Source organism: Falco punctatus (assembly GCF_963210335.1).
Source record: "Falco punctatus genome assembly, chromosome: 15".
NCBI classification, from domain to species: Eukaryota; Metazoa; Chordata; class Aves; order Falconiformes; family Falconidae; genus Falco; species Falco punctatus.
The window spans coordinates 21,652,525-21,707,774 of NC_137595.1; the positions used below are offsets into that span (position 1 = coordinate 21,652,525).

A 55,250-nucleotide genomic window follows, 5' to 3' on the forward strand; every position below is an offset into this window, starting at 1 on the left:
CTGAAGGGTTTGGGGATTTTAGTGCTTTGGGTTTTCTTTCTGCTTTTTCAGACTCCTCAGTTGTATTCTATATACCATTGCTACTTTCTCACCTGCCAACATGGACCAATAATTAAAGCTAACCACAGCATGAGCATGTTTATCCTTAATTTGTGCCTTTTCAGGAGTGCAGGGGGAGTGGACACTTTAATTACTTGTTTTGATGTCATGAATGCTAAGCTGCTTGAGAACAGTTTTGAAATATAGTGTCAGCTACTTTGCGATATTTCTTGCCTTTAGCCCAAAATAAGTGTCACATATAAAAGCAGTGGCCCAAAAAAGCTACTGTTTCACTTCAAAGGTTTAGAGAAATTAAACAAATTCTTTATTTGCTTTTTGGTGGTTTGCTGGTAGTAACAGTTCTGTTTCCATTACATTTGTGCTCATACTTTTAGGCAATATTCTGTGCATTCATTGAAGATTGAAGTAATACTTACATCTTCCCAGCTATTTGGCACTTACTACTGTGCATGACAAATCACTGCATTTCTCACAGTTGAACAAATTTTGGCAACTTTGGGATGATAACTATGTATCTGTAAGGATTGCTTAGGAGATTGGTATGCTTGAATACAATTACATGGTGCAAAGAAGATTTGTTTTATTTAATGAAATGCAATATGTTGGTATAGCAACATTGTTATGCTTCTTGTGTTTAAAAGTGTTTTAAATGTTATTGTTTTCAAAAAGTAGCATTCTTTTCAGTACACTTAAGTGTAAATATTTATTAACATCTACAGTTTAATTATATAAAATGTAACAAACCAAATACACCCAGCATCTTAGATTTTCTGCGATAGTACTCTATTTTATAATCAGTTCACTTGGTTTTCTGCATATATATATGATCAGACTAGAACTACATTTACTTGACTCTTCAGTTGTATCATTCTTTGTGTCAGCGTCTGAGGCAAATTGCCTTCTACTCAAAGATTTTGAGCGATGAAACTTAGCAGTACAAGTTCCCTGAGATTTCTGCGATAATTAAAACATTTTGATAGTAGTCCCAGATTCTGTACTTAGAAATCAGCACTCTGAAGACAGTTAAATGAGAATGGACCTTGCAGAGAGATTTTCTTGGGGGAGGAGGGGGCGGTTGCAGGGGAAATCCATTCTTGCTTTTTCTTTTTGCTCCCCCGCCCCCCATTCATTCTGAAACTATGACTTGATGAATATCATTAGGCTGTAATCCATTTATTCCATGTGGTGATTGGAAAAGAGAACTGGATATTTCATTTGGACTCAGTGAACCAGTGTCACTCTGAGCTGAGCCCCCACTGCCATCAAACTGAGATATTTTCTTCTTGATAATTTTTCTTTCTTTTGCTCGGCGATTCTGGAACCAGATTTTCACCTTCAGTGTTACAAAGGATATCTGATTAATTCAAAGTACTGCTCAAGTTTTTACAGTAATAATAACAATGAAAATATAAATATTTTTAAAAAAGCTATAAAACCCCAACCTAAGAAACCCCACAAAAAAAACACACAAAAACCGTAAAACCCAGCCCCATCCAAAAAAACCCCACAAACCAACCACCACCACCAAAACCACCCACCCACCCACCCCCCAAATAAAAAAAACACAAAACAAAACACTGGATCTGTGCAGTGAAAAATTTTTGTTCTCTGTATTCATTTTCTGCATCATAATCAATAGAAAATGGCTTTCTTTTCTTAGACCTGCTGTAAAGTGAGCTTGCTGTGTTATATTTAAGAATGTAGGAATCAACTTACTCGTTCAGATTCAGGGGTCTGCCTAGTTTATCATCTAAGCTTTGACAGTGGAGTGTGTCATACTTTAGGAAGATGCAATTATGAATAATTTGAAGGTTGCAGATTAATTCAAATCCAAGTAGTGAGGGTTCTTTTTCTTAATTTATATTGTGATTAATTTTTGTGTGTACGTATATATTGATGTGTTTTTAAAGTTTTGAATTTTTTTTGTTACTGGACTTTATATATGTATATTTTATTTTATATGTTTATATATATATTTATATTTTTTTTCTAATACATATTTTTATATATGTATTTTACAGGTAGAAATGTACTGTGTCACATGTATGAATATATCGACATTACTTAATGATAGTGAATTTTCCAGGCTAGGTATGCATATGTAAAGACTCCTATCTGTTTGAAATTTACTTTTAGTTTAACTATATTTTCTTATGTGAAAGTGTGAATAGGTAGATACACTGTTTGTTTTCCTTATTAAGGTTTTGTGTTCTTATTTTGCAGGTTTTGTTACATCCTTTAAGGTGTGTTGAATACGATATAGAAAGTTGTACCATTGCTTTGTATTAAAAAATCTCATTATTATTTTCTAGTTATTTTTTTTTTTTATACCTTTACTGGTAATAAGAGTAAGAAGTGTTTAGCTTTGTCATGAGTCCTGTGGAAATGCAGATAAATTATGTATTTTGTCAAGTTACACTTGAAGGAAATTTCCAATTTTTGACTGGTATGGCTTTAAGAGCAACAGCTATGTAAAAGGAAAACGTTGATTTTGTACGGTATCACTGGTTACTCCAGGCATGTCTGTGTTCTAGATCAGCCAGCTTGCATAATGTTAAGGTGGAGGTTTTTAATCTTTCATAATTGCAGTTCTCTGAAAATTTCCAATGCGGTTATATCCTACTGTATAACAAACTTCAGTCCGTTGATGACAGGCTTGTTTGTCATAATTTCTGGGGCCACTTAACAGTCTGCAGAGTGTTATCTATGTACTATTTGGGTCTGGGATTGAACATCATTACACTACAATATGTTCAGTGCTTGAACCTAAAATACCATTGCTTATCTATGGATCCTTACACTTCCAGCCTCAATAGGTCCCTCTCTATTCCATGTTCTTGCACAGACTGAATGCAGAATCAGAAGAGGCCACTGAAAGAGGAGAGTAGTTTAGAGAACTGAATGTGCTTATTCAGAAAGAACAAAAGTTTGTAAAATTCTAAAAAGAAAGATCTCTTGTTTAAATTTACCTGGGGGCAATAAATCTGGTTGCTAAGGTATGAGATGCCTTATTCGGTATCACCAAATCTTCCCTTATCCTCCAACTGTAGCAGAACCATTGTGATTCTCTTGCGTAAGGAGGCTTGGATTCAGCAGTTACTGTATTTGCAGACTGCAGAGCTGTGCTTCCTAAGTGTGCTCTCCAGCTCAGTGATTTTAGGAAATTCTTTATCCTGAATTCCTCTCGTCTTTGTATGAACACAGTTAAAATACCTGGGCCCCTGCTCAGGAGACTATTCAGGACAGAGCTAAAGTATGTACTTAATATGAATGAATGCAGAACTGCTTTCCAAGAAGCAATGGATCTAAGTATGCACTTGAAAATTTCCTGAACGTATAGTCTTGGCTACATGTATGTGTACAATAGGCATAGAGATTTGGCACCAAATTTTACAGACTAAAGTACCCAGTGTGTAATGGGTATGAACTACTGCTGTAGGTGAAGTACCTGTGAATATAATAGCAAAAAGAGATCCTGACTTGAAAAATCAAAGGGTGTAAAAAAATCCTGAAAGTGTTTTGAAAACTGAGGAAAAATGTGGCCTGTGGGAATAGTGGCAATAACTTTGTAACAAAAATACATAGATATCTGGTTTGATTGCTCTTAGAATATTGAGTTTTTGTCTTCCTGGCTTATACCTGAAATATAGCCAATGCTTCATATTTTTTCTGGCCACTGTTTTGTGTGATTGCAAGAAGAAATAAAATAGTGAATGTCTTGACTGTTGAGAACATAGCTGAGATAATGTTTAGCTGAACTGTTTGAATTCTGGCTGTCTAGCAAGCTATTATGCATGTAAGAATAAGTACTTTTTGTAGTATAAATGAATTCCTAATACATAGTTACCCATAACTGGAGATTTCTGTCAAATTAGTCTATTTATTTATTTGTGTTTGCCTAGTGTATTTTCTGTGTGTTGAATATACTCGGAAACTGTGTCATGGCTGCCTTCACAGTACTCTGGGATACAGAAGGTGAAAGTTGCTCATGTCCCCTGGCAGTAACAGTGTCTGGTGAATGGGTGCGTATGAATGATGGATATTCTCTGTGTACCTGTCTTTCAGATAGTCCCAGGTTTGCTGCAAGTTCTGACTTTCTCCTTATTGTAATGTATCTGTTGCAGTGAAATTCCTTCTCTAATTCTAGTCTCTGATGATCTGTGTAAACAACTCGGTACTTTTCTTTTGTTCTTGTTTTACCTGTTTAGGAAAGAAATATTATTAGTATGTTGAATTTTATTTTCTATAGCATCTTTCTTTCAAACATCTCAAATATTTTAGAGACATTAATTAAACTACAGAGTACTTGTATGCGATTCTTTTCTGTGTTACAGAGAAGGAATATGAGGTGCAGGGTGAATAAGTAAGTGAGTATTGGTTATCATAACTGTCTTTCCCTCTTTATCTCACTCTGGAAACATAAATTTAAATGTAAAGCTCTTAGGTGAAAAGCACCCTGAAGCATCTTAAATAATTCATAGCAGTACATAATTGGTGCTGGCTATATTTGATCTCAGAGGGGTTTCATTTCAGGGCTCATTGAAGTGACTTCCATGTATATGTGGGCATACACAGGATTTCAAGTCTGAAACTCAGTCACAATTTGTTTAGTTGTACCACGTCCTAATTCTTTATCTGAGTTTTTAAAAATCACCCCTCTAACACAAAGAAATGTCCTACTAGAAATGCTTTCACTTTCTTGTGTGGCCATCGGCCATGCTTATAAGTTCCATAATAATTTGAATTATTTTTTTTGAAAGATCCAGTCTTGCAAGATGCTGAGTGCCTGTAAGGGGTATTACTGGGGGTACTCCATGCTGAGCTTTGCTTTTGATTTGAAGGCACTTGGCAATTTGTAAGATGGGGCAATAAAATACTTGTAAAAGGATTTCAGTATCATCTAATGTGTAAAAGAAATATTCCTAGATATGTTGGATAAATACTATTAAGAGAAGCATTACTTCATGTTTAGAAGATATCTCTCATTTCATAGACTTTTTTTAAAACAATTTGTCGTGTAATAATTATACTGGGAGATCACTTTTCAACTTATTTGTTCTCCTTTGCACTTTCAACAGCCAACTAGATAGTTTTCCTTTTTCTTCTGATCTTCCCAGTTTTTTTTTTGATGTGAGTTTTCTGGGACAAACTGTAGGACAAAGACTTCTTTAAAGTGGTTCCCTAAAATCCATTGAGGTGTTAAGATGAAGCACACGCCACACAAAGGAGCGACAAGGAGATCTTATCAAGAACCCCTTTCACATTCAGAAACACAAGCCAATTGGTTTGGAATTTACAAGCCCTAAACAAATGTCAGACTCTTTCATCTTAGCAGAGAAAAAAAAGGACAGAAATAGATGAAGGAATAATTTTTCCTCAGTTCTCTTTAATTTTGGACCAACACTGAGGATAGGGTGCAGTATTTTTATCATAAGCCTAGAGGCAGACACAGCTTAAGACATTTTGAAATACGCATAATTAAGGATGTTTTCCCAAATCCTATGCCACTTTGACTTCTAGTGTACAAGGTTTTCCTGCCTAAATTTGCAGGACTAAAACAATCATCAAAGTGAGTTTACTTTTTCCCAAGGTACAAATTGTTGGCTTTGAAATATTTTCTCTAAGTGATAGTTACAATGTTAACAATAGTATAGATATTCAGGTTCCTTGTAAACTGAAGGCTTAGAAGGTAATCTTTGAAAACAAGTTAAAATTCAACAGGGTTATTCCGGCTTCACTATAATCAGCAAATATAGCCATTATTTGAGGGGGTGGAGAAAAGGAGTAGTTTTCCCCATTCCCCTTGGTCATAAAATTCACAGAGCATTTCTTCTGAAGACAATAAAGCTAGGAGAAGGCCTCTTTATTTGCTGTGAAAATCATCACCCTTTCCGGCAATATAACTCCTGAAGAAAAGAGGGAGAAGGAAGAGACAAGACTGCATATCAAAGCAAAGTGAAGTGTTAAAAGGGTCTGTTGCCTCAATATGACAGATAGGCCTCAAAACCTCAGACAAAGTGGGCCAGTGGAAAATAGATGTCACAACTAGTTTACAAAGAAAAATAAATTAGCATTAGAGCAGAGGCATGGCCTTTTCCCCTGCTTTTCTATTTTGCTTTCTGGCTGTGTTTCTGCTGTGATGTAATCTGAATTATTGTACATCATTGCTTGTTTAAACAAAGGCATAAAGTGTGTTGACTATAGTTTAAAAAAAAAAAGCTGAGACTGATCTGGCAAAATATAAAAACACTGTTTTCCTGTTGTTTAGTCCCCTTAAAGTCTGTTCTCTTTCTGAGAAGGATCACTCCCAGATGAAGTTTCATACAAAATTTTGAAAGATATAACAGCTGTTTTCTAGTCCCTTGTTTAGATGCCTTCTTTTCAATAAGTTTTGTGCTTTGAATGCTCACTCGTTCTCATAAAATACACATTTTATACTGTTGATTACACAGATTTTAGAAATTAATTGGTCTGAAGTTCTGCTCTTATGTAACTGAAGCTGATTAGGCATATTGTCATTGATTTTTAGCAAAACAGCATCAGACTGTAAGGAATTCTGTAGATCATGTTCTTATTTTGGTAGCCTGGCTGGGAAGTTATCTTTACCAAGATAACCCACTCTTAATTTTTGGTTTTTAAAAATTTCTTACTGCCTCATATGTTTGCAATGTCTGTGTATTTGAAATAAGAACAGGTTTGGTTATGAATATATGGGTAGGTCTTTTAGTAAGAAGATACATGATTTCAAATAAAATTTTATCTTTGATAGTCTGTTGAAAGGACGTAGTATTTCTGTCTTTGTGATGTTGTTTCATCCTGAGAATTGACTTGGTCAGGTAAATTTCCATCTCACTTTTTCTGCAATTTTTTTTTTTTGTATAAATGGCTGAACACAAATATTGAATCAGAATGTAGTGTATTTAGTAGAGTCTAAATAGAGGAGAAAAAAATTCACATTAACATCCCCTCCCCAAAAATAATTCTTACTGTCTTTAGGACAGTATTTCAGTAGGCTTCCTCATTTAAATAGAGGTGTTTTGATTTCTGTTATTCCATGCTGCTCACATACACTGACATGTGTACATGCCACTAGTGAAGTTAAGAACATACACATATTTATGTTTATAAATATATTTGTAAAGTTTAGGGCTACGATTCTGAAATTGTAGAGCAATGAACTGTATTAAGCAGTGGTAATATTGAAGGGGAGGAGCCAACAGCTACTTTGATAGCATGAATAATATTATGGCAATAAGGAAAAACAGCAAATCTGTTTCAAAGAGAGGTTATAATGGCATCAAGTAAGTTTTCTTGCATTGTCTTCTAGAGTAAGCACTCATAGATTAGTATGTAGCTGTTACATGCCTAATTCCAGACTTGTCATTATTTGTTTGAATTTCCTTTCATTTTTCACAACTTTTTACATCGGTATTAAAATTTTCCAGTTTTGCAGTTAATGTTGTTTTAAGAACACCAATGAAAAGCTAAATCTAGTTGGTACTTTTCTTGTTTTGCAAAATACCACATTTGTGCTCTACTCTCCCTAACCCTCTTTTTAAGCTGGGTTGATGTCTTGAGCCCATTTCTGTGAATTCAGTTTTTAACACTTCAAAGGACTGGGCTGTAGGAATGTACAGCCTCAGGTCATGTATCTATTGACAGGCCCTGTTTCACCTGTCCAGCGTTGTTCATAAAGTATTTTGGCATCTGTAAGTTCTGTGTAAGTACTTTTCAGACTAGAGATAATTTAAGCACGTGACTGCTTTTCTGAATTGCATATATATTTTATGAAGTTGAGCAAGTGTGTGAGAAACCTTTCAGGGTCTTCCATGTCTGTGCAATAAGTGTAAAACTGGATTTTAGATTTTTGAGTATTTTATTCTTTAAGAATGCTAACACGTATAAAATTCAGTGATGTGACAGAGAATGGGTTGCCTCATTGACATTCAGTAGTTTCAACTGAATTTGGTCTGCACTGAAATCTTGCATCACTTTTACAGTTGGAAATCCCCAATGATGTTAATGAAGTTACTGCTGATTTACATGAGTATACATAAGGGGGAAAAAACAGACTATGAATCTGCCTGGCTTTTGAAGACCTTTGTAGAGGCTCCAAGTGGAAGGATGGCATTGTGATATCTTAGTGTTCACTAGGCGTTTTGTGTTTAGTAACAGTGGCAAAACTGTGTCTATCTGCTTTATAACTAAGAAACAATTACCAGACTAATCTGAAGGAGCATTGTGTCTCAAGCAGCAGTACTGATTTTCTGTCTTCTAAGATTGCTCCAATTGTAATTGCTGCTCTTGCTTTAGAGCATTTTCTTTGATGCTTTCTAACACACACTTACTACTTTTAACCTTAACAATAGATTTAGCAAACCTTGCTACACCTAATTTACACCTTGGGAATATACACAGAAAGGTTCATCTGGCGTGCAGTTTGTGACAAAACCAGGCGCATCAATGAGTGACACTTGCAAGAAAGTGATTTTTAATTGTGTAATTGTGGCAAGCTGCAAAATTCTGGCACATGAGAAAAATATGTAAAACCAATTTGAAAATAAATTAAGATTTATGGATGACATATGTCTGCAAACAAAATATGCTGATCATTTGAGTCAGATTACTTCTCTAGGAATATGTCTTCTCACCTAATATAGGGAGAAAAATAAGACCCAGGAACAACAGCAGAAAATTGCATAATCAATACCATTGGAACAGAGCACGTAATTTTCTTTAAATGTATTGAAAAGTCTGTGAAGATTTTACAGATCAACCTGATTTTATATTGATATTTACCTTGTGGCACAAAATAATTCTGTAGTATTTTTGCCTGTAACTGTTAAATGTTTCTGCATTCATTGTTCCATAACATTCTCAAGAATATAAAGTTTTTCATCCAAAATGCTTTACAGAATGTTACAACAAAGATTCCTGCACTTGAGTGAGATGCAGCCATATCTAAGCACAATAGCCATCCCACTATAGTAACCACAGAAAGCTTTTATGGGGTGAAAGTGAAACTAGTGCAAATTTAGTTAAAACTGCATTAAACAGCAGTAGGCTAAATAAATGTCATAAATGGCCCACCAACCTATGTGCTTCAAGTAAAGTTAATTATTTATAAGATCGGTGGTAGCAGAAGATGCTTTCTCGGGCTGGAAGTTGAATTTGTGCTTACCAGTAGTGTTAGCTTGCACAGTTTTCCTCATCCATTCGTAAGAGCTGTGCCTTTGGCTGCTGGGAGAGATTTGCTGTGCATTAATGGTATCTACAGGAGGTAATCCCCCGGATCCAGCGGGATGGAGGGAGCTATAATCAGCAGAACTGTAGGAGACCTGTCCAGGAGACGAGCCATTGATCTGTACAGCAGCAACTGTGCTGGAAGGTCCTGGGCCGTAAGCATTCCAGTCCTCCCGCTGTGGGCCATAGTGAGATCCCCAGGCTCCCGCAGGCTGTCCATGGGTGTCCAGAGTTGGCACATGATGATATCCCATGTAATCTGAATAGGGTGGAGTAGACACAAAGTTTTGCACTGGCAGGTTGTTATTAGCCCTTGCAGATCCTGGATACATGCTGTTCTCTTTATCCAAGAGAGAGTTCACATGCATGATTGTCACTGATCGTAAATACGTTGTCACAACATCTTGTTCTTCAGTATTCTCTTTTGCTGCTTAAAAAATAATTGTGTTTGGTTTTCTGTAATAATGCCACTGCTTGGAATCTTCTACTTCATCCTCTTTTATTATCAACTGTGTTACCAGGTGCTGGTGGTAATGGTTTACCAAGATCTTGTCTGACGTCAGCCTAACTGCCTGCCTTATAATTACATTTACATTCAAATGAAGGGCTGACCAACCCCACCTTTCTGCTGGTTCTGGTGCTTTCTTTTTTAGAGAACTTTTATCTATCCTATTACCCTTCCTTGATATTCAACAGCAATTGCAGTACTGTAAGATGATGCAACAGTTGCTTATATTTGTAGCTTAATAAATAGATCTTTTATTAAAGAAAGGACAGTGGTAACTGTAACAGTGATGTTCAGCATTCCAAGTATTCTTGTGTGAAAACTTTATTTTGTGATGTGTTATCAATCAACAAGTAAATCTGTTACTCTCAATTTCTGAGATACTAAAAAAAATAATCTCATTTTTACTTCTTCAGTTAAGGGACATAGTTTGAATAATTGTTAGTCAATTACCTCAGCATGCAGAGCACCTTGTAAACACCATATCTTGAATATAACTGTCTCAAAATTTTCCCCCTCATTATTGCTGTTTCTAAGTGGTTTTCTATCATGGGAGAAATTCAGGCTCTAAATATAATGCACATGTTCACATTCTCCCCATACAAAGTGATTTAAAGAGATCCCTTCATCTGGTGGCCATTGCAAGCTGATACATTTTAACAAGCTGACAATAAATCTTCCTCGCAAAGATGGTGCCAGAAGTACAAAGAATATGACTGTAAAAAGTAGCAATGAAAGTCTTTGATTAGACCCAGTAATATTGTTGGCTTCTGTTTCAAAATGAAGACAACCTTAATCTGCCTGAAAGGCTGGGTTCCCTCCTCTGAAACTGCGGTGTAGGAGTTTGTTTTCCATGGTGGCAACTTAGGTAAGGGAATCAGCAGGGAGAAATATCTGGGTTATCAAGTTAGTGGATCAGAACTGCCTTGATGCTTTTCTCTAAAGTGCCTGACACATGGGTACTCTATAGGTCAATATAAGTGCTCCCACTGAGAAAAATTATTCTGAAAGTGGTTTTACATGTCATTATTAAGAGCTTGATATTAATATGGAATACTAAACCCTACCTTATGACTTGAGAATTGCCTCTGTATGGTTGTCTAGCTGCAATTTGTAGAGTGAATTTAATATATTTTTTTCTTGGATGGATTTCTTTGCAATGAGCTGTTTGTCAAGGGGTATGCTTGCAAAAGAGGTGCAAATTACAATGAGTTGTTTCCCTTTACAAAGGTGTGGTTTTTCATTCAGTATCCTTTGTATTTTGACACTACTTGTATTCACACATCCCTTCTAATTCCAGCACTAAATGAGTCTAAGTGTGTACTTGAAGACAGGAAAGATATTCCTCTTCTGGGTTTTGTTCTTTTTGGTTTTGTTTTTTTTTTTTAGGAAATAATTTTTACTGAGAAGTGTAGTAAAATATTTATAATTAATTTTGCTATATTTACAGGCTTTATTAATCCTTAAGATCCTGAGAATGTTGAGGAAAGTTGCATCGTGACGTAGAACACGGAAAAAGTAAGGCCCTCTGTAATTGGCGTACCCTCATAAAAATAGACATTAGAAAAAAAAAGTCAGAAGAGACTCTTGTTCCCTTCATCTTGAAAGAAAAGGGATTATAATATAGTTCCTGAGAGCCCACAGACGACTTAGTACTGTTGTGTACTGAAAAGAACAAAGAACTCCACTGAGCATCATCCAAATTAAAATGTTTCCTATACTGGAAGTATCCTTGAACTCTTTGGCCTATTTGTGATCATTATGCCAGCAGTTAAATTCCAGTTGTGCAGTTAAATTGCTAAATGTTATGCAGAGCTGTCAGTCATAGGCAGGGCCATAGGATGGTGAAGTTCTGTCTCCATTGACTATATCAGAAATCTGTTGGCATAGTACAAGTGAACATTGATTGCTCATAGATTCCAGATCAGACATGTTTGAGTTCTACTCCTAACCATTTTCATATCTCAGTGAATGACATTTAATTTCATAGAATGCATTAGATGGTGGTAACATTTTCAATCCCTGGTGTTTCTCTTTCTTTATGGGAAGTCTCTGCACATACCCCCCACAATTTCAGTATCACCTAATCCTATTTTATGTATCTCAGAGCTTTATCCTTTATTCTCTGTTCTTCTTTTATCTTTTGTTTATGCTCCTCCTTTCCCTTTCTTGTTTTGCCTGTTTCATTATCTGAATTTTCTTTAGATCTATTTCGATTCTTTCCAGAACGTAATTAAATCAAGATACGCCGATGGCAAATCACTACACTGATTTGATATCTGCTAACAATAGTAAGCTTTGAATAAGGCATTTTGTTTAAAAATATTTACATAGCAGGATAAGATTGCTGAGTAGGACTGCAGATTTTTAACACCAGAGTGAGAATAAGATAACTAAAATGGCAACGTTCAAATGATCCTTCTGCACCCTGACTCTTATGCCTCCCATTTTGTGTAGCAGAACCATGTGGATGTATTGAAAAGGAACAGTACCTTTGCATGTAGTCTAGTAGTTTGAGGCTACCAGAATTTTGGGATTTGTTTTTTTTTTGAGGGCTAATTGTCTGTTAATCTGAGTCTGCTTTTCCAAGAATCGTTTTTTGGCCATGCATGGGACCTTACTGCTTCAGATGAAGCAAGTCAGTAGCTTCATTGCCACAGAACCACTGCATCTTCAGCATACAGCAGTAACTTACACTGTACTTCCAGGAACATTTTTAGTGAGCATTGCTGTCAGAAAACCAAAAAATGATTAAAAGAAAGAAAAAAAGCGAACTTCTCTTTCCTTGTCTGTATTTGCACTGTGAGGGGATGACAATGACTTGCTGGCGGTAGAGGGAGGGCTGCCTGTGCTGTGTAAAATGCTTGTGGAACTGTCGTGTTACAGTGGGCCCTATCCTGACTTTCTGGAGCGGTGGGAAAGGGAAAGCCATTCTGAGGTAATAGGCTTAGACATCTAGAAATATCATCCACGAAGGTTTGTTTGTATTTATACCATTTTCTGCAGTGGGTGGTAAAAGACAAAACAGGAAGGATCTGTGTGGTATTGGCAGCAAGAATGCTGTGCTCTTTGGCATATGTCGGAGAGATGAATTGCCAGAGTAACTGAACTTCAAGGTTATAATATTCCATTTTTTGATCTCCACCTGTTAAAATGCTATGTATAATTTACTTAGCCAGTGCCCATGGGAGTTGCCTCGGTGTTTGTTGAAATGATATTGTATGTGTGTGGAATTAAATGTACTTTGAGATCTCTGGGGAAGAAAATTTTCTAATTTTCTATAACACGCTGTTGATGAAAAACTAGCAATAATAACAAGCATGGTGATAACCATTGGAACTATTACAGTTTTGTTTGTACGGGCAATGTAGAGATGGTATACTGTGGTATGTGTGCTGTTCTAAAGAGCATTTCCAAACTGGGTAATAATAATATAACCACAAACGTGCAATTCAATTTTTTAATGACAGCTATTATAACTGCAATTTCAGGGACTACTGGTAGATTAAAACTGTCTTGTACAGCAATAACTTACATTTAAGGTGTTTATATATGTGATACTTTATTAGGAACCCTTACTCATAAATTTACTCAAGATGACACACATCTGTCTGTCTTTGAAGTTTGAAAATTATATGAAATCTTTCTGGGATTTTGTTTCTGAGGCACAAAAAAGCAGGTGGGTTTAGCGTGTCGCATTCTGGCTAAGGTGATAGGAGTAGATGTTTGTTTTCTTGCCTCCAGATGATCACTCTAATAAACATCAGGCTTAGGAATGCTTCTTGCCCATACCTTTATAACTGCATGCTTGGAATTTCAATGGAATGGCTAGCTAAGGACACTGTTAGTGATCTACGTATTGCTGATAGTTCTAATGCGGTATTTCAGAGGTATTACTGACCCTTTATTCAGACTGGGCTTTGCATGCACACCCATTCCTCCTAAAATTCATAGTCATCTGTATAAATCTTGAGGAAAGCTCAGTTAGTATGTGCCATGCTGTCAACTGAGGTCAGTTCTGTTGGAAAAAAAATTGAGTAGTCATCAAGGAAAGCAGTTGGTTTTAAAAGAGAGCTAAAGAGACTGCTCTTGCTTTTGCTGAAGCTTCTACAAACACAAAGCTTCTCAAAATTATTTACCCTTTTTAATCGGGCTGGTTTAATATGCAGCACCCTAGTTAGGTCCCATTTTCAGGGCCTGAAATGCAAGCACATGCCAAATTGTATCTGTATTGATAGATGTGGCACAGCCTAGAGAGCTGAATGGGCAATGCTAGCAGAACTATTTTCACTTGCTGAACTGAGCTTTTCTGGAGAAAAAGGGATATATTGCAAGTTTCAGTTCTGTACTGTGGTTTCTCATCCCTAATGTGTAGGTTTTTCATAAGAGAACAATAGTAGAAATAAATATGTCAGTTATCTGTGAAGCCTTCTTCAATGGTTTCATTTTTAATACCATGCCCTGAAATTTTGCTTGTTAAAAAATCCTTTTGAAAAATGATGAAAAATGACTTGTTGGGAGCATAGTGATAGTATTTACCATTCTATCTATTCCACTACTGTTTTCCTAACTGCTTCTAACAATTACTTATCTTCCATTTTTTAATGTTAAATTTTGCATTTTATTATAAGTAGTGACAACGTATTTCACGTATGATCTGTGTCAGTATTGCATTTGCCAGGAAAGAAACATCTGGAGCTAAAGGAGGGTCTTACTGTTCTGAAATCTAAATGATTTAAAATCTGCTACAAAATCAATACTGACAGTAATAAGAGTATATTTTACTGCTTAACAAGCATAGTATGGCAGGAGTTACGGAGCCTGCATGTGAATGCCAGGTTAAATCGATTCTTTTTAGCAGAACCATGAAAATTAACAGCACATCCTCTATTGATATTTTTTTGGTTTCCTTCCTAAACCACGTACTGTAGGGCTCCCACTTACTGTAACTAGTTTATGCTGGCCAGAGTATAGCTAGATGGGATTGTTGGGTGCTCACTACTGAGTCATTGAGATGTTCTTTGGTGTGATCTGTCTTTCATGAGGTAACAAAGGAACTGATTGCCTTCACTGTCTGCCATTCTTGCCATAGGCATGTTTTATATTCCTGGTATACTGGCATTTCTGTTGCACAAATGTACTGTTCTTTCATACTCTCAAATAAGAGAGATTGTCTATATAAAGTCTGTCCTGCCTTGGAGTGACAATATTTTATTGTGGCTTAGAAGACCAAGAACATGCAGGGTGTACCTTAATTAAGCTTCTCCATTTATTGTGATACCTTTTGCAACAGAGTTTATTGCAAAATGAACAAGAAAGTATTTGTGCTCTTTGAGTATGAAAACAGTTGGCAAACATTTTCACCATAAAACCTGTGCCTATTCCTTTACCTAGTGGGGTCTGCACAAATTGTGTCCAACTAGTAACTGTGTCCAGCGCTGATCCTAAAGGTGACTGGCTGTATATGTCATTTCAGCGTATGCTCTGGGTGTAAAAGCTTAGGTTGGAGTAAGCCGGTACTGCACCAGCAAACCGAATAAGGGTGGTAAAGGTGGAGTATGCCTTTTTAATTGTTATGGTAGCATCCAAAATGAATATATTGTTAAATCTGCCCCTTGGGTAGAAGTTAGCACATACTTGATGCTGTCTTTTATGTACATTAATGATTGTGTAACCCCTAAGCAATTGCAGATGCTGCGTATTTGAATTTTTTTGTTTTAGAAATGTCACTTTGAATTGTATATCTTGCTTAGTTGCATGAAGTTTTTGTAGAAGGTTCTGTTTGCTATGCTTTTCTTGATCTTTTTGTACCATATAGATCGCAATTCTCACTGTGTGACAGGGTTTAAAGGTTAATTAATTCCTCTGAAAATTGGTTATACCTTGATCATTCTTTTAATCACAATTAGGATTAAGGGCTTAGATATTCTTGTGATGTAGTCTAAGGTATGCTTTTCTTCTTCAAGGCACTTTGCTAACAACCAATCCATCTTCACAGAAACTCTGCTTTAGTGTCCCTAGTTTTTAGATGTGATAAAAGTGACAGGTTATATGACATACCCAAAGTCAGGAAGAAAGTATTGTTCTGAGGACTGGCACCAGTATTTCATGACTCACAGTGCTGGGCCAAAATTATTTCAGGTGATTTGGCTCCAATTTTATGTGTCTCATTTTTAGTTACACACAATACACATCTAAGCAAACACTACACAAGCTTCTTAGAGAAAAATAGCTTTCTTTTGCTTTTGGTGGGCAACCATTTAAAGGATTAAAGCACATTGAAAATACTTAGTTGAATAGATTACTGGTAAATTATTATTTTTTTTAAATGAACTACTTAAAACAACCACTGACATAACTAGAAGGTTAATAATCTCTAAGGTATTGCCCTGGTTTATAGATACTGCTTTTGGAGCAATAAATTTTAACCTTTGAACATGTGCTTCTGCAAATAAAATCCAGCCTTATTTTGTGTACTTAACGACTTCTGATTGGAAACACATAGCAACCTGTAGCAAGCATGCTTTCAGCAAACTGGAACAGAAATGAGGCAGATCTTCAAAGTGGTCACTTATCTTCCTCAATAACTCTTCTACATGTAAACAAGATAAAACAGGTCATTTTGCCAGATCCCACTCTTTGAATGATGCTTAAATAATTTTAAAGAGAAAGAAGTTGTGTTCAGATAGATTTCTTTTCTTATAGTTCTTTCTTGAAGGACTCTTTCCTTTTCCTTTTTGAAATTCTAATACAAAATTGAACTATGTTGTGGAAATGCGATTAAAATAAGTAGCTATGAACCTGATCCTGCAAAACCATGGGGCCAGGTTAGCTAGAACTAGGTCCTAAATTATTGTGTATCAGTACAAAACACAAAGTTTCCCCTCTGTATTCTTACCTTTTGAAAGTCTAAATCTGGAATTCTTTATTGTTTTTTTTCTGCAGTATGCAAGCGTAATTCTGTTTAGTTGGCCAATGTAAGAATACTTTTCTTGCTGAACTTTTTTCAGTCTCTTTTTAAAAATATGTATGTATGTGTATGTCTGTGTGTATGAGCCATATGTAAAATCTCTCTAGCATTTTCCTCTATAGACAGAATGGCTGTTCTGTGTATTTCCAATGGATTCCTCTTTTGGGCATAGCCAATGGGTGTCTCTTTTAGTAGACCACTGTTTTGGTTTGGTTGCCATGCTCATCAATATGGATAGTTAAATCACTTTTGTTCCCACGTACTGTTTATCAAGTTCTGCTTTTCATAATATGTGGAAATCAGTAGGAGTCTTTCTGTTGCTGAACTTTGAATTGCAGTTTCTTCATCTCATCTGTATTACCTATGCAAAGCCTCAAACTGCTGTTGCCAGTGAATGGAGCAGCATTGTGAAAGGAAAAAAGTTGGAATTTTACAATGTAGATATATGTCCATTTAAAGTTGAAATTTACTCTTATTTAGTGCTGTCCTCACAACCATAAAGTGATAAATAAAATTAAGAAATAGTAAAACCAGCCAGCTCCCTGAACCATCCTGGTCTTACCATTCTCATCTACTTTTTGTAAGCTTTTTTACCATCACCCTGCTTTTAAACTTGATATTATAATTCAATGAAAATCTTAATGTTCACTTGCTATAGTAGCTGATACCACATTGAAAAATTATTATGAAAAAAGTCATTTATTTTAATGGGTTTTATATACAAAGTAATTTCACATTACCAACATTTTGATGATCTAATAGTACTATTTGTTATAATTAAGGAAAAAACCCCAAGAATGTAGTGCCTAAATGACTTAATGCTCCTAAGTCTTATTTGCAACAGTGACAGAGAGATTTAGGAGGACACCTTGATGAAAATTAGAGAGGATAGGCATCCTAAATTTCTAAACTGCTTTTGACAATGAGAGTATAAATTCCCAAATCACTTGCATGCTTTAAAAATTTTCCCTTTGCAGACAAAATTATGCACGTGCAATTGGTAGTCATATTAGTAAGTATCCAGATTATTCTTAAGTACTGATTACCTACAAATTCTGCTTAGTATGGAAGAGATCAGCACTTCAGGAATTGAGACTCACTTTAAAAATGCTGAGAGCTTACATTTAAGTGAAATGTTTGTTTACTTTGTCTTCCATTAATTTGTCTTCTCAGATTTTTTTAGTGTCACAATAGCTCTGAAAACTGGACCGAATTTAAAATTAGTTGAATGCAATTATTTAATCTTTATCCATGAGCTATACTGTCTCATGAAATGCAGTCACTTTTTAAGAAAACCTACGCTTTTTAAAAGGATTCCCCCCTCCTTTGCTCTTTCTTTTAGGATACAAAATGAGTCTGTCATGACTTTTCTTGTATCAAAAATGAACTTGGGCCAAGATTCTCAATTCCAGAATGCTTTTGAAACATTTATGGTAAGATTGAAGAGTGCATGTTTATATCAGTGTATGGAGCATTGGTAATCATACCTGTCAAAACCCAAAAATTCCACAAAGGTCATTCCTGACGTTTGCCCTTAACATGTAGTGAGTGCAACCATCATGACCCAGGCTTTCTATCAAGTAGGTCAAAACTTATAAGCCAGGTTTTCATTTATCAAGATCCATGTGTAAAGTCTGTGAAAGTGAGATTAGTACATGGAACCTGTGTGAACATCAAAGGAGAAGGAATATGCTTTTGACCTAGGGGCGAGGGACAGACAGAGCACTTGCCTACAGCTGCTGTTACTGCCTCAGCAATGTGGTATTGCCTGTGGCCCATTTTGTGCCTTTTTTTTTTTTATTTGTCTGCAGCGTACTGTAAACAAATGGACATATCTGGTCCTCAGCTCTCCTCCCTCCCAGTGTCTACCCACCTGCCGCATGGCTGGAGGGATGCTTGCCCTTGTGGCACAGACTCAGCATGGCATCCTCTTGCAGAGGGTCTCTGCAACTAGGACTCCTGGCACGCAGCAGTTCCATTGCCCTTGGGAACTTGCACTATCCTGCAGACCTGGCAAGTGGCTCTTGGTTTACTGTACTTGAAACTCATGTGCACAAAACTGTGTCATGCTGGGGACTCCTGCAAAACAGCTACAGCTGTCCTCTGTCTTTCATACTGTAGTGCTCCATGTACTGCTGCTAGTTTATAGTGTTCGTTACGCAGTAGCTCTTCAGGCAGCCTTATTGAGAGGCTACTACCTGCGGCAGGTTCCCGTTGTGCTGCAAACCATTCATGGGAAGTGGGGGTGGAGGAGGTGGAGGTGGGAATAAGGAACTGGGCATTTCTGAATGAGTCTGTTGGTCAGGAACTGGCATCGGGCTCACTGAGCCAGAGTCACTCTGCATAGAGCCAAGATTGCTGCCATCAAAATGAGTCATTTTCTTCTTCATTAATTTTCTTTCTTTGGCTCTGCGATTCTGGAACCAGATTTTCACCTGCAGAAGAGTAGAGGAAATTGTTTTTCAGTTGTTAATAGAATGCATTGTGGTCCTTTTATGTATATAGTCTAGGGTCACAGGTGAAAAAACTGCATGAGGACCAGTGAGAAAGGCAATGGCAAACTAAGGCAACAGAGCTGTTGGCTTGTTTTTCATACAGGTAATCTTTCCTATCTGGTAATAAAATATTTATTCATAGCTTGATAAAGGGCTTTATAATTTTTTTATTATTATTTTTTAGGACTTATTTCTTTATGGAATGAGCTTTGCTTTTTATTTTTGTACAAAATCTAACAGAACAGTGTCTCACGTCGTGGTGATGGCCAAAAGAATCTAAGAGTATCTTTACATTGAAAACTATATGCCCTAGTCAGAGCAAGTCAAAACCTGTTACTGGCCTATACACTGAGGCACAAAAGCTTTCCTGTTTGGGTGCTGCACATTAATTGGTTAGCTCCAATGTGTATGCCAGTGGAAATACACTTCTGTGCAGAATTTCACCAGTGCACTTCTCTTGGTACACAACATTACTTCAAGATATTGAATAAGCAGTGCCTTAATAGCTATGTGCCTTTTAGTGCATTCATAGATAGAGCCAGAATCTGCTGTTGCCTCCCACACAGTCCACTGCTTTACACCATAGTCATTGCTCTGTCACAGATGTGCAGTCATCTTTGAGAAGAAATGAAGCAACTATTGAAGAGTATATGGTTTTTGATTAGGATGGAACCAGTGAGGACATGAAGTTGATGAGTAATGGTCAATTGAAAATACAGCACAACCTGTTGAGGTGTGAAAGGGTGAATGTTCTGTGGCACCTGAAATGTCTTTGGACGTCAATCCCCATTGTTGGATTTAAGGCAGTGCATACCAGCTATTTATCCTTGGAAGTGTCTCTGTATTATATCTAGTCAGTGTAATAATTAAGCTACCTTATTCAGATACGTTGTGTTTTCTTGTTGGTGTTCATATGGCAAAGGAAACATTTTTGTCACCATTTTCTATTATAACCCAAAGAAAAATCAGTGGTTTGCTGAGAAATACTGATTTGTTTGGTTATCCTTTGCTAGAAGGTAGAAAAGGAAAGAGGATGATGATCAGAAAGGAGGTAAAACAGTAAGAGGTGATAACATCTGTGGCTACTAGGTTGTGTTTTAAAAGAAAACCACTGGTGAATTCCCACAAAACATCTCAAGGAGTCTATGTGACCATCTCTGTGTACTTATCCTTGAGGCAGCATTATTCCCATTTTACAACTGAAGAATTCTGATACGCGCAAAGCTTGTGGAAATTTGAACTCAGTCTCCTAAGTCCTTGAGACACTTGACAGTTCATTTTGTTGCCAGTTGGTGGAATATAATTTCAGTACCAAATTATATGTTCCATTAAACCAGTCTCAAATACTCTCCTATCGCTTGCATTCTGGTTGTGCTGAGGTAATCTAGTTTCACCCGTGCATTTGCCAAAATGAATAAAAAGATGAAACACTAAAAACCAAACTAACATCTGTTTCAGAATTACCCTCTGGCTTTGGTGTTCTTATCTGCCTTTGAATTTAGTTTTTTGTTCTGGTTTGTTATTAAACTGGGGGTGCAGATTTGCAGCAGTGATCCAGAGAGAATTTTAGTACGCAATTCAAGGTCATATGCCAATTATCAAATAACTACAAGCAAATAAAGAGCTGTAATTTTATACTAAAAGCTAATGTGGTCAATTGCATCTGTCTGACTTGTTCTTCCCCTGTTGACTGCCTTTAAATATTTTTCCCCACTGTTCAGTTGTTGTGCTGTTCCCCTGAAGTCTAATTTTCTCTCTTCTTTCTTGTCCTTGTCAACTTCTTTATTTCTGTATCCTTCCTATATTAGCAGTGCTTTGTTTTGCCTTTCTTTTTCTTCATTAGATCTTACATCTTTCCTTCCTTGTTTAAACCATTTTTCTTTGTCCTGTTGTCTTCAGATATTCCTTCCAGTGTCCTGGATGGGATTTTGGCATAGCTAGGAAAAAAGCTTTTCCAGTAAATCATTTCACGTTTTAGGCTGAATGCAGTGGAACTCGGGATAGAACAGTGTGTGTTCAGATGTATTTATTCAATGGAGTTATTTAATTTGTATGAAAGGGTAGTAGTGGAAGTATAGATCAGGTATTTCTTTCTTAATCTTACATTTTCAAAAGTGTCTTCAGAGATGGAGGCTTTATGCACTAGAATTAATTTTCTTTATGACATATATTGATGATGAAGAGCAGTAAATTCTTGCCATGTTTCCCCAATATATGTCAAAGAAATTTATTGTGTCTTGCTTTGTATCACCAATTCAGATATACTAACAAAAAGGTTTACTGGGTTTTATCACTGAACAGGAAGCTGCAAGTAAATGTTGTTGGTTGTTTACAGAAGAAGGGTCGTAATTTTTAATTTTTGCATAATTAAGTTATTAAGCTTTTAAGAGCCAGCAAAAAGGCACATAGTGTATTTTTTTATATACAGTTGAAATAATTCTAATTTTCAAGTGACTTGCATTCAACAGCAGATTGAGAAATATTTGCAAAATGGGTATTTGCTTCTCCATTTCTATAAGCTCTTCCAGTGTGTGCTGTGTAAGACAAGTTCAAATTGGATGAACAGTGAATCTATCAGATTAACAGCAGAACTATCCCTGCTCAGTAAGCCCATAACCCGATGGTGAATCAGGCATAATCTTCAATGAATGATACTGTATCATAACTGACTGAGAAAACAGTGCTGTGATGGTTTGCAAATGGAAAAGGCAGCAAATGAACGCATTGTCTCCTGAAATCTATTCAGGGAAATCATTCAGTAAAGTTTTTAATTTTCTGTTTTGCTGCTTGCTTCAGAGTACTGCATGAAGAAACTCCCAAGTAAAATGGGACGAAACATATGCCCAGCCCATGTTATGAATGTCTTTGTGGGAGGTCTGGCTTGGCATCCTGTCTCGGTTGTTTGCATGACCCGGCTGAAGTGCTTGAGAGCCAGAGGCCACGTACCTGCTTTGCTTTGGTGTAGGGGGTGGCACAGGTGTTGCAATTACATGACTGAGGAACTGAAGAACGTGGCACAGAGTGGTTCCAGAGCAAATTGTATATACCTTCTGAGCAGAAACGATTGTGTTTTGGTTTACGTTGTGGAAATAGAAGTGGAATTTGGAGAGGGTGGGAGGAAATAAGAGCAGGAGAAAGGAGTAAGAGGTATGTAGGAAATCTTTAACAAAAGGTAAAAGGCAGCCAAAGAAACAAATACCTTCAGGTGTCCTGAAAATACTTGAGCTCATCACTTTCATTCTCTGCTAAGACTGACCTTGTTGAAATTTGTTATAGAATTCCCATTGACTTCAGCAAACCAGAACTTCCACTTCAGAAATTTTGGCAAAAGCTTCTCCCTGCTACCACTACCCAAGTAAAATGGAGAGAAATCTGGGCAGGATTTTGTTGATATTTTTAAACTCTTGTTTCTCAGAACAGGACTGTAAGTAAGACTGGTGTTTGATTTTTCAACACTGGTGTGTTGTTGCACAGCTGAAGTAATGCTGATGGGATATCTAGAAGTAAACGCGAAGAAGGCTGTCAGGCCATTCAGTGGATAGTTTGAGTTCCTACGCTGCAAAGGGAACCCAGTTGCATTGTTTGGTTATTAGAGGCAGTAGCATTTCTGTGTTCTTAACCAGTATGGTTATCTCCTCATCAGCAATAAGAAATTCAAAGGCAATCCTGAATGGGTGATCCATACTCTACCTGTCTCTCGGAAAGTCTTAGGTTTGCAGCAAGTTCAGACTTCCTCCTGATTGTAATGTATCTGTTGTAATGAAATTCCTTCTCTAATTCTAATCTCTGATGATCTGTGTAAACCACTCGGTACTTCTCTCTTGTTCTTGTTTTACCTGTTTTGAAAGAAGAACACATTGCTTCAAGCTAGAATTTTTTTAACTTTAGTAACACAAAATATCTGGCTTTACATTTGAAAATAAGTTTGTGGGTATTTTAGGCCTGATTCTCTATGCACTTACCCAGAGTTAACTCCCTTGACTCAGTCTTAATTTACAACACAAGAGGTTCATACCATCAGATTTTGGGTTTGCTCCTTAAAAGATAAACCACTTCTCATTTTTTTTATCACCCTTGTGTTATCATTTGGGAAAAGGAAGGTGTTCTTGTTAAGAACAAGGAGCCAGGAAACCTGGGTTGTGTTCTCAACTCTGATGCAATCTTCCTGCCTGGAGTTGAATTGCTCTTGTTCCTCTGTCCCTAAAGCTGATGCACTACTACCTGCTTCAGAGGGAAATTGTGGAGGATATCGTACTGCATAGAAAACACTGAGAGCTTTCAAGGTTCCTCACTTCTTGTTGCTAGAAAAATTAATACAATGTTGTGATTGTTACTGCAGTTCGGAGGTTGTGTTTTTCCTTCAAGTCTGGCAGTCTATCCATGACTTGACAATAGCACAGGGAATAGTAATGTAGATTCTCAGATGACAGTTAATAAAAAAGAGAAAAAGAAAGCAATGATACTTTACAAAGGACATTGAACAACGATAGAACTAGAGCATCTGTTCTTTTGCAAGCAGTACTGCTGCATCCTTTCAGCTGTGGGTACAGCTGACTGAAGCAGACATGGCTCAGCCGTATCCAGATCGTTAAAAGGTAATGGCAAATTACATGAGCCAGTGAACGCAGATGTAAGGAGCTGAAATTTAATGGATTCCATACAGGATCATTTTTGAGGACAGAATGTGTTGGCAGCAGTAAAAGAGAATTGAGAATGATAAAGGCTGCTGATGCTTCCTTTCTCACCCACCTTTCCTCTGTTAATGTTCATGTTAGGCAATCAATATATTGGAGAACAATATCTGCTTAAAACCAAGGCCCTGAGCCCTAGCCTAAGGTCTTCCTACATTTTTGAAAGATTGGATCATTTTTGTGTTGAGACCACTGTTAACATGTTTGCTAACCACAGTCTTAATTTTTTTTTTGTGCTTCCATGTCTGTCTATATTTATATGGACACTTCTTCAGTTCTATATATTTAGACTGTAAGTTTCCTAGGACGGGGAATGTATTCTTGGTTGGTTTTTTTCCCAGTGTGTTCCACTGTGGTACTATAAGCTGTGAATCTTCGTGTCCTTAGCAGTCACTATAGTAGAACAGCCCCCTTAGATTCAGGTTCTCTCAGATAATGCATAAAACTCGAGCCATATTGTGGCTTGCTGCCTGTAACAGTCTGCTGTTGCTGCAGATGTAGCTAAGCTTCATTGAACAGCTCGTGTTTGCTCACAGATCTTTTCCTGAGAAGATTGTATTGATGCCTAACTCTTTGAAGAGTTTGACAACTTCATAACAGCAGTTAATTTTGAATGGAGAGGACTGAAGCAGATTTTCAGGCACTGAGTTGGTAAAATTTGTCTCAGAGTAGATCACCACAGCATACCACCCCACAGCAAGCAGCTTCCCCTTTGCAGGAGAGAATAGCGGGAGGTTTCATGTATCAGTGGTGTAAAAGGCCTGATTTCTCCTCAGCCCCTCCTTCCAGCTCCCTTTGTTTTTGAAGTTTAAGTAGTACCCAAAGATCAGAATTCAGGGTACGGAACTATAGCAGAATCTTGAAGTAATTAATCTCTTAATTCATTATTAGGTTTCACGGGTTAATATTTTTTCCCCATCTGTGGAGGGAGATGTGATGTCTCTGTTTTAATAGCCTTCCACTTGCTGTATGCACTATATGGTAATGGTTTGACAGCCGTATCGCCTTTTTTTCTTCCAGCCTTTGACAGTCAGTACTTTGCTACTTGTAAGAATTTTTGGTTTGCTTTAGAATGTTCTTCAGGCTCTGATCCTTTTTGTGCTGTTTGTATAGATCCTAGGTACAGAGTCGTTTAGTGCTGGAAGGCCTGGTCAGTGCAATGCTGTAAACAAATACTATTACATCTTTGGTTGTGGATAGTAACTGGTTTGCCCTACGTGACAGAGTTTCTCTAGGACCGTTCCCAGGCTTGTAGAACAAGGTTTACATCAGAATTTGATCTTTCAGCTTCAGTGCTCCATGGTGTTCAACCCTGGGAAAGCACTATGCATTAATAGTGTGTTTACAATGCTAAGGGCATTTTCTAACTGTCTTGAGGCCATCAGCCTGTTTACTTACCCATCTTCCCTATTGAAATGTTCTATGTGCAGGCTTGTGTTTGTTCCTTGTGCAATTCCTGTTCAATCCGTGCAGCCAAACCCACTTTGACTCAAATCTGTTAGCTTTCCTGTGAATGTTGGGCTGTGCTGGGCTTGGCTGGGGTAGGTACATAGGACATGCTCATTTCAGTAGCATTTTTATCATTGTGAAACTGTAGTGAAAGCAGAATTAGCCCAATTATGTTTACACTGATAATCAAGTGAAAAGTGCTGTTAATTTTACAACATTATGGTAAGAATCTTAGAGTCTCCAAAGAACAGCAGTTACCCAGTTCAGTCCACATAAATACTAGGGCATTTGTTTTCATTCATTCAAAGTGTAAATTGTTTGTTTAACATATGGTCACCTGTGGTGCTTTAATGCCTCACTTGATATTTTTTAACTTTTGATCTCTCTAGCTGGTGGCTTGGTTAGGTTTTTCTTTCTTTTAAATGAGAATTTGGGGTCATTCTATGGGATAAAATCTTTAAAATGTCTTCTTAGTCTCCTTTGTGTTGTTAAGATGGAGCACTCAAAAGAGCAACAAAGTGATCTTATCTTGGACTCTATTCTCATTCAGAAGCCATAGACAATTATCTATCGCCAAAACAGGGCAGTAAACGTCAAGATAAACCTTCCTGTTTCTGGTTTTAAGTGCTTAAACCCTTATTATCTGAGTAGGAGAGTGCTGGGGTTTTTTGCTTTTTAAACTCAAGAAGAAATTAAATGTATGTGGAAACCAGAATTTTCTTCCATAAAATCTTTTCTCTATATATGAGTAGCTTTCAGTTTATTTTTAGTAGGAATGATACTATCTGGCTTCTTTTTGAAGGAAGATTGGGAGCTTTCACATCTGATTTCTTTCTTTAAAGTAAGTTAAGAGAATAATTTAAAAAGTAGAAAAGCAGAAGGAGAACATTTCTTTCCTAAAAGTGAACAGTGATCTGAGAAAAATTCTCTTATGAATTGTCACATAAATCTTGCCTTTAATAATTTGATATTTTTGTGCAGAGTAATACCCTCTGTGAGAACCAACAGACAATGAGAGCTGAGATCTGCCAGGGTCTTCTGAGAGGATACTTGTAGTTCTGGCAGAGTCATGACTTGGTCTTAGGCCTTTTCCTAGATGCTCGCTCGTTGATGTCAGTGAGAGTCTTCCTAATGCCTTTGTTGGATGCTGGCTTGGAATTAGTCTGCATATGGCATTTCCTTTCAAAGGCAAAGTACACTTTTATTTGCTAAAGTTAACAAACAGCAGCAGCAAAACTTATTGCTAAAGTTTGAACTTTAGCCTCTAGATTCCGTCTGTTAGATGGAATAGATTCACTCTACTGCATGCTGAGCCAAGTCTTGCAGACCTTCTACTGGTTTTATTTACAGTGATGCATTCTATTGCAAGGAGAAGTATTACCTGAGTGAAAGTGGCAGTAGGACTAATGGATTCACCCCAGAGACTGCAGAAGGATGCTCTTCACTTCTCAGACTTCTTTAGGAGATAATGGCAGAATTTAATGAAGCACTTGTTAATATTTTAATCCAATTCTTCAGTCGAACCCTACATATTTTACTCACTTAGGTGAGTGAAATTACCAACATTTAACTTTCTACAATCTTAATTAATCTTTTGTTAGTGACAGATTATAATTTTAATCAGCAATATAGTGTCAATTTTATTGGAAATGTGTTCTGTTGTGGACAGTTATATTATGGAATTGTAAGTGGTTGGAGAGCCTATTTGTAGTTGGGTGGAAGAAAAATGAAACAAAAGAGCTTTGAAGCAACTACCTTTGCAGTATGACTGCCTTTGTGTTCAGGGAGTGGATTTCCTGGGTTTAATGAGCTCCTTAAGAACAGCAAGTTTTGTCAAAAATCTATTTTGCAAATAGTGCCTATTGAAGACTGCCTTTGGAGTAACAAGAAATAAGACATTTCAGACTTGGAAAACTTTGCATGAGCTATAGTTTAACAATCCTGTTCCATCACTCCCACTCTAGCAATTTTTTGTGACTGGCCAAGTTTTGAGTTGGGGGAAGGGAACAGCTTTCCCATTGGTCATAAAATTCACAGAGCATTTCTTCTGAAGACAATAAAGCTAGGAGAAGGCCTCTTTATTTGCTGTGAAAATCATCACCCTTTCCGGCAATATAACTCCTGAAGAAAAGAGGGAGAAGGAAGAGACAAGACTGCATATCAAAGCAAAGTGAAGTGTTAAAAGGGTCTGTTGCCTCAATATGACAGATAGGCCTCAAAACCTCAGACAATGTAGGCCAGGAAAGCAAAAAAAAAAAAAAAAACCACCATCGGACCTCACAACTAGTTTACAAAGCAAAATAAATTAGCATTACAACTAGCCCTGGCCCCTTTTTCAGTGCCTCCTGTCTTAACTTTTCAGGAATATTCTTAATCTACTGAAACTGGCATTATCCATAAAATCCAGAAGCTACCTAATTTAGACAGAAGCTGTCATAATAGAGAACAGTGTTGGATTACTGTCGGATTACTTACAAAGCATTGTAATCTGGATTCCATGGTTTAACATTGTCTCAGAGGAAGTTAATGTCTGTACTTGATAACTGGAGATCAGCTTGAGTCAGCTCGAAGTTTAAAATGGCTTTCTGGCCTGAAAAAATGCTCAGTTCAAATTTGCATCTTTATGTTAGCTTAATATTAAGAGATTAGTGTTAATTTTAGAGTTTATAAAGATATGGACTGTCAGAGATCAGGCCCTGGAGGTTTTTTTTTTTTTGACACTATCTCTAAATATTTATGCACTTTCGAAGTGTAGATAAAGAAAGGGACAAATTCTCCCTAGTGTAATTTCACTGACTTAATTGAATTTCTGAAGCAAAAGTAATTTTAAATAAGTCTTGAAGATCAACATTGTGCTGCACATGATGTTCTGTGAAGCTAAATTAAAAAAAAAACAAACACCAAAAAACCAAACAAACCACACACTGCCATTATATTAGAAAATGTTACATGGATCCAATCCTGTATAGTCACAGTAATAATATCCCTGCCAGAGTCGTGGTGTGATGAGGAGGGCTATTCATTATTGCAAAGTTGGATGTATAAAGGTTTGTGAAACATGGTGAAATCCTGTGTTTATATTTTCTGCTGGGTCTTGATCATTTGTTCTTGTTATACACATTCAGATGACTCGTGGAAAAGAACAGAATAGGGTCATAAAGCTGGAACTTTTCAACAGACTTGAAGATTTTTCCCTTCTGTTGACTTCTATTTAAAATGCTAGTATTTTCAATTGTGAGTATCTTTCTGCTATTTTCTGCATTATTTTTATTATAATAAAGCTCATTGGCCAAATTCTGTCCTTCACTTTGCTAATGTAAACTTTTCTATTCAACTTCATCATACAGAAGTAATTGAATACAAAGCAGAGTAATTTTTATCACCTTTAAACAACGATTGGACAGGCTGCCCTGTGTGGATTTTGTTTGGCAGACGAACCCAACCTGCAGGAAATGTAGGTGGGTTTCTGAATGGCAAGATCCGGGGAAATCCCATTGCCAATTACTATATAAACTAAAAAGCAAGTGATTAACTGATTTTTTTTTTCCAAGTATTGTACGTTCTTTAGGCATTCAGCATTCTGCAGGAATGGCTTATTAAGAGGCTTGTTTCTCTTCCCTAGATTTGAAGGAATATAACTGCTTTCCTTCAAAGACTGGATGTTACACATTTATAGTGCATTTGGTAATGATGATATCAGCACCTATCATCATGATCAGAAAAACTGTCTTTATGTATTCAGAGTAAATTTTTATTGAACAAGAATGATAGGAGAGTTGTCATTTACAGAAAGAGTCTCTGCTTATAATTAGTTTACCTCCCGTTCAAAACTTGTTCTCTCCCTTTTTTATGGTAACGTAAGTGCAGATCTTAAGATGTACTTTCAACTTTGCGAGCAGATTCTCATTGCTGCTGGAACTGCCTGGTAGTTAACTGTTCAAACTCATTGTTTTGGGCACAGTTTTACCACAGGTGAATGTTGGCAAAACGTCTTCATGAAGGCAAAAAGTAAAGTCTACTCCTGTGTGAGTGATTGCATACCTCCATGAAAATATTGAAATAATCAGGAGGTTTGTAACTTGTTCTAAAGTAGTTATATTCTACTTTTCATCAAAGAATTTGCCTGTAATTATGCTTTGTGTGTGTGTGGAATGGCTGCCTCAAATCTGTAGTTTTTGTGGCATTGTTCCATTACAATTGCTAGTTGTTTTGGCTGTGCTTGCCCTTTCAAAGTGGGGGTTTAGAAGAGGGAACAGGAGCAGTACAAGGGTTAGAGAAGGATTTTTTTCTATTGGTATTCTTGGTTGAAAATACTTAGTGTTTCCTCCTTCAAGTGTTCTAAGTCTAAACGTGTTTCCCCCAAGAATGCAGTGACTAGGCTTGGATCCTATGTGCACGGCATTTAGGATCAAGTCCCAATTCCTCCAGTTCCAAAACTGCAGGGAGAGACCTTCAGCCAGAGAGAGGATGATGGATGAAAGCTTCAGTGAGTCTTCTGTGGGAAGTACATTCCTGTAACACTAAACCAGGATGATAGTCTTGCATTAAATACTGAGATCTTCTGGTGGTTTCAAGTAGCATAACCTCATAAACTTCACAACACCAGTTGAAGACGTGATTTTATATTGGATGTTGTTTTTAAAGTTACAGAGTAACACTTGACATAATTTCTTCTTTTGTTCCGGGTTAGTTTTGCAGATAACAGTATTAGAAGACCTGTAGGGCATGACGCAGTGGCAGAAATTTCAATAAGGTGGTTTGTTTGTCATCTGTCAGGTCATGAGGCCACAAAGCACCAATAAGAAAAGCTAACCATGAAATCTCTGGAGATGGAAATGTCATTGATTCTGGGCCTTGTTTCTGTAGCTGTTACAAGTCAGACTACTCAATGTAAGTAAACCTCAGGAAAGAATCCTGATCTTAGAGCTATACGGTTACAAGAACATTTCTTACATGCTTTCAAGAATATCTTGCAAAAATCACTTGCCTTAATGTTTCCATAGTAAATAATATTATGATTGATAACTAGTATTTTGCAATGAGTAATGAACAAATAATAAAATTGATTTGTCTGATTTCTGTTCCAATTTTTTTCCATCTTTTTTCTGAGGTTTTCCATCTTAAAGAATAGTGGCTCATATCTATTTCACGGGGAATAAGGAAAACTAATAAGTGTGATTAGATTACTCTTGCCTGTACAAAATATCTACTGAAATTTGTAAAGGTTTTGCAAAGAGACAAGAAGGGTAATGCTGAACATATGCATACAGCTTTAAGGATGTAAAAAGCAATGGATTCCATCTAAGAGAATGCTGAGGATTTTGATCATGACCCAGCAAACAGTGTTGGTACTTGCAGTTATCCTAGTCATGCATTTGAAGCCACCTGCAACACTTCCATGCTCAGAACCAAACTCACTTAAGTGTGTTGCTAGATCTGACAGTGCTGTTAGGGCAAATTTTTTAAAGTTATTTTAATTTTAGGAAAATGGGGAAAAACAAAAGTGCCCTTGCTTTTAAACAGAGAAAAAGATGAAAGAAGAAAAAGGAACCAAGTCCAATGAAGCAGATCTATTGGCATTGAGCGTTCCTGGCCTAGCAAAAAAAACCCCAAAAAAACCCAAACAAACATAGGAGGGGAAGAAGGAGCAGGAAAATTATTTCTTTGGATTTTTCCCTAAAGCGCAACCCAGTACCTGTTAAGTGAATGGCTAGGCTCCCCATAACTTCAGAGGGCCTTATGCTGGCCTATGGGTATTTGGGAAGATAGGCTCCTAAGACATGCTGATTTCTTCAATTCTTCTTGAGATGAAGGTGCTCCGTACCTTGTTGCACCATTCCAGAATGGAGAGGCTCCCAGCACCTCCTATGAGTGCTCTGACCCTTGCAGGCTTGACATTTGGTAAGTTAGAAAGCCCTAAGCATGCTTCTTAAGCAGGCAGTTAGAATGTGGTATTGTTTACTATGTATGTGTCTCTCACTGTCCCCACTATAAAAGGAACAGCCGAGACCCATCAGATCAGGTCTTTCTCTCAGAGAGACTGCAATTTAAATCCACAGGAGCTAAAGGCAGGTAGGTAAAGAAGAGAGAAGTAGTGGTTTTTTTTAGCAAGTATTCTGCCATCTGTAAATCATATAGTTTGTGAGCACTTTCATTGCCCTTGTAAGGACTACTCAAAAGTAAGCTGTGGGTTTTTTCAAGACTCTCCTCTTTGTTTTTTTTTTCTTGGATGGTATTCAGTGAAGAACAAATATTATTTTAAAAACATGAACTACTTCCCCCCCCCCCCCCCCCGCACCACACACACACACACCCTTGCCTAAAAAAAAAATCTTATTCACCCGCAATCTACTCTGATTGTCCTATTGAATTCTATGGACCTCTCTATGAATTAACATTGTGTTTAGCAGGAGTGAGGATGACTTGGTCTGTCCATATAAATTAGGTGCATTATTTTAATACAGACAATTTTTCTATATAGCTGCTTTCACTTTTCTAAACTACGTTTTAAGTAATTACTTTTCCATCAGAGATTGATTCAGTACTTGCTTTGAAAACTATTATTTACAGGCATGTGTGGAACAGAGCTGGGCTGGGAGGAAGGGCTGAAAGGAAAGGAGTCTTCCTAGGATGCAACATTGAAATACTGTGAGCATCTCTTTAGGGGAGGTATTGAGCATCCTTAATTTCTACTGATCTCAGTGCATGTCAAAGCTGCTCAGCACCTCAGAGAATCAAATGCTTTTATATAGTGGATTAGGCCTCAGTTCTTTTCAGGTGCTTTCCCCTCTTTTTCTTCTCCTCCTCCCCTTGTTTCATAACTTCTTTTCTATTCATAAAAGGTACAGATTTTTGTTCTAGGGATGCTCAATATTTATATTTTTTCTCGTAACAATCAAAAAGAACCTTTTCCTCATGCTTCGTGACTTATTTTTACTGGTTAAATACGATTGAAGAATTGTTTTGTACTCATCAACTATTATGCATCAGAGATTGACCTGTTGCTGTATTAACTGATGGTGTTACTGTGGAACTTTGTATTCCTGTGTATTCTGAGAGATACTACTACAAAGTGAAGCAAGCCTTTCCTTATCATTCCTGTTTTTAAAGCATTGACTCATTGTTTGATCATGCAGATCTCATTTCATTTCAGTGTTCTCAGGTTTAGAGAGGTTGTTTCTAAAACAAAGCCTTATTTCCAAGTCCCTGCTATATATACTATACTTGAACTTTTCATATGTACTCTAAAACTTGAGGAAAACAAGCAAAGTATAGGTGGTGGCGATACAATACTTTCATCAAAATTTCTTTCTGCAGACTTGCTGCCTAAATCCAATCTATAGGACTTCTATTAAAAGCAACTATTTGACATCACAAAATTTTTTAACATAACAGAAAAGAAAGTACTTCACTGTCAAAGGACACTGCTTTTCATTTGCCTCAGCATTAGAGGTCAAGAAAGAAGTATAAGACAGCTGATCAAAACCAGCATCCAATAATCAAACCAATATTTAACTGCTAGCAAGAGAATCCTTCAGAACAATTGGGATCTTTCTTTGTTAAATTGCATGCTTTCCTCTAAGCAAAGAACCTGGCAAAACCCCCCCAACAATGCAAAAAAAGCAAAATCTCTTCTCAGCATAAAACCTCAGTGCCCTCCTACCTGTAGAAGTGGATTGCACCGTTTTCCTCATCCATTCGTAAGAGCTGTGCCTTTGGCTGTTGGGAGAGATTTGCTGTGCATTAATGGTATCTACAGGAGGTAATCCCCCGGATCCAGCGGGATGGAGGGAGCTATAATCAGCAGAACTGTAGGAGACCTGTCCAGGAGACGAGCCATTGATCTGTGCAGCAGCAACTGTGCTGGAAGGTCCTGGGCCGTAAGCGTTCCAGTCCTCCCGCTGTGGGCCATAGTGAGATCCCCAGGCTCCCGCAGGCTGTCCATGGGTGTCCAGAGTTGGCACATGATGATATCCCATGTAATCTGAATAGGGTGGAGTAGACACAAAGTTTTGCACTGGCAGGTTGTTGCTGCTGCACCTTGCAGATCCTGGATACATGCTGCTTTCTTTATCCAAAAGATAACTCACATACATGATGCTCACAGCCTGGCTTTGTCTTGCTGGGACATCCTGCTCTTCACAGTGTTTGTTTGATCTCTCTTCCCCTCCTCTTTCTTTCTCTCTCTTTTCTAGCCCTGACTGGCTCTATAAATGACTCATGCTAGCCCTGATGTCCCTTTACTACACATGATTAACAATGGTTTTACCAGGTGCTGGTGGTAACAGTTTACTAAGGTCCTGCCTGATGTCACAGATAACTGCCTGCCCCAAAATTACATTTGCATTCAAATGAAGGGCTGATCATGCAGGCAACTCCACCTTGCTGCTAGTTCTAGTGCTTCCTTTCTCACAGATCCTTTATGTGTTACTATCCCAGTTCTATACTTTTAAAATGTAGTTTGAAATCGCGTGGTCTTCAAGCAGAGTTGCATATGTAGTTAACCAGTAACTGTTCAGACAGTAGAATTAGTATTTTTCTTGAGTGAAACACATCAGAGTCATAAATTCAAGCACTAGGTTATGGTTAGCTAAAGCCTGGTATCTGCTAGTCCACTAGTTCTTTTGTTAGAATGTGCTATGTTATTTTTTTAAAGTGAGAACAAAGGATCAGTTCAGTCTTTAACTGCAGTTCTTACATAGTTTCTCAAATGAGCAGTCTTCTTGACTTCAGCTCGTAGTCCATGTGGGAGAGCACTTAGAAACCACAGCAATCCTACTGATTTTAACATTACAAAGGATATACAAGAAGTCTCATAGTCATTTTGAGCATTTGTTCATACGAATAGTCTTGTTGATGTTTGCAAGCCTATTCATGAGCTGGCTGCTTGCCATGGTGATTGAAGTTTCTCCATTCTAACTTAAAATGTTAACAGAAAGAGAATCTGTTATTGGGAGAATGCAAAATTTGGCACTTTCCCTATGCTTATGTCTTGTTTGTGATATTGAAATGAGTAGTAGTTTTCCCTAAAGGTTTTTCTGTTCTCATTGCTGTGCTTGCTCATAATAACACCTTTTCTTAGAAATATGGGAACAAATTCTAGCTTTTTAGCTCAAAAAAACAGTTTCCTAAATTTCAGGAGGAATCTTATGTAAGTAACAAATTCCTATGAGATTATCTATATCCAGGAGCGAGGAGAGAAAGTGTTGATTTTTATTTTTTTTAATGAGATAGATACCTTAGTATTGTCTCTTAATGAGAATTTACTGTTTTCATTCCTGTTCCTTTAATGATGTGATACTTAATTGCACCTTTATTAATGAACCGATTTGTTAAAAGGATTTTTTTCTTAAACAGGTGCAAAGTATAATGAGTTTTTTCTTTGTTCAGAGGTGTATTTTTTCTTTGAGAGTCTTTTGCACTTTAACACCATTTAAACTCACAGGTTCCTCCTGGTTCTCAGGAGGAAAGAATCACTTTGCACACCTGACAACACTGTTGTTTCCTTTTGTGAGAGGATGGTGTTCTTAGGCTGTATTCACAAGATGGGTTGTGGCTGTAGTGGAAAAACCTTTCTTGTCTGTGAATTTCAGGGCTAGATGGAGAAGCACAGGCTACCTTCTCTGAGCATTTGCTAAGATTTTCCTACCGTGCACTTGGGTAAAACTTGTGCTTTTTTACTTTTTGCTTCTTGTGGGGTTTTGGAGGATATTTTGCTGGCATAATTGTTGAAAGGTATTTTAAAAACCATTAGGTGGGAGAAGTTGGCAGAAACTGTTTCTTCTGCTTGCATATGTGAGCTTATTCAGTTGCAATTTACACATCTGTGACAGCTGGCCATTCAAAATGACCAAGTATAGCTGCTGGTATAGACTCTTCAAATCTAGGGAAGTCAATAATCACGTATCTGAACAGCTTAATTTTCCCATATTAGCAAAGTAAATCATATTTGTCTACTTACAAATTAGAGACTTACTTAGAGACACCAAATTAGGTGTCTCTAGACAGCATGTGTCTAGTTACCAATGCAATGGAATTTCAATGTAGCATGTTCTATATATACTGGTAGGTTGGCTGTTTTTTTTACTAGAGTGTTTCACTCCCTTTCTCAATCATTTAGAGCAGTGTGATTGCTTGGTAGCTCTGAAGCTCAGACTGTATTGAAATAGTTACAAAGAAAGATTCTTTATGGCTTTTTGTTGTAACTTGATTTCAATTTCCTTTCCTCCTCTTCAAAATTGTTGTGGTCTTGTCCTTTTAAGCATTTCTATACCTCTCATGAATGCAGGTGTACCAATAAATCAGCCAGAGGAAGAAACAGCATTTGCTCATTTACTGTAGCATTAGTTGTAGCCCTCCAGCTGTCTGGAGAATGTTCTAATTACACTCATTCAACAAAACTTTTCCTGCAGGCCTTAGCTATCTAATATACCAACAGCACAAAATGCTGCAGAAGGGCTGGGTCTCATTGCTTGGTTTTAATCTTGATCCGCCCTTCTGCAGTGTTCAGGAGTGTCGGATACACCAGGCTATAGTCATGCATTCCTTCTCTGCCCTACTGCAATGTTGTTACATGGGAAATGTTTTGAGCATTTTTTTCATAATGGTATAATTTGGTGCAGGAAGCTACTGAAAGTAGTAAAACAGTGTTTCTCCATGTTTATTAGAAAAAAGTAATTATGACATAAAAAGATCTTTTAATGCTTTCAACTAGTATGTGTATACATTGACCTGGAAGGAGACTGTTCCTTATTCCGTACTGCTTAAAGAAATTATTTTACAAGGTAAGATTGTTAAACAGACAATACTTTACTCCTCTGGCCACATGCTGTGACCACTAAGCGGGAAACTGCTTCCTTTGGATTCCCAAGCACCCTAAGTTGGTCTGATTTCAACAAGCTGTATTTTGCTTTTGGTTAGTCCAAGTTTTTTTTTAATTTGTATAATTTGAATCTGACTTACCAGTTGAACCACAGTCCTTCGATGTACATATGTTTTAACTGCCAGGGGTATGTGAATAATCACATGCTGATATAGTTAATATAAACCTAAATATTTTCGTATGTTCTCAAACACATATTAGAAAGGGACTTGGATTTGAGTTACTTTTTATACTTTCTAGCAAGAATATGTATTATTAACAGGTGTTGTATTGGGAAGATCAGTCTATATGTACACCCAGTCCTTTATAAATATGCCATTCTTCCGTCAAAGCTGCTTCTGGAAAAAGAATTCAGCAGCTTCTCTAGTCAGTCACTACATCTGTGCAGTGTTTGTACACAGTACTGTATGCATACAATATTTGGAGGTACTTATTTTGGTAAATAAATCTTGAAGTCTGTTAGAATCCACTAATACAGTGTATTCATATGTGAAAAAAATACACTTCACACAGGCATTCAATAGGTAACTAGTGGCACATCAGATCCCCAACACTTTTGTGTACATTGACCATACATACAGCAAAGTTCAGAATTTGGAACTAAATTGTGGATTTCAAGCTGAAAAGAGTTTTGATTCAGGATTTTTGTCCATTTTAAATAAAATTGCTAATATATTTTGAATTCTGAGCTCTTCTTCTCCAACTGGGTGAAATTTAGAACTCACATTTTTCTTATATTTTGCTAGTAATCCTGCACTGACAATTCTGAATTTCATTTTGCTGTTCTGAATAAAGCTGTCTGCAAATATTTTGGTTTGTGCATTATGCTTTGATGTGCAGGAATGGTAGTGGCCAAGTAGGAGAGGTCCCACCAGACAAGCTTGGAGTAACAAAGCAGGAGCCTGTCCGTCTTCCCTGAGTATGTTTTCCCTGTAATTGTATTTTGAAGGATACAGTAACGTCAACATTTACTACCCAACTCATCTTCATTTGATTGTAGTGTAGCAAAGAAAAAGGTTAGATTCTGATCTAAATAGCTGACTTGAGTGACAGCTGCCCTTGTATGAAGTGTTATCAGTTTCACTGGCTAGAAGGGTGTACTGGAGGCTGGGGACATTAGAAATGACATTGCCTTGTATTTGATATTTATGTGCAAATATTATAGAGCAGGTAATGGGTCCGATTTACACAGGCTGAACAAAAAGCAATAAATAGCATCCAAATTCATAACATAAATTTTATTAAGAATATACAGTCTTTCATCATTCTTTTGTGAGTAGCAACATTAAGGCTAAAAAAAAAAGCAATTAAGGTGGAATTAATTGCTTTGTAAAATATTATTCTGCCTTCTAATAGCATCTATTATGTGATAATAAATTCCAACATTATCAATATGAAATGAGATTTCTCCACGTTGATTTGTGAAGAGACCAAATCCAAAATCTTGTAGATCTAATGAATAAAGTGACTATTCTGTGTTCTGGGCTCACACTGAGAAGCCAAAAGATGAATGGAAATGAGAAATTCTCCTGAATTCTCAAAAGAGGAAAAAACTTTGTGGTTTTGAGATGAGCCTAAAGCCCCTTCACCCTGTGGCTTCTCTTGAAATACATTTTTCCAGTTCTAAATTCGAATAGTTTCTATATTCTGAGGTTAGGAAGTAGCATCCACCATAGATACTGGTTGAGAAAACATCTCTTAAGGTGATTTTATCAGATACTGCAGATGGTGATGTGATGGCTGTGGTCACAGACTAGGCAGGAACATTGGAATGCTCTAGTCTGCTTTGATTATTCCTATTCTGCTACATGAATGGGTCTCCAGGGATTTCCTCTGTCATGTCATAAAGCCATAGATCTGCTAAGATTGTACCCTAACCTTTCCATGCTGATCTGTCTCAGACTGTAGTCCCGTCGCTGTCCTGGGATGTAGGCCCTCACCTACGCATCCATTTTCTTATCTACAGACTTAAAGAACTGTAATAGCTCATTTTAATTTTTCTGAGTTGTTTGTTTTTTTTTTTTTTTTTTCCGTAAGTGTAGCAGCAATTTTTGGAACCATGTTTCGTCCCAGTTCCAACACTGGTCTTTGCTCTTGTGAAGCAATGGGGACAGCTAGTGGTCAGCTGGCTGAATGGCAAGGAGATGTATTGGATACATTTTTCAGTGGCAATGACCTTATTCAGATTTCAAAGTTCTCGGTCTGTTCTGTTCTATGCGGAATAGAAGTGCCTCGAGTGATGTGAATCATGTCTGTCACATGCCCAGATACAGGAAGCGGCAAAGCTAGTGAAGAGTCCTGGCTTAGAATTTTGGTTATGTTGCAGAGGTTTTTGCTACACTATTTAATTAACTGTAACATCTCTTTTATGAAACCTGAAGGCGTATGATTCCATATGGAATATGCCATGATTCTTAAAGTTCACTTTTACAAGCGATTTTCTGTTTAACAAAGTGCTTAAAGGTCTAAAATGTGCTACAATACAGAGCTGGATTACTGAGCTGCCACAAGCAGCTAGGTGTGTGAGTGTGCAGGGCTGGTCTTGCACTATACCTTTGCCTCTCATGTAATCTAACACAGCACCTAGTCAGAATGTGGGTATTTCACACCTGCTTCACACTGGTAGAAATGTCTTATGAGACAATGACAGTGAAGAAGGAAGAGCATGACTGCAGTATTTTAATCTTGTATTCTTTAAGGAGTAGCTGTGTTTTTAATATATTTTCTTTGTTAATCTCTATATATGCTTTTAAAAGAATGATGCCAACTTCCAGGATGACACTAGTTAGCTCTCGGTTGTGTAAAGAGAGAACTGACATGTCTGAGTAGATAGTAAGAAGTAAAACTGAGGTAGAATGAATGCTGGGATAGATGATTCTCAGTGCCACTGGTTTGTTCAGTTACCTTGGGCTAACCAGGTAATGTGTGTTCCATATTAATCTGTAAAATGAAATTAACACTCATGGCCTCGTGATATGATAGAATTTAATAAATACCACAAAAGAGGGTTCTGTATGAGGTGTGCAAACCACAAAGTCTTTCATCACTTGTGAAATGAATTAGCTAAAATATGTTGATGTGTTTATCCCAGGCTAAAGTAAATGGCTGTCTCATAAGAACACCGATAATGTTGCTAGTTCTGAAAAAGAATATCTATTTTCCTGACTGTTATTTTCAGGATGCTCTGTGCTTTGAATTTTTAACACCTTGCAATGGCTGGATCTCCTTGGGCTGTGTGAGTCATGCCACTTATGCAATGAGCTTGAAAGTGGTGAAATTCTTGCAGCCTAACCTGATAATTCACTACCAAACCTTGGAAGAAACCAAAGGAGTCTGCTCAATAAGCTTTCCAGAACTAAGTACAAACAGATCTGAAGCCCGTGTTCGCTGCCTCTGCTTGCACATTGCCATTGTTGCAGGACCTCAGCTCGCCATTTGACTGCCCACAGGAACAGGAGGGAAAACTTGACCCATAGGCAAGAAGTCCCTACTTCGGTCAGTTCCTACCCGACATAGCAGCAGACCTGATGCGTAACAGGAGGTTTTCATTCCCTGTCAAATACTCCACGAACTGTGAGATGAATGCTTGGTATGAACTGAGTGGCTAGCTAAGTTAAGAAAATGTAATCTGGTAGTCCAGTACTCTTGATTTTTGTGTGTTTGCATATATATGTTTAACACTCTTCCGCTGGTGGAAGCTTACATGTCTGCAGGTCTTCAAAATTTAGAGGACACCTGATGGCTGCTAAATCCTGTCTGGTGAAATCGTTTTATTTTAGATAATGGTTTTGAGAGCTCTGTGAACACAGGTCTCAAAAAGAACATTCTGTTCTTTGTGCTATAGGTACTATTAGGCAGTTAGCTGTGACCACAGTCTGTACGTGGATTATTTTAATCAGATTCTTAACTAGCATCAAAGATTTTTTTTTTATATTGCTGCTGGAACTAGTGTGCTCTTTCTCCCTCCGCCCCTCCTCCCCCAACCCCACTCCCCCTTCCTCTAGTAGGGAAGCTATCTCTGGATATGACAGAATATCTCAGGATAGGTGACTGAGTGATCCACAGCTACATTTCATATAGCTGTACAAGCACTCGTGAATTAAAAATAGTCACAGAAATAGACTCATTAAAGTGGTATTTTCCACTAGGTGGCACTTTCAATACATAGCATGGACAAAGCCTACATGGCTGATTAAGTACCCCTATTAACTGCTATTCAAATTTGTAGTTAGTAATTGACCAAGCTAAAAAAGGATCAGAGTAGTTCTTCCTGCAGCAAGTTTCTCAGCTCCTTTTAATACTTATATTGATTAAATCTCCACTCCCAACTCGGTGTAAAAGAGAATGAGCTCAGAAATTACCTCCTCTCCAAAATCTCTGCATGCAGCCTTCTCCACTGTTGTCATGTCGTCGTGTCCTGCCACCCACCCCGCCCCCACCCCCCCCAATGTTTTATTTCCCTGGAAATTAAATCTAATAGTGTTGTTCAAAAACAAAACCACACAAACAAATTTTATTTTAAATTGTCAGATACACCTAAAATGAAGTGTTTCCTCACTGCCAATAAACATGAGCAGGCATCAAACATCATCGCTTTGCTCCGTGCTTCTTCCTAGCCAACTCGCCAAGCTTCATTCTCATTGCTGTTCAAGGCTTTGCTCAGAGTAGTGCAGAGGGTTGGAGTATGCAGAAATAAAATAGGCCAATAAGCAAGGACATAAGTGACAGTGGAAGTAAAGGGAAAAAAAATAAATTACTTGGAGTAAAATGGGAGTTGCAAAGGGAAAACTGCATAGGGAGGTGAGTAGTATTAGTTTTATATTTAGAGAATAATTGTTTGAACTTCCCTAATGTTTCACTTCTGGTTTTGGAGCACTTTACAGAAAAGGATCTACCTAATGCCCTTTCTATACACGAGACACATGACTAAAAAAAAAAAATTAATCATGCAGTGTAGAATTTAGTTATACCAAAGCTCCGTTCTCTAGCTCTTGCTTCCAGTACTGTTGGAACTGCCCAGGAGATTCATAATAAAAATTGAAGGAAACACAATAATTCTTGCTCTGTTTGTTTTGAGGTGAGTGAGTTGTAATCTATTCAGGATGGAAAAAAGGCAAGACCTACGAATGAGAAGATCCTTAGTAAAGTTATGTGGTGTTCACTGCCCAGACTGAAAGCTGTTGGGGAATGGATAGCGGCACTGAAAAGGTTTTAAACATACATGCCCATAACATTCGTATTGACCAATATGGGCTCTCAGTGGTCATTACACAGCTTTCTACAGTAAATACACTACTCACTGCTACTGATCATGGTTATTATCCTAAATTTTTGAGTGTACAGCTGTTTGGTGAGTGCAGAAATGATAAACATACTGAACAGTAGCTGAGAAAACCTAGATGTAGTTTTCAGCTCAGATCATCAAGTTCAGTTTTGCTGTTGGCACATTATTTGATCTATTTACTTTATGGCAGCACAATGAATCGTGAACTGTCCAGGGGTACAACGATGAATCCTGTCCTTCACAATAAGTTATAAACAGTTGAGCTCAAGTCACTGAAAGAACTGAACTGAATTGCATCGCTTCCAGCGGCTACTGTTAAGGACACAAGTACATTCTCACCAGTAAAACCATCTGTGTTTTTGAGTATTAAGCTTGCACATGGTCTTCTGAGTGGCTTATAGGGTTCAAAATTATTCAGTAAGTTCAAAAAGAGCCTTTAAGCTATTTATGTTGACTGTGCCCTTTTGAGGAAGCTACTCTAAGTCGTAGGCTTGCAATTAGCATTGTTAAAAAGTTGTTATGAACCAGAAGAGATTATTTAAAATAAATCACATACTTTTGGTTCACTTGTACTGGTTAGCTGAATGTATTTCTGCAAATCCCAGTATAAACTCATGAGTTGGAAACAATTGAGTTTAGTGTTAAAAGCAAAACTTCCAACGTCACCCTGAAAGAAGCTCTGAAGTTTCTTACGTGGGAAGTTTGTAACTGTACAGCTGTGCTTAAAGTTCACAGCATATGCAATGTGGAAGCAAAAGATGGGTTTAAAAATAGAAATGTGTGGGCACTGAATCTGTTTATTTGGGAAGCTACCATACCTGTTGTTGTCCAGTGAGTGACCTTTTTGATTGTAGCTGTAATGTACTAAAGAATCTGTAGCTGGGAGGCTGTTACTCAGATGTGTACCTCCAGACTGGAGGGGAGTTACACAAGCAAGCATATAATGGCAAATATTCTCTGAAAGGGAAAATGCATAATGCTCCTCTCTGCTTTTCTTCAGAAGATGCTAAGTGGGAGTGGCTCTAGCTTTTATACAAGGACAAATGGCATGTGTGATTTACTGCTTCAAGATACTATTCAGAACAAAGAGCTCAGAAGAATTTGTATGAAGATGTGATTATTACATGAGTCATAGAAAATACAGTGTTTAAAGAATCTCATTCCTTGTGCTTCAAGGTACATATTGTCAGGGCTAGTTTTCCAGAATTGTGTAGTGTGTGGTTTACTGAAGTTTTCTCTAAAGTATCTGACTTTTAAATTCTGATTATTTGAAAGACAGTACACTTGAATAAATGCATCATTGCATTCATTTTGCATAACAATCCTTGTTCCTGCTATTACAGCTGTATAATAGTATTTAATACGTTTTACAGTGCCTTATATTTATGAAGATCAAAGTATTTTGCAGATATTTTCTATCTTTATACTTCTAGCAACCAGATAAGTATTTTTTCTCAAATCTAATCTGTTACACTGTGTCTTCTATGGCTGCTAAACTAAGCATGAGATAGTTTGGGGGTAGATGATTATCTGCATAGATACTTCTATGAACTATTTATAAATCACTTGGCATAGTTATATGGAGTAAGGACATTTTGAGAAGAGTAATGGGTAACATTGTTTATTTGCATGTTTGCTGAGCTTAATATCCTACATACACTCTTCCTGACTATCTAGTTATTTACATAGCTACCACTATGAAACACAGGGTTATCTCAAACCATTAACTAGGTTAGCCTCGTAATACTACCTGTAGGTACAAAAATAATATTAATTCTCTATAGATTGAGAAATGAGGCAGAGACTATTAATCTGGCAAGAAGTCAACAGTACAGCAAGAGCTGTACAGCTGGAGTATATCTCTTAAAGCACAATGCAGTGTCTAACCTAGTGTGCCATGTCGTCTTCTTTATACTTGTTAAATTACCACTGAACCTGTGACCCCATAGGAACGATGCGTTGAAGCAGTGAAACTCTGGCTATGAAGTCAGTGGCAATGTCAGAACTGGGGCAAGGAGGAAAACACGTCAGAACTCTTCCACCATTTCCCAATTTCATTTTGGAAATAATCCTTTTGAAGACACACACACACAGTTCTAGTATATGGATTCTGGAAAAATAACTAAGGTATACTTTTCTGATTAAAAAAAATATGTTAATTACTCCTTGGATTGCACAAGTGGTGAGCCTCCAAAAGATACAGGTAGTAAAATAAGAAGCAAATCTGAAGTGGTATAAATCTTTCTTCAGGTCTGTTTAGGTCTTTCAACACCTACATGCAGACCTGTGGAGAGAAAGGCAGTATTCAATTCAGCTCACTGGACTGAACTTGAAAGTTGATGAAAGAGTCTCAGCTGGCATAATTTACATGTAGAAATGCTAAATGAAAGTGCAAATTGCATCATTTTATGCTCTTATTTCAATCTCTGTAGCTGTTGACTGACACCTGAGTTTAGGTTTTGGAAGATGCTGCTTGTATATTAATGAGATAGCATAATATAACTTTGTAGTAGGTTCATTCCTTTCTAGTGTCTCTGAAGTAATTCTTCCTTGCCTCAAAAGGCTTTAAAATGAACATTACATCTCCAGCCAGGCAAGGTCCTGTGCCAAGTAAGGCACAGGAGATACCTTTCAGTTTTGAAACAGCACGACAGGGCTATTGCCAATGTGGCAGGAGGTGAAAAGGTCCTGTGTAACTATGCAGTGCTTGATGTTGCTATTGCAATTGCAGACATTTCTCAGTAGCCATCAATCATACAGAGAAAATCTCATAAATACAGAGTAAACGGGATTATTGTACCAGTACTCTTAGTTCTACACAGGCTTTAGGACTGAAGAAATTACTGGGAGTGCTTGGCTGTCTTAGGTCTCTGGTTGTCCTTAACTGAGTCCTCTGAGCAGTTATCTGTATATGTGAGGATTCATAAAGGGATGGAATGAAAAATCCCATGGGGGTTGGAGAGGAGGGATACAGCAGGGCTTAAAATTGAGGTGATGTTTAAAGGTGATTATCGCTACACTAGCAAAACTTTTCCAAAAACAAGCTTGGAGGCCACAGTGAAGACCCCTGAGTATCCCACTGACTTATTTTCCACTCATTCTTATGTGCTTCTTGTTCTTAGCTTTGGCTGACTGACAGAAAGAGGAAGACGCATGCATCTAGTTGTTGTATGGTTGCTACACAAATTCATAGATCCTTTTTCATATTTTTCTAGTATGAGGCATTGGTAGTCTGCCTACCAAAGAATATGTACTACCTTTGGAGATTAAAAAAACCTATTGAAGCAGTTAATAATTCTGTTAACTGATTTAGAGAACTGCTTAAGTAGCAATGTAAGTCCAAGTACTTCTCACCCCTTTATGGATACATAAAGGGTGATATTTATCTCCAAAGTCTTAAACACACACTGCATTGTGTCCAAGAGCTTCCAAAGAACTTTTGAATAAGCATCGTAAGTCTAATATGACATAAGTGTTAGCTTCATTTTTCATATGAGAAAATGGGATGCTCAGATTTGCCTGTGGTCACACCATGGCTCTGGAATAGAACCAAGAATTTTCCCAGGAGTTTTAACTCTGCTCTGTAGTCTGACTATATTTTTTTCCAGTATCATTTGCCTTCTGCAGTTTTTCAGATTCACACAATTCTCGAATGTTCACCCATCTCCCTCTGAGTCATGTCCTAGTTGTTCTTGTTAGAATTTCTCAGGACCCAGCTGTGAATATCACTGAGTAGCCTTATTTTGCATTTCTCAGAAAACTAGTATATTGTAGCTAGAATGGTTTTAGTTGTATATGATGTGTCAAAATGTCATTCTCATTCTTGCAGCAGCACTCTGAATCTTCACAGCTAGTCAGACTGGTGTAGGGTCCTACTTAGTGCGTGTTTTATGACTTAAATAGCCTGGATAGATTGACCCTGTGGCACAGGTCATGCTTACAAAATTCTTTTTCCTTTCACATTATAAATAACCATATGGAGTTTTTTATTTTCTTTATATCTCAGGGTACAGGTAATAAAGAATAGCAGTATTAGTGTTCTCATGTTCTCATCTTTTGCAAGCAATCTGTGTGTTTTCAGTTACTGTAAAGATTTGAGGGGGAGATTGTGGTTATTGAAAAAAAAATTATTTTTTTTCCTATGGGGATGAGAATTTCTTCCAGTCCCACATAAACCCTTGCAGCAGGTGGTTGCTTAGAAGAATATTAGAACAAATGGATAATGATTATCCTAACTTTGTGCTGAAGTTCAGCTGGTCTCTTTTATTTACATGTCTTTTTTTTTTAATTGGCTAAATTTAAAAATCTCTTTCATTAACATCAAGGGTTCTGTCATACATTCTTAATTCCCATATTCTCATATACTGCGTGTTCTTGAATTTTTAAGCTGTAAACCTAATGCGACTAGCAACTTTTTTAAAAGAGTGAGGTATTAAGGTGCAGCCTTAGCAATTGTAATGCATTGATTTGATTAAATCTAATAATAGAAGCTCCAGTTCATAGAATTCTATAATAATGCTGATTGTTTCAGCAACAATAATTTTTATCTTGTCTCTGTTTTTGATGTGTGAATATCTCTTCCTAACTGTCATGTCATGTCCCCCTTTTGACCTCAAGCTTTGGGAGCAGAAATTGCCTCCTGTTTTATACAGTTTTACTGAGCACTTAATATTTGTGGACTCCTAAGTCTGACCAGGAAACTGTTGTAATGTAATTTCCATTCTGAAAAACGGAGATAAATTCTGATACTTAAGTTGTGATGAGCCCAGCTGTGGCAGGTTAAGATACAGCTGCAGTTGCCTTCTGCCCACCTGCTCTATCCCAGTAAAGGAGATTTCTGCCTTCCTTGGTTAGCTGACTGGAACTGGGAGTGTACTGAAAAGGGAACAAACCATCCCCTTCAAATGGCATTAAGGAGCAGGGAGTGTATTTTCTTTTCTTGGCTGTCCAGAGTCCCTGCAGTAGTGTACGGAGTGTGTTGTGGTTTGCCAGAGTGAGATGTTATGACCAAAAGCTGGGAGTGTGTGCTTCATGCTCTGTATGTGATGTGAGTGCATATGGAGTGACCCCGAAGGTACAGCACCTGCTGGGACAGTGTGGAGGCAGCTAAACTTGACCTAGTCTCATCCCTACAGCCCACAGAAGGAATATACTGAACTGTGCTTAGAGCTGCATTAGGATGCGTTTCAGAGTGACCAGATTGGTTCACTCCAAAGAAGCTTGGGATGAACTAACATCCATAGAATGTGGTGTGTAATCAGGGTACAAAACACATGGGGTGAAGCAGGAAACAAAAATATCTGATGCTGTAGATGTACCCTTAAGGCTATCCAAAAGAACTCTATGGGGCTGGCAGAGAGGACACAATCTACAAAAGGCCACCTTCCTCAAGAATGGTAGCTGGAGGCTGAAGAGGGTTCCCCACAGTGTCAGAGATGGCAGTAGAGGCACATGTTCAGGCACCTGGGTGTCACTCATAAAGACATGAGCAAAACCTCACAATTTCATTGTTACTGTCATTATTTTTTCTGTCCATTACCATCTTGCTATGTAAGGCTAATGCAGAAATTGACTGTTAAAAGCATGGAAAAATACTACTGGAATAAAAATAAAGAACCCTGTGTAGGAGATGACTATACAGAGGGCTATCTGGAGCAAGCCCACTTACATTTAATGAAGATTCAAAAATGTTATAGCTGCTTTAGCAAAAGGGCCCTCTGTTTATTCTGCTTCTGCTAAAGAACAATACAGTAGAGTCCATGAATGGGGCTCATATGTGTTCCTGTCAAACTGTTTTACTCCAAGTTTACAATATTGAAAGGGGGCTTTACACGCAGTATGTAGGAACTTCCATGAAGAAATAACGATTTATGTAATTATAATTATTTCTGTTCTATTTATTCCTCAAGTATTGCTCTGACTGTACTCCCAAGTGTTTTTTCCTGCTGTTTTTTTTTTTTTTTCTTTTTTACTAGAACTATTTCTTTATTTCTTTTAAGGTACAGGAAGGAGTACTTGAGGTCCCAGGCTCAGTATGTTCTTTCTTTTTTTCTCAAAGCCTTCCAACCGGATATCCCATTTTCAAAATAAATACAGCATTTTGTTTTTGGAAAACAGGAAGGGCAGGCCATGGAATGGATAGCAATAAAGATTGTTGCTGAGATTTCCAAACTTGGATCTCAAATTTTAGCAGGAGGTGTACAGAACAAAAACACAAACCTTCCTCTTCAAGGTTTTTAAGGAAAAGAAATTTTTGCAGGAAATACTAGATGGAATCTGTTTTCAGTCTTTTGTATGCAGATATATCTTACCCCCAAACAATGTCCCTTTAAATAGAGACTAGCTTGTAAACATGAGAAGAATTCTTTCGTAAACTAGGTTTAGATATTAAGTCTTCTGATCCGTACATGAATAAAACCTAACATTTTTTGTTACACAGCATGCAGCCAATGCATCTTATTCCTATGTTTGTGGTATGGGGTTTTATTTTTTTTTCTTCTCCTACTACAACCATGGTGCAAAAATTTAATGAGCCATCTGCTGAAATACAGTTTTTCTCTGTAAATCAACAGGGAAAAATCGCAGCCTCTTTCTCAGAAGAGCTATTCCTTAAACATGTTCAAAGTGATAACTTCTCATTTTAGTGACAAACCTTTTCTTTTTTAAATTCCTTTTAGATTTGTAGAGCCCAAGAAACAGCTCTTGAAAGATCTATATTCTTTACAAATGAAACTGTTAGGCATCCTTTTACACAGACAAATTTTGTCTTCAGCCATACCTGTGAGAAACCCTGTCAAGATTATGTATCTGGCCAGCTCCCATGCGGAACAGCCTAGTGCTCTGCAGATTTCTCAGAGGAAATTTGTGGTAGTGGCGGTGCTCCAATGTTAATGGTGATTTTGTTTAATGACATTTTAATAACATCACTTGTTATAATGCAGCAACTGTTTTAACATTTAAAAGCAATTGAAAATATCAGTCTAGGTTAAGCCCTTGTTTGATTATAGGAGTTTTTCTACAACAGAATACTAGGTGTGGCATTACAGGGACATATTTTCAAAGTCTTTTATGAGATTTGAGAAATTTCTTCGTGGCTGAATGTTTCCAGTCTCATCAAATCAGAGGCAAAGATGACATTTGATAAATTAGTTGCTTTTTCATTAACATAGATATATTATGCTTATGCCATACCTGCAGACTGCATTAGAAACATCCTTTCCTTGCAGTCTGCACAGAAATATATCTCAGTATAGCTATATGGATCTTGGTACATCCTCAGTTGTATATGCTTGGGTGTTTCCTTGCCTTGCAGTAATGATAGTCTTTACCAGCAGCCTTGTTTCTCAGGAATTTATGAGGATATTGCTACTTATCACAGTGCCTCCATTTGGGTTATCGTTTGTAATCCCAAACCTCATCTTGTGAACAAATCTTGCATGTAAAAGATTTTAAAAGTTTACTACAGCTAGGATTTTCTCCTATCTCAGCCAAAATGTTTCATTTTTAAAAATCTGGGCTTAGATAAAAAAAAAAAAAAACCAACAAACAAACCCAAACCAACCACAAAACCAAACAAACAGGGTCTGATATGGAAATACCTCTACAAGCCTGCCTGTGCTTGTGATTACCCTTTTGTTTGTTTGTTTGTTTTTTGTTACTTTTAGATATATGTATTTCTTAAAGTAGGTTTCAGGGAAAACTTGCCAGTTTTGTTTGCTGGACAGAATTCCTTAAGTCCAGTATGGTGAGGTCTTCCTTGCTCCAGAAATTGTTGGGAAACAAACAGTAGAGGTGTTTGATAGGTTTAGGTGGTCCTGAGAAAGACGAATGAAGAACTGCAGCTTCTACTTCTGAATCAGTGTAATGAATACTGCTAATTATATTACTGATATTACTATTGTAAAGGAGAAAAGAATTGCTTCTTTCTCCTGTTTGTAACTGCTAACTGATTTATGAACACAGTAACTATTTGGGGATGTAATTTGGTTTCAAGGCATGTCAAAATGATATTCTAGATCCACTGAATGCATCTGATTTTGCCTAATGAATAAATGACAACAAAAAAATGCTCCAGCTGGTGATCAATGCTGCTTTTTCAGCAACTGCTCCTGTTGCTATGAGACAGCAGGGAATCTCAGCTAGCTGCTGTGGCGTGGTTTGATCCAAACCCAGTGCAGGAGGTTTGTTCATGTCAGATGATGCAGTCTGAGTGAGTCTGAATATTTACAGAACCTGCTGAAGACTTGTTAATATTATATTTCTTCTATTGAGATGTCACCAGAAATAGAAAGAACCAGACTTGTGATGTCATTACAAAGAATAATGGCAAATTAAGGATTGCCTTTAAAAGGAAAAGATTACAGATGGGAGAGAATCCCTGAGGTTTTGCATATCCTGAGTGCCTCATGCATCAGGGAAGAGAACCTTGTGCACAAAGATCTAGTGAAACATCAAAGGGAGAGGCTTTTATTTATAAATTCGTCTATAAAATATCATTATGCAATAGGAGGAGATCAAGGCGATGCTCTGTTTGCATCCATTCGTAGGCATTAGGCCAGAAAATACTATAAGAGGTCTAGGAGTCTTTGAGCCCAGTGTACCCTGAATCTCTGGGTAGCACTAAATGCTTTGAAGATAATTATAAAACCGGCATGTATATCAAGCTATGATGTCTTTAAATGAGGAAGTTGGAAATGTATTGTAGTTTTGTTAGCTTCATTAGAACTAGAGTATTTCTTCCTGCTGTTTCCAGTTCCATCAACTGAAGGTCTAAGCAAACACTGTTTTGTGATATGAGCTTTGAGCTTGTAATAAAGAATTTTGGAACTGTTGCATCTTTATTCTAGAGTACTCAGCATGAGCTTCTTCATGTGCATCTTTGGCCATGACTTTGTGTGCTGAAATCATAAAACAAAGTTGTGTATAAATGTGATGAGAGGTATTCTGCACAAACAGTTACTGGGTGGTATTCATGTCAAATGAAGATATTTTATAGCTTTGAAACACAACTTCAGTGCACAAGTCAGGAAATGGCTCTCTTGTGCTTCTCTGTCGTCGAACTGAAATTTGAATGTAGAAAAGGTTGATTTAATATAATTATTTTCAGCCTATACATCTATAGGTTTTACAGTATCAACAGAAATGCTATTGTAAATAAGTCTGTGACAGAGAGCTTTCTAAAAAGATGTGACTGTTATCCTCATTCTCTCCGTAGTATCTCTAGCCCAAAATCACCTGCACATTGCAACTGCTGCAGAAACAGACTGGGGATGTGAGAGGAAGAACTATTTCAAGATGCTGCTTAGGGTATATGAGAGAGAAAAGGAAACCTTTGCAGACTGCTTTTTTGTTTGGTGATTGTTGGTTTTTATTTGTGTGTGGGTTTTTTTTTTTTTCTTCCTTTTTCTTTCTACTCTGTCCTTTTCTTTCAGGGATGGTTTGAATATTAACAAAGAAAAAAAGGCACATTATTTTGAACTGATCTTTATTTGACAGTAATTAGCAATGTCTTTAGCAAACTCTAATGCCGTTTTGGAAAAAAAAAAACAAACAATACCTTTCCATTCTGTGTGATTAGAGGAGCTGAATAGTAGTATGAAGAGAGAACAGAATTGTTTTCCTTTCACATTTGCTATATCATGGAGGAGAGGGGAGCTATTTTTTCTCCTTTCTGGTGACACTGTGAAGAAACTAACAGAAGAAAGTGGCTCTTGCTGGTCCCATAAATGCAACAGAGTATATAGAAAATACAGCTTCTAGCTCAGAGTTTAGTAATCCTTAAAAGGTCTGTCAAGATTGCTATAGTCTATACTAAGCTACCAGTAGCCTACTGGAAATTCAGCTTATAGAGTGTGTTATATTTTGGTATAATGTAAACCAGTGCTCAAAATAGTCCTGCTGTACTGGCAAAAAATGATTTGCTATTATATTTCAACTCATGCTATGTTTGTGGGGGTTTTTTTTGGGGTCACTTTCCTGAAAATTAGGTAGTTCAGAAAAATCTTAAGTGTAAGCCTAAGCCTCAGAGATTCTTATTGCAGCTCCCATTGCACTGCTATTGAGATCAGGTCCTGTTTTGTAGCACCACGTGATGGGAGGGAGTGTGCTAATTTCACATGATTGCTTTGCAGTAACACGGCGGTCAGTATGAAACGTGTACAAGGAGATCTGGTACCTTTCCAGGTCAGAGGATGGCTGGTTATTTGGTCCAAGTCATGACATCTTCCAAGTCAGTAATGAGGGCTGCAGTTCACAGCAGTGTGTGGGAAGGCCTGATGGAAAGGAGTAGAGTAGCCAGCAAAGCCCAAGAAATGGGGTTAGGACCGGTGTTATCTGTAACAAATATTTGCCAAAGCAAGTCTCCTGGGTTGTAGTTTCACATCATGGGAACAGTCCCTTAAAAAACACAGTGACTGTTCCAAGCTCAGTAGGATTTCAGCCTCAGCTGAGCTACTTGCTCTTCTCAGCTGAGTCACCTCCACATCCACCCCCTCCTTTTGCTGCAACTAGAGGGCAGATGGTTGTTGCTGGAATTAGCCAGGCACTGTACCACCTGCTGCAAGCTTCTGTATGTTCATTATCTTTGCAGCCATCTTTTCACAAATGAGGGGGAGGAAGGGCTAGAGACTTCTTTCATGCTGTGTTGCACTATGTAGTATCTCTGAAGAATGGGGTTCCCTCCCCTGGTCTCTGCAGGTATCATGCTGCTTCGCCCACTGAAAAATGGACCAGAAAGCAACAATGTGAGAACAGAGGGCTGCCTTTAACCCCATATAGGAACACGATGGAACAGAATTCCACAGTAGCATCAATTTAGTGGAAAATAAAAGTGCTCCAGACCATCAGGCATTGCTGTGACATCAGCTCCTTTTGCAGCATCACTTTCTGTTACTAACTGGGTGGAACTGACAGTCATGGGCAGTTTTAGGGGACTCACTGTGTGGAAGCATGGTGTCCCATTTTTGTCATTAAATGTTATGTAGCAAGCAGAGATCCTGGTGATCATCAGACAGAAGTGGCAGCAATACTTACCTAATATCTGGAAGTTTTATGCTTGTGTAACACCATGACATTTTAATCCTTATCCTCCTGGACTTGCAGGAGTAGTTTCTAGATGGTTGTTTATAGAGCAAATATATTAAGCTAACTTGTTTTTTTAATGTACTGAGTTGTTGTTTGCCACTCTTTACAGCAAACTCAGCTTTTCTGATCTTCACATGTTCCTTATCATTACATTTTATTCCCATTTTTCAAATAGAAATTTAGGCACAGAAAAGCCAGTTACCTTTTTGGGAATTTAGGAACTACAGTCTTGCAGGTCAGCTCTGAGTCCACAAGATTTCATTGCCTGATTACAGAGCTAGATGGGAGCAGTGCTAATTCTAGCCGAGGTTTCTTTGAAATGAAAGTATTAAGATGTTGCAGTTCCTTCCCTCCCTCATTGCACCTTTATGGATGGTATGTGTCTTAGCTGAAAGCAATTGCTACTTTATCAAACTGTACAGATTTATCTTTGAGCAACTGCTATCACTATTCCAAAAACATACTTGACTTTCTAATTGCAGATTGTTAAGGAATAATGTACAAACTATGTTACGACCAGTAGCCCCTGCTTCTGATCCCTGGACTGAGCTCAGAAAAGTAATAGTTAATCTGTATTATTATGCTCATCTTCTGTTCTGGTGACTTGTTTGGGACACGCAAAAAAGAATGAAACTGCCTACCATCTGAATCTCTGCAGCAATTTCTTGGTAGTCAAATGTCTTATTCTGTATTAACGGTGTGCAGAAATGCTTAGTAACATGCTTACACTGACAGACAGCAGGAGACACAGCTTCTATTATATATATTGTAGCTTTTAATATTTTATCCAGTGCTCCTGTGTAACTGGAACTTTTACATTTGTGGTTTGTGGCTTTGGAGTTACAAATTACATGGCTTAAGCTTGCTATAGGTTGCCAAGAAGTGTTTGTAGCTTTGGTTGTATGGAACAGAGGTTCTGCTAAACATTCATTATGTAATTATGGAGGTTTATTGGCTACAATGATTCAAGTGAAACATCTCAGTTGCACCTTTGTGTCTCTCAGCCTTTCCACAGAGCAACCAGCTTTTCTCACAGTGCTTAGCCCTTACAGTGAGAGGTTAACAAATTTGTAGTTGCAGCTCAAACAGTTGGCAGTTTCAAGTAAGGTCCCTGGTAATTCAGTGAGGTTTTTATAGTATGTCTGACAGAAGAAGAATTCAAAGCTGGGACAGGTTTGGTAATCCCTGATTTCTGTGTTTTCTGCCTTAACATTAATTGATCTTTGTAGCTATCACAAGCTTTTTTTTTTTTCTCTTTTTGTATCTCAGAATGCTGCTTACTGCACAGGCAGATGGTAACTTTCATTCCTCTTGCCGAAGAGCTTATAGTCTAATAGATAATGCAGCCAAAAGGTGTGAGAAAAAGCAAAGGGTAAGAACATTATTTATGGAGTATCACTTATCAGGATAGCAGCAGAGCTAGAACAGAAGCACTACCTAAGAGCTGGGTGGGAAGGGCATCACCAGCTTCAGGGTATACAGAGAATGTGCCAGCCCTGGGCAGAGCTCGGGCCTTCAAAGCTTTCAAATTAAATCCTCTCATATCTCCAAAGAAAATCAAAGGAAAAACAATAATTTGCTGAAGGTTAAGGATACTCAGCCTTTTCAACAGAAGATCAAATACAACCAGCCTCCCTTTGGAATAAGGTGGACTGCTGAGTTCCTGACCTCTTGTGGTCAGTTATGACACTGTGGTATTTTAATTTATGGGTGGATATTGCTATCTTAAAATTTGAATTCCTGGCCCAAATTCAAGAGTAGATAACATAGGCTTTTATTTACCCTATATTCGATCTCAAGAGGGAAAGTTTTTCTTAAAAAGTTTTTGAGTGCTGTGAGCTGTTTTATGTGGTTTCCCTCCGCTGTTGCCTACCTGTGCCATAAACCTTGTAAAATACTGGAACCACTCCTATAAATGCTTATACCTAACCTTCCTTTGGATTAAAAGTTTTCTTTTTCCACCGAGACAGTAGATAATAGCCCCACTGAGTTCTCTTAAGTTTGTATGTGATGAGATGGGTGTTCGTCTACATGAGGAATATTATGTTTTATTCCCAGAGAGTATGGGAACATAGTTGCAGTCATCTTCTTTCTAGCAGGATAGATGTGGTCATGAACTATTTTCAGTTTCTAGTAAAACAAATTCTGGTTGCAATACAAGGAACCTTCTGTTTTGCACAGTCTTCTGCAGTTTGATACGTTATTCTATGGTCTGAACTTGGTGAACGTAAGGAGGCACTGATCCCAAAGTGTTGCAATCAGGAGGAATCACTGAATCTGAACAGTCTTTAGATTGATACTCACCTACATCGGGCTGTCTTGGAGTTCAGGTAAAGAGAAATCAAACTGTAGAAAGGACTGCCTGAACATTGATTTCAAGTACAAAGTAAGTTTATTTGGAGACTTTATAAACATACAACTAAAACTGAAGGTCTGACTAAGTACTTTTAAATTTTATTTTTATTGGATAATTTTAATAGTTGAGATGATCTCTAACAAAGAAACAATGATTAAGCAAAGTCCATTACTACTTTTGATGAATATCTTCTTTTTTTCTAGAGCAAGATGTTTTCTTCTTGCATACTGAAA

At 37.5% G+C, this 55,250-nt stretch overlaps 2 protein-coding genes across 2 annotated transcripts; both read right to left on the reverse strand.

Annotated features, from left to right (window-relative positions):
* Positions 1 to 1,177: 1,177 nt before the first annotated feature.
* CDX4 (caudal type homeobox 4) lies at positions 1,178 to 15,275 on the reverse strand. Its single transcript, XM_080366164.1, has 3 exons — positions 9,242 to 15,275; positions 4,115 to 4,260; positions 1,178 to 1,393 (listed from the first exon to the last, which is right to left on the reverse strand). The coding sequence occupies exons 1-3, from the start codon at positions 9,669 to 9,671 to the stop codon at positions 1,187 to 1,189; spliced, it is 783 nt and encodes a 260-aa protein (XP_080222290.1). The 5' UTR covers positions 9,672 to 15,275; the 3' UTR covers positions 1,178 to 1,186.
* A 4-nt stretch (positions 15,276 to 15,279) lies between these two features.
* On the reverse strand, positions 15,280 to 46,673 carry LOC308054030 (homeobox protein CDX-1-like). Its single transcript, XM_080366162.1, has 3 exons — positions 33,077 to 46,673; positions 22,964 to 23,109; positions 15,280 to 19,213 (listed from the first exon to the last, which is right to left on the reverse strand). The coding sequence occupies exons 1-3, from the start codon at positions 33,507 to 33,509 to the stop codon at positions 18,959 to 18,961; spliced, it is 834 nt and encodes a 277-aa protein (XP_080222288.1). The 5' UTR covers positions 33,510 to 46,673; the 3' UTR covers positions 15,280 to 18,958.
* Between the last annotated feature and the right edge of the window lie 8,577 nt (positions 46,674 to 55,250).

Excerpts from the sequence above, each read along its gene's own strand:
- CDX4 (XM_080366164.1), bottom strand. The coding sequence starts at position 9,671 with ATGCATGTGAACTCTCTCTTGGATAAAGAGAACAGCATGTATCCAGGA. Across the intron at positions 4,261-9,241 it reads TGTGCAAGCTAACACTACTG|GTAAAACAAGAACAAAAGAA; the intron begins GTAAGCACAAAT and ends TTTCCTAAACAG. Across the intron at positions 1,394-4,114 it reads TGGGACTATCTGAAAGACAG|GTGAAAATCTGGTTCCAGAA; the intron begins GTACACAGAGAA and ends GTAACACTGAAG.
- LOC308054030 (XM_080366162.1), bottom strand. The coding sequence starts at position 33,509 with ATGTATGTGAGTTATCTTTTGGATAAAGAAAGCAGCATGTATCCAGGA. Across the intron at positions 23,110-33,076 it reads GGTGCAATCCACTTCTACAG|GTAAAACAAGAACAAGAGAG; the intron begins GTAGGAGGGCAC and ends CTTTCAAAACAG. Across the intron at positions 19,214-22,963 it reads TAAGACTTTCCGAGAGACAG|GTGAAAATCTGGTTCCAGAA; the intron begins GTAGAGTATGGA and ends ACTCTTCTGCAG.